Here is a 72,089-nt window from a genome sequence, read left to right as displayed (position 1 = left end):
AGACTTTCCTGCAGTCAATGGGAAGAGACGCAGAGACTCAAATCAAAACAGTAGGTGGAGATCAGGGAGTCTTCTGGAATAGTTGACAAAAAGATTGAGGGACCTGAAGACAATGTGGACTCCAAAGAAGATCAACAGAATCCACTAATCTGGACACCAGAGTACTCCCAGATACTAAATCACAAACCAAAGAGCAAGCATGGACTAGACCTAGGCCCTATGCAAATGTGTAGTAGATGAGCAGCTTGGTCTTCATGGGTTTTTCTAAACAATTGGAGCAGAGGTTCTCCATTATCTGCCTATCTGCTTGTGGATCCCATGCCCTTAAATGGACAGCCGTGTCTGACCTCAGTCAGAAATGATGTGCTGGGTGGGGAGGGAGATTGACACTCTAAGAGGTCTTCCCTTTCAATGGAGAAGGGGAAAGGGAAATAGGGGAAGGACTTGAGTGCCAGGCTACTTACTGGGAGTAAAGGAAGGCTGATATTAGGTTGTAAAGGAAATAAATAAATTTAATAATAAGATTGAGCATTACAGTGCCAAATAGTTAATGGATCTCTAATTGTATTAAAATTATTTTTCATAGAAATAAGTAATTTTACTTAAAATTTATGTTTAACTTTGAATGTCAAAGCAAGTGATTGAAATATTTTCCTATTATTGAAAATGGATTTTTTCTCATATAATATATTCTAATTACAATTTCCTCTCCCTATACTTCTCCCTGCTCCTCTCTACTTGCCCTCCCATTCAGATCCACTCCTTTTCTATCTCTCATTAGAAAACAATCAGGCATCTATGGGAATACATAAGATAACATAAATATCATCATAATATAACAGTACAAAAATGAACACATCAGAACTGGACAAATCAAACAGGACAATAATTAATTGTAAATTTTATATGTATATGTGTATACATGCTCATATGAATATGTTGATGTTGGTGTGTATGCACTTATGTGTTTAAATGTGTGAAAGCCAATGTTAATGCCCAGTTTTCTCAATTTCCTCCTCAATTTCTCTCTAACTTACTTTCTGAGGCTGGGTCCTTAACAGAACTTAAAGTTCCCTGATTTGTCTAGGCTGGCTACATATAGGCTTTAGGAATTCTCTTGTCTTCAGTACCCCAGCACTGGGCTAAGACACACACCATCCACTCCACTAAACTTTTACGTTGTTACTGGCTTTTATATCTTAAATTGCCTCTACATGCTTGCATAGTAATTACTTTATCAATTGAGTTATCTTTCCAGATTACCAAATTATGAACATTTGATTCAATATTTTTCTCTCCTAAGACATCTCCAGGTTGGTGAGAGGATTGTTACATGGACTAAATTATGTCTGAATATTCTGTTTGCAATATTGGACTCCTTTTTGTTCAGTGACTCTACACATCAAGGTTTCGTTTAGTTCTTTATAAACACCTATTGCCTATCCCTATTTATATCATCTGCCTTATTGCCTGAGAATAGCAAATGCTTTCAAGAGTGACTTTCTGATTTCTGACTTTCTGATTCTGTCACAAAAAGTCTAAATTTTTGCCTAGCTTCCCTAGTTGCTTTTTAAAAAATATAAATTCACAAAGCCATTTATATTACATCTTCTTGTAAAATAATGTTTTATTTACAGAAAAATCAAAACCCAAACAAGTTTTTATAAACTCTCTTTTACTTAATTCTCATTACTACTCTAGCTTCACAATGAAACATATTCTTTGGGCCATCAGCTATACTAGTATGTTGGTGAACTTTGATGTTATTATTTTGTCTATATTTCTCCTTCCTCAATTTTACATGGTGCCTTCTTACTCCCATAATTACCATTTAAATATGTCATTGAAAGATGTCACATATAGACATCAGAGACAGAGGTCCTCAAATGAAGTCTCATCCCACCCTCTGTCTGACGCCTTTGCGAAGCTTACTTCCTTTTTTCTGTATATGTACGTTTATTTGTTCTGTACTGCCCATATATGTAATCTCTACAGCACAAGCATCTCATTTTTTTTTTTTTTACTGTGTGGCTTCAAACTCTAGATAATGCTATTCACATGTCACACTCTCATTTTGTGTTATACATGCAAATGAAATGCTATTCAGTGTCACATTCCTTTCTATGCAAGCTAGATCACTCTCACATATTTTAGTAGATTCTGTACAATGCCTTTATAATCTGAAGATTATTCTCACTAATATATGAAGTATTTAACCAATCAAATGCCACAGACTCTCAGGTGAAATATACTGACATAAAAATTTTGGGTTTTCTTTAAACTATTCTTGTATTAGAATTACAGCTTTCTTAGCTTTTTTGTAGTATGTAAAGTATCACCACGGGTGGGATAACTCTAAAGACATTATATGGTAACAGAGTACCATAGTTATTGTTGAGGTTGGGAAAAGAAGACTGTCTTTATTTTTTAAATAAATAAAATAGACTTATTTATTTTAGATTTATTTATTTATTGTAATTTGTTCCTTTGGGGGGATTAATGAAGAGTGTGCTGTAGCACAAATAAAGGTTGGAGAAGAACTTGTGGTAGTTGATTTTCTCTTTCTGCTGTGAGACTTCATGATGCAAGTTATCAGATTTGGTAACAGATACTTTACTCACTGAGCAAACTTGCTGGCCTGGGGTCACTATCTTACTGACATAAGACTCATCCACCTTTTCTTGTCTTTTGCATCATTTTCTGAGATTTAAATCAATCAAGATTAGGTGTGTATGCTTCTCTTTATGCAGAGACTATAAATAGCATTTTTCATAAGAGAAATTGTCCTTCCTTGTTATGGTTCAATGTTTATATTAGTTTCTTTTTTATTACTGTTATAAAATGCTACTACCAAGCATTAGTTCCTTTTTTATTACTGTCATAAAATGCTACTTCCAAGACCCTTAGTTAGGGTTTTGTTGCTGTGAAGAGACACCATGGCTATAGCAACTCATAAAGAAAAACAATCTAGGAATGCCTTACATGTACAGAGGTTTAGTTCACATCTTCATGACATAAAGCATGTCAGCCTGCAGATAGACATGGTTCTGGAGAGGTAGCTGAGAGTTCTACATCTGAAATGGCAGGTAGCAAGAAGAGTGAGACATTGGACCTATTTTAAGCTTCTGAAACATCAAAGCTAACAGCCTGAGATACACCTCCTCCAAAAGACTGAACCTATTCCAACAAGGCCACATCTCCTAATAGTGTTACTTCCTATGAGCCTAAGAGGGCTATTTTCATGCAAACTACCACACCAAGGTAACTTAGAGGAACAAAAACCTAAGTTGAGTTTATAGTTACAAAGGGATAGTGGGGGTGCATGGCAACAGTAGGCATAATTGGAGTTGGAAGTGAGAGGTGAGGGCTCACGTCTCAAAACAAGAAGGAGAGAGGAGAGAGGAGAGAGAGAGAGAGAGAGAGAGAGAGAGAGAGAGAGAGAGAGAGAGAGAGAGAGAGAGAGAGAGGTGGGGGGAAGGGAGAGAGGAAGGGAGGGAGGGAGAGGGAAGAAGAGGGAGAGGGAGAGAGAGGGAGAAAAGGAGAGTAGAAATGGTAAGAAAGCTTAAACTCTCAGAATGCCTATAGGATACTTTTTTTCCAGTAAGGTCACACTTTTTAAGCTTTCCTAAGCAGTGTCACTAACTCGGATTCACATGAGCTTATGAGGGACAGTCTCATTCAAACTATCATCATGTTAAAAACTATTTCCTAAGTTTCTATTGAGAGGAATGAGGTAGGCTGATTCCATGATAGGCTTCAAATTGGCATTTAAGGAGATTAGGCCTAAATTTCTTTTTCCAAGAACCAGGCAAACCAGTTACTGGGGAAAACCACCCAAAACAAACAAACAAACAAAACGGAGACAAACAGGATTCAGGCAGTTGTCAGAAGCTGCCCCACTACCTGGCCTGAGGCAAGGACAATGAGTCAGCAGCAGTTTCCTGATTTCCCCAGTAATAGTTTTCAAGTAATAGTTATGGAGCTGAAATTTTCAAAGAGATGGACACAACAAATTAAGATAGATATCATCTACCCAGGAATTCCCCTAATGTGTTCTAAATTGGGCCTAAATGCTCACTTCAGGATCTCTCTATCTTGGTAATGGGAGATTCCAGCACTTGCAGAATAAAGCACTTTTCTTGTTTACATACTATTTCAGTCAGGGATATCATTCTTCAGCAAATTATAGACCCTCACACTATTTTGATAAGGACAATCAAACCCCCAAATATGCAATCTATTTTGCTCTGTACAGCTAAACAGACAATTATGGCTTAAGTACCATGAAATGCTTGGTAATGTAACTTACCTGCCAATTTGGAGACAACAGTGCAACAAGTTTTCATGTGGATGTGAATATTAGGATTTTTGCCCCACAAAGTAAAATATAATACTAGAGCAATATTTTCTGGATATAAATATGTCAGCATTTATGTTTCTTTTCATATGTGCTAGATATTGTATATAATTGTCATGAAATGTCCATGTTTTCCTGCAAAGATTCTCAAGCATAGGAAGAAATCTAAACTCGTGTACACTGTTTGTATAGTTGGAAATGTTGAGAAATTGTACTTATGGAGAAAAATTCTTTTGTAAAATATAATTTGTATTACATGAAATCTGATGAAATGACTTATTAAATAACTATCTTAATTAATTTTTAGCATGTGATGTGATTTGCTAATCAAACAACACCATAATTAGGCAAAATCACTGAAGAACTTTATCATAAATTGTTAGAAGTAGAAAAACATGTCTTGAATCATAAAGAAAGTCAGTTATTGTTTTCTCTCTTCCCATTATGTAAACTCAAATGTTTGAGTTTGTCATGTAATGTGGCCATGTGATTGCTGTCTACATATCAGTAATATTTGCATATATATTCTATATTCTGGTCATTCTCCTTTTTACATTCTCTCATTTCAGTTCTTCATTCTCATATTTGCTAGATTTTATTATGTTTAATGGTTCAAAGAGTATAACTCAGGTAATTTTTTTAATCTTGGGTTTAGAATACATTTTGGAGTTGGGTAGTGTCAGCACTGTACTCAACTGAATACAATATCTTTCTTCTCTCAGAATCTGTGTGTAGCCAAAAGACTATCAGTATGTGGTAGGGTCTTTAAGTCTCTTTCCTTCCACTGGTGACTGTTACATGGGACTTACTTCGGTGTATATATTGTTGTATCCACAGCTACTCTGAGTTTATGGTTAACATAGCCATGTCCTGATTACAAGATAGTATATTGCAGCTATTCTCTCCATCTTCTGACTATTACATTTTTTCTTACGTTCTTATAATATTTTGTCCCTTTGGCCACAGCAATGTTTTTTACCCTCAAAGTGATGATATCCACATCTTGTCTATGGCTCAGCTGGCAACATTTTTTTCATAGAATCTTACACAGGCATAGAAATTTGCATGTATTCATGTTTACTACAAGGAGAGGGTTCTATATTTATCGTTGAAAGTAGCACTTGTCTGTGGGTCTAAGCAAGGACTAAAGCTGTGTCACTTCAGTTAAGCAGTTGCCAATTCTCAGAAGCATATGTTAGAGGCCCTATCCATCACATCTTTAAGTCTCAGTTCTCAAACTAGTGGAGATGTGACAGTTCTTACCTCATTGACTTTCTGTTTTCTGTGACCACATAGATCTGTCAACTTCATTCCTTTTGTCACTCATCTTTCCTCCACCACAAGTCAGTTATTTCAGACTTGTTTTTTATTTGCCTGGTGACTGCACATTTTCAAGTAAATGTGTAAGGAGGAGAATGTTACTTCATAGGGACATGCTTTTTGAAATAAGCATAGCTGATAGTTGCATAATATAGTAGTGGAATCTTTTTGGAAAGTAACCTGTCACTCAGTAACAATAAACTTCATATATCTTAGCTTCTTGCTAGTCCCTATATCTTCTATCACTCATCAATTTTTTTCTGGCACTTAATTATTTTTTCCCATTTTTCTATTGGATATATTCTAAATCTAAATTTCAAATGTTATTCCCCTTCCTGCTTTCCCCACTTGGAGCCCCTATCCCATCTTCCACTCCCTGCCTCCATGAAGGTGCTCCCTATCCCACCAACCCACTCCATTCTGCATCCCTGCCCTGACATTCCCCTATACTGGGCATCGAGCCTTCACAGGATCAGGATCCTCTCCTCTCACTGTTGCTCAACAAGGCCATCCTCTGGTACATATGTGGCAGGAGCCATGGGTTACTCCATGTGTACTCTTTCGTTGGTGATTTAGTACCTGGAAGCTCTGGGGTATCTGGATATTTGATATTGTTGTTCTTCCTATAGGATTGCAACTCCCCTTAGCTACCTCAGTACTTCTCTAACTCCTCCATTGGACACAGTGTTCTCAGTCCAGTGGTTTGCTGCAAGCATCCACCTCTGTATTTGTCGGGTTCTGCCAAGCCTCTCAGGAAACAGCTTTATCAGACTCCTGTCAGCATGCACCTCTTGGCATCCCCAATAGTGACAGGGTTTGGTGACTGCATTTGGGAGGGATCCCCACCTGTGGCAATCTCTGGAATGCCTTTACTTCAGACAAAGAATGCCACACTTTTTCTCCTTATTTCCTCTGAGGAGTATATTGTTTCTTCTTTGAAGAAGTACTGAAGCATCCACACTTTGGTCTTTCTTCTTGAGCTTCATGTTGCAATAAATTTTTCCTTTGGGACAAATATCCCCTTATTAGTGAGTGCATATCATGTGTGTTCTTTTGTGTTACCTAACCCAGGATTATATTTTCTAGTTCCATCCATTTGAATGGAACTAGAATTTAAGAACTTCATGAGGTCATAGTTTTTGATAGCTGAGTAGTACTCCATTGTGCAAATGTACCACATTTTCTGTGTCCATACCTCTGTTGAAGGACATCCAGGTTTTTTCAAGATTTTGGCTATTATAAATAAGGCTGCTATGAACACAGTGGAGCATGTGCCCGTGTTATATGTTGGAACATCTTTTTGGTATAGGCACAGGGTTGCTATAACTGGGTCCTCAGATAGTATTATGTCCAATTTTCTGAGTAACCTCCACAGACTGATTTCCAGAGCGGTTGTACCAGCTTGCAATCCGACCAACAATGGTGGAGTGTTCTTTCTCCACATAACTGCTAACATTTGCCTTTTCCTGAGTTTTTTATCTTAGCCATTCTAACTGATAAGAGGTGGAATCTCAGAGTTATTTTGATTTGCATTTCAATGACTAAGGATGATGAACATTTCTTTAGGTACTTCCGGACATGTGAGATTTCTCAGGTGAGAATGCTTTTTTCAGTACTCTAGTCCATTTTTTCATAGAGTTAATTGATTCTCTGGACTCTGACTACTTAGTTTATAATTATATAATATATATTATATCCTCTATGTGATATAGGATTGGTGAAGATCCTTCCCCAAGTTGTTGTTTGGAATTTTGTGTTACTGACAGTCCTTTGTATTACTGAAGATTTACAATTTTATGAGGTCCCACTTGTTGATTCTTGATCTTAGAGCATAAGCCATTGTTGTGTTGTTCAGGAAATTTTCTCTGTGCCCATGTTCAAGACCTTTCCCTCCTTTCTCCTCTGTTAGTTTTAGTATATCTGATTTTATGCATAAGTCCTTGATATACTTCGACTTGAGGAGATAAGTACGGAATGATTCACATTATTATATATGCTGTCTGCCAGTTGAACCAGTACCATTTGTTGAAAATGTTATTTTTTCCACTGGATGGTTTTATTTATCTCCTTTGTCAAAGACCAAATGACCATAAGTGTGTGACTTTATTTCTGAGTCTTCAATTCTATTCTTTTGTTGTACGTCCATGTCTGTATACAAATACCATGTAGTTTTCATCACTATTGTTCTGTAATATAGCTTAAGATTAGGGATGGTCATAACCCCAGAACTCCTTTTATTGTTGAGAGTAGTTTTTGCTATCCTGGATTTTTGTTATTCCAAATGATTTGCAAATTGCTCTTTCTAACTCTGTAAAGAATTGAGTTGGAATTTTGATGGGGATTACATTGAAGCTGGAGATTGCTTTTGTCAGAATGGTCATTTTTACTATATTAATCCTGCCAATCCATGAGCATAGAAGATCTTTCCATCCTCTGAGATCTTCTTCCATTTCTTTCTTCAGAAAGTTCTTGTCATATAGATCTTTAACTTTGCTTGGTGAGAGTCACTGCAAGGTATTTTATACTATTACTGACTATTGTGAACTGTGTCATTTCCCTAATTTCTTTTTTCTGCCTGTTAATCCTTTGAGTACACAAAGGCTACTGATTGGTTTGAGTTAATTTTATATCCAGCCATTTTGCTGAAATTGATTTTCAGGTTTAGGAGTTTTCTGGTGGAATATTTTGGGTCACTTACGTATACTATACTGTCATCTGAAAATAGTGATATTTTGACTTCTTCCTTTCCAATTTGTAACGCTTTGACCCATTTTTTTAATCTGTTTGCTCTGGCTAGTACTTCAAGTTCTATATTGAATAGGTAGGGAGAGAGTGGGCAGACTTGTCTAGCCCTAGATTTTAGTGGGAAAGCTTCAAGTATCTCTCCATTTAGTTTGATGCTGGCTACTGGTTTAGTATAAACATATTAAACCCATACATAGGTGTGGGTCTTGATTTCCTGATCTTTCCAAGACTTTTTACATAAAGGGCTATTGAGATACGTCAAAAGATTTCTCAGCATCTAATGAGGTGGTCATGTGTTTTTTCTTTGAAATTTTTATACAGTAGATTATCTTGATGGATTTCTGTATACTAAACCATCCCTGCATCCCTGGGATGAAGCGAACTTGATTATGATGGATCATTATTTTGATGAATTATTGGATTCAGTTTGCAAGAAATTTATTAAGTAGTTTTACATTGATATTCATAAGGGAAATTAGTCTCAAGTTTTCTTTCTTTGTTGGCTCCTTATGTTGTTTAGTTATAAGTCCAATTGTGGCTTCATAGAATGAGTTGTGTAGTTTTTGTTCTGTTCCTATTTTGTAGAATAGTCTGAAGAATGTTGGTATTAGGTCTTTTTTGAAGATCTCATGGAATTCTGCAATAAATTCCTCTGGTCCTAGGCTTTTTTCAATTGGGAGTCTTTTAACGCCTGCTTCTTTTTCTTTAGGGGTTATGGGACTGTTGAGATAGTTTATGTGATCCTGATTTAACTTTGTACCTGATATCTGTCTAGAAAATTGTCTGTTTCATCCACATTTTCCAGTTTTGTCGAGTATAGGCTTCTGGAGTAATATCTTATAATTCTTTAAATTTCCTCAATTTCTCTTGTTCTGTCTTTGTTTTCCTTTCTGATTTTGCTAATTTGGGTACTGTCTTTGTGCCCTTTGCTCAGCCTGGCTAAGGGTTTATTTATCTTGTTTATTTTCTTAAAGAATCAGCTCCTAGTTTAGTTCAGTCTTTGCATAGTTCTTTTTGTTTCTACTTGGTTGATTTCAGCTCTGAGTTTGATTATTTCCTGTCCTCTACTCCTCTTGTGTATATTTCCTAGCTTTTGATCTAGAGCTTTCAGGTGGGCTGTCAAGCTGCTAGTGTATGTTTCTTTTGTAGGCACTCAGAGCTATGAGTTTTCCACTTAGCACTGTCCTTCCTTTGACCCAGTTTGTGTCATAACTACTCAAATTCCAGTTATCTTTGTGATTCTATGATTCTGGGATCCTGTTATCCAGAGATCCTGGCTGTGTCAGAACCACTGGGAGTCTAGCTACTTCTTGGATTCTGCAATCCTGGTGTGACCAAGCTCTGGAAATCCTGTTATATCAAAGCTCCTGGGAGTCAATCTTGCTCAGGGTGTTGTAAAAGTGGGTGGGGGCTAGACCCCTTGGTTTGCGCTGGGTACAGGTACAAGCTAGAAGGAACCCATGTCTCTAGCTGGCAGGTTGGGTTTCTCTGGTTCCTGTGGGGGTCCAGTTTTGCTGGTTATTGGGAAAGACATCGTCAGCTCAAGTGTGATCTTGAGTTTTCCACTTAGCACTGTCCCTCCTTTGACCCAGTTTGTGTCAAAATGCCAATGTTCCTGATTGTACCCAATATCTTAGGATTCAAGCTTCCTCTGTGATACTGTGATCCTTGGCATTTCAGAGTACCTGGGATTTGGGCTCCCTCAGGGTGTTGTAAGAGTGGATGCAGAACCAGCACCTCAGGTCTGCTCAGGATCCAGGTTCTGACCAGAAGGAACTGGTGCCACTGGCTGGGTAAAGGTTCCTGCATCCCTGTATCCTCAAGGAGCCAATTACTATGGATGTTGGTGTAGATGTTCTGGTCTCTCCTGTGATTCTAGGCATTTCAGAAATCCTGGGAGTCAGACTCCCTCTTGGTTTTGTAGTCATGAGTGCAGAGCCATCTTCCTAGGTCTGTATCAGGTGCAGGTTCAAACTCTGATCCTGGGCATGTTAGAGCACCTAGAATTAGGGTTTCCTCTGGGTTTTGGAACTGGGTGTGGAGCCAGCACCCAAGGTTTTCTCAGGAAACTGGTTCAGACAGGAAGACCTGAATTATTTTTTAAATGAAAGCCAAACATAATGTTAATTTACCTGTAAAGTTTAATATGCTGTCACCAAATATGCATTCCATTCAGGAACCATAATTTCAAAACCTATCCTACTCAGAATTTGAAGCAAATTCTCAGTATTCTCACATGAATAGGGATCTTTCATGCATCCTCTAGGACTGTATTCACTTGCAATGGTTTGAATATGTTTGGTGCAGGAGTAGCACTATTAGGAAATGTGGCCTTGTTGGAGTAGGTGTGGTCTTGTTAGAGGAAGTGCATCATTGTGGGCATATTTTTCTATTATTAATTCCTTTTTATTGGATATCTTATTATTTACATTTCAAAGGTGAATATCCCTTTTCCTGATTTTGCCTATAGAAACCCTCATGCCAGCCTCCTTCCCATGCTTCTATGAGGATACTTCCCTCCCCACCCTCTCCTGCCTCTCTTCTGTGGCATTCCCTTTCACTGGGGCATTAAACCTTCACAGGACCAAGAGCCTCTCCTCCCACAGATATTTGACAAGCCCATTCTCTGCTACATATTAATCTGGAGCCATGGGTCACTCCATGTGTACTCTTTGATTGGTGGTTTAGTCCCTGGGAGCTCTGGGATATCTGCTTGGTTAATATTGTTGTTCTTCCTATGGGGTTGCAAACCTCTTCATTTCCTTAATCCTTTCTTTATTTCCTGCACCAGAAATCACATGCTCAGTCCAATGGTTGGCTGGGAGCATCTGCCTCTGTATTTGTCAGGCTCTGGCAAAGCCTCTCAGGAGACAGCTATATCAGGCTCCTGTCAGCAAGCACTTCTTGACATCTGCAGTAGTGGCTGAGCTTGGTGTCTGTATATGAGATGGATCCCCACGTGGGCTAGTATCTGAATAGTCTTTCCTTCCGTCTCTCCTGCACACTTTGTCTCCATATTTCCTCCCATGAGCATTTTGTCTCCTCTTCCGGGAAGGACTGAAGCATCCACACTTTGCTCCTCCTCCTCCTTCTCCTTCTCCTCCTCCTCCTCTTCCTCTTCCTCCTCCTTCTTCAGCTTCATGTGGTCTGTGAATTGTATCTTGGGTATTCCAAGCTTTTGGGCTAATAACCACTTATCAGTAAGTGCATACCATGTGTTTGTGTTCTTTTGTGACTGGGTTCCTTCATTAAGTTTGGTATTTTATAGTTCCATCCATTTGCCTCATTCTACCTCCTTGGAAGCCAGTCTTCTGCTCTTCTCCTGTTTGCCTTCAGAACAAGATGTAAAACTCTCAACTCTTCCTACATCATGAATGTGTTCATGCTACCATGATCTTGCCTTGAAAATAATGAACTGAACCTCTGAACCTGTAAGCCAGCCCCAATTAAATGTTGTCCTTATACAAGTTGCCTTGGTTATAGTGTCGATTCACAGAAATAATATCGTAAGTCAGCATCTATACCTCCTTCTTTCTTTTCTACTTTTTTCATTTTAAAACTATTCATTTAAATTAGTTGATGCCTCCCTTCAATCACTTTTAGTCAGTGTTAAAATTTGTTACATTTAAAGATGGTGAAATTAAAGAGAATTTATTGTGATTGAGTAATCTACAAAATAAATACATCAATTTGATTTTTAATAGGTATCCATTATATAAAGTATACAACAAATTATAATTTAAACAATGTTTTCAATTGAGCAAAATGTAATCAGTTAGAAAATCAAACTGTTTATCATTAACAAGAAAAAGAATTATGATCGTTTTAGATTTTCATATTTAACTGAATTCTTTGTTTCAAGAATGTAGTGTGATACCCGATCAACTCTCATCCCTCTTCTTTCTGTTCACATTCTATTGGTAGTCCTTAAATATCAAGAAAGTTTTTCTTTACGTTTCTTCTGTCTTGCTTTCAGATTTTTAGTTTTCTATTGTTGTGAAGAGACACCACGGCGATAACTCTTATAAAGGAAAGCATTCCATTGGCCTTGCTTATAGTTTCAGAGGTTTTATCCATAGTCATCAGGGTGGGAAACAAGTTAGCACACAGATGCATATGGTGCTGTAGAAGGAACTGAGTGTTCTATTTCTGTACCCACTGACACAAGAAGAAAGAACCTGGGCCTGGTTTGAGCTTTTGAAATTTCAAAGTCTATTCCCCAGTGATTCACTTCATCCAATAAGGCGATACATAATAATTCTTCAAATAGTGTCACTCCATCATGACCTTTTGTTCAAATCTATGAGCCTATGGTGCCCCTTCTCATTCACCCACCACAGGGTTTGTACTTCAATTACCTTTCTAAATATCTTTTGTGTTTGAGAAATGTATTCCACCAATTGAGTCAATGGGTCATCAATGCTGTGGTCTATACTGAGAGCTAGGTATTACTTTGCCCAAAAATAATTGTATTACTTAATATTTCTGTTTGTTGGCAAAATACATTTAATCATGACATGCACACGTTTAACAACTTAACTTCATGATACCTTTTAGATGTATGTTTTCAGAAAGCAACAACAACAAAAATGAGGCAGTTTAAGATTGAATTAAGACGTGAGTTCCTATGTTTATGACATCTAGTAGCAAAGCCACTGGACAAGATCCCCTAGAAGCCATATAGAAGCAGCATAGCATCCACAGCATTGCTTCTCATCTCTGGGGACAGCTGGACTATAAGCTTTAACTTCTTAAATACCACATTCAACTTTTTCCAGTCTTCTGGAACAGAAATCAACGATTCATTCCAAATTTCTACACACGCTTTCTTTGGAGAGGTTCTTTATTCCCAAGAATAAGCAGAAATAAATTCTTCATTTTTTATAGTTTATAGATTCCAATTTTATAATAAGCAAACTAATTTTATAATAAGCAAGATAAGCCTTCCTTTTCATAATATTTAGACTTTCGGGGAGGGAGAGCTAAACCTACAGAGAGGCAGACACGCCTGGGATACCAGAAGAGACTGCACTCTGCGCACATCCAGACGCCAGAGGAAAACACCAAACGCCATCTGGAACCCTGGTGCACGGAGGCTCCCGGAAAGAGTGGCGCAGATCTTCTCGGTTGCTGCCGCCGCTGAGAGGACTTAGGAAGTACCCCACGAGCACACTTGAGCCTCGGAACCTCAGGTAGGACCAACTTTTCCCCTACAAGTGACCTGCCTGGTGAACTCAAGACACAGGCCCACAGGAGGAGCTGAAGACCTGTAGAGAGGAAAAACTACACGCCCGAAAGCAAAGCACTCTGTCCCCATAACTGGCTGAAAGAAAACAGGAAAACAGGTCTACAGCACTCCTGACACACAGGCTTATAGGACAGTCTAGCCACTGTCAGAAATAGCAGAACAAAGTAACACTAGAGATAATCTGATGGGGAGAGGCAAGCACAGGAACCCAAGCAACAGAAACCAAGACTACATGGCATCATCAGAGACCAAATCTACCACCAAAGCAAACACGGAATATCCAAACACACCAGAAAAGCAAGATCTAGTTTCAAAATCATATTTGATCATGATGCTGGAGGACTTTAAGAAAGACGTGAAGAATTCAAATCTAAGGATAATAGGTATAGAAGACAGTGAAGACTCCCAGCTCAAAGGACCAGTAAATATCTTCAACAAAATCATAGAAGAAAACTTCCCCAACCTAAAAAAGGAGATACCCATAGGCATACAAGAAGCCTACACAACTCCAAATAGGTTGGACCAGAAAAGAAACACCTCCCGTCACATAATAGTCAAAACACCAAACGCACAAAATAAAGAAAGAATATTAAAAGCAGTAAGGGAAAAAGGTCAAGTAACATATTAAGGCAGACCTATCAGAATCACACCAGACTTTTCGCTAGAAACTATGAAGGCCAGAAGATCCTGGACAGATGTCATACAGACCCTAAGAGAACACAAGTGCCAGCCCAAGTTACTGTACCCTGCAAAACTCTCAATTAACATAGATGGAGAAACCAAGATATTCCATGACAAAACCAAATTTATGCAATATCTTTCTACAAATCCAGCACTACAAAGGATAATAAAGGGTAAAGCCCAAAATAAGGAGGCAAGCTATACCCTAGAAGCAAGAAACTAATCGTCTTGGCAACAAAACAAAGAGAAGAGACGCACACAAACATAACTTCACATCCAAATATGAATATAGCAGGAAGCAATAATCACTATTCCTTAATATCTCTCAACATAAATGGCCTCAACTCCCCAATAAAAAGACATAGATTAACAACCTGGATACTCAACGAGGACCCTACATTCTGCTGCCTACAGGAATCACACCTCAGAGACAAAGATAGACACTACCTCAGAGTGAAAGGCTGGAAAACAACTTTCCAAGCAAATGGTCAGAAGAAGCAAGCTGGAGTAGCCATTCTAATATCAAATAAAATCAATTTTCAATTAAGAGTCATCAAAAAAGATAAGGAAGGACACTTCATATTCATCAAAGGAAAAATCCACCAAGATGAACTCTCAAACCTAAATATCTATGCCCCAAATACAAGGGCACCTACATATGTAAAAGAAACCTTACTAAAGCTCAAAACACACATTGCACCTCACACAATAATAGTGGGAGATTTCAACACCCCACTCTCATCAATGGACAGATCATGGAAACAGAAATTACACAGAGACGTAGACAGACTAAAAGAAGTCATGAGCCAAATGAACTTAACAGATATTTATAGAACATTCTATCCTAAAACAAAAGGATATACCTTCTTCTCAGCTCCTCATGGCACTTTCTCCAAAATTGACCATATAATTGGTCAAAAAACAGGCCTCAACAGGTACAGAAAGATAGAAATAATCCCATGCGTGCTATCAAAACACCACGGCCTAAAACTGGTCTTCAATAACAATAAGGGAAGAATGCCCACATATACGTGGAAATTGAACAATGCTCTACTCAATGATAACCTAGTCAAGGAAGCAATAAAGAAACAAATTAAAAACTTTTTAGAATTTAAGGAAAATGAAGGTACAACATACCCAACTTATGGGACACAATGAAAGCTGTGCTAAGAGGAAAACTCATAGCGCTGTGTGCCTGCAGAAAGAAACAGGAAAGAGCATATGTCAGCAGCTTGACAGCACACCTAAAAGCTCTAGAACAAAAAGAAGCAAATACACCCAGGAGGAGTAGAAGGCAGGAAATAATCAAACTCAGAACTGAAATCAACCAAGTAGAAACAAAAAGGACATAGAAAGAATCAACAGAACCAAAAGTTGGTTCTTTGAGAAAATCAACAAGATAGATAAACCCTTAGCCAGACTAAGGAGAGGACCCAGAGAGTGTGTCCAAATTAACAAAATCAGAAATGAAAAGGGAGACATAACTACAGATTCAGAGGAAATTCAAAAAATCATCAGATCTTAATATAAAAGCCTATATTCAACAAAATTTGAAAATCTACAGGAAATGGACAATTTCCTAGACAAATATCAGGTACCGAAGTTAAATCAGGAACAGATAAACCAGTTAAACAACCCCATCACTCCTAAGGAAATAGAAGCAGTCATTAAAAGTCTCCCAGCCAAAATGAGCCCAGGTCCAGATGGGTTTAGTGCAGAATTCTATCAAACCTTCATAGAAGACCTCATACCAATATTATCCAAACTATTCCACAAAATTGAAAGATATGGATCACTCCCGAATTCCTTCTATGAAGCCACAATTACTCTTATACCTAAACCACACAAAGACACAACAAAGAAAGAGAACTTCAGACCAATTTCCCTTATGAATATCGACGCAAAAATACTCAATAAAATTCTGGCAAACCGAATCCAAGAGCACATTAAAACAATCATCCACCATGATCAATTTGGCTTCATCCCAGGCATGCAGGGATGGTTTAATATATGGAAAACCATCAACGTGATCCATTATAAAAACAAACTGAAAGAACAAAACCACATGATCATTTCATCAGATGCTGAGAAAGCATTTGACAAAATTCAACACCCCTTCATGATAAAAGTCCTGGAAAGAATAGGAATTCAAGGCCCATACCTAAACATAATAAAAGCCATATACAGCAAACCAGTTGCTAACATTAAACTAAATGGAGAGAAACTTGAAGCAATCCCACTAAAATCAGGGACTAGACAAGGCTGCCCACTCTCTCCCTACTTATTCAATATAGTTCTTGAAGTTCTAGCCAGAGCAATCAGACAACAATAGGAGGTCAAGGGGATACACATTGGAAAAGAAGAAGTCAAAATATCACTATTTGCAGATGATATGATAGTTTATTTAAGTGATCCCAAAAGTTCCACCAGAGAACTACTAAAGCTGATAAACCACTTCAGCAAAGTGGCTGGGTATAAAATTAACTCAAATAAATCAGTAGCCTTCCTCTACACAAGAGAGAAACAAGCCGAGAAAGAAATTAGGGAAACGACACCCTTCATAATAGACCCAAATAATATAAAGTACCTCGGTGTGACTTTAACCAAGCAAGTAAAAGATCTGTACAATAAGAACTTCAAGACACTGAAGAAAGAAATTGAAGAAGACATCAGAATATGGAAAGATCTCCCATGCTCATGGATTGGCAGGATTAATATAGTAAAAATGGCCATTTTACCAAAAGCGATCTACAGATTCAATGCAATCCCCATCACAATACAAATCCAATTCTTCAAAGAGTTAGACAGAAAAATTTGCAAATTGATCTGGAATAACAAAAAACCCAGGATAGCTAAAACTATCCTCAACAATAAAAGGACTTCAGGGGGAATCACTATCCCTGAACTCAAGCAGTATTACAGAGCAATAGTGATAAAAACTGCATGGTATTGGTACAGAGACAGAGAGATAGACCAATGGAATAGAATTGAAGACCCAGAAATGAACCCACACACCTATGGTCACTTGATTTTTGACAAAGGAGCCAAAACCATCCAATGGAAAAAAGATAGCATTTTCAGCAAATGGTGCTGGTTCAACTGGAGGTCAACATGTAGAAGAATACAGATAGATCCATGCTTATCACCCTGTACAAAGCTTAAGTCCAAGTGGATCAAGGACCTCCACATCAAACCTGATACACTCAAACTAATAGAAGAAAAACTAGGGAAGCATCTGGAACACATGGGCACTGGAAAAAATTTCCTTAATTGGTGTTTTACCAATGGCTTATGCTCTAAGATCAAGAACAGACAAATGGGATCTCATAAAACTGCAAAGCTTCTGTAAGGCAAAGGACACTGTGGTTAGGACAAAACGGCAACCAACAGATTGGGAAAAGATCTTTACCAATCCTACAACAGATAGAGGCCTTATATCCAAAATATTCAAAGAACTCAAGAAGTTAGACCGCAGGGAGACAAATAACCCTATTAAAAAATGGGGTTCAGAGCTAAACAAAGAATTCACAGCTGAGGAATGCCGAATGGCTGAGAAACACCTAAAGAAATGTTCAACATCTTTAGTCATAAGGGAAATGCAAATCAAAACAACCCTGAGATTTCACCTCACACCAGTGAGAATGGCTAAGATCAAAAACTCAGGTGACAGCAGATGCTGGCGGGAATGTGGAGAAAGAGGAACACTCCTCCATTGTTGGTGGGATTGCAAACTGGTACAACCATTCTGGAAATCAGTCTGGAGGTTCCTTAGAAAATTGGACATTGAACTGCCTGAGGATCCAGCTATACCTCTCTTGGGCATATTCCCAAAAGATGCCCCAACATATAGAAAAGACACATGCTCCACTATGTTCATCGCAGCCTTATTTATGATAGCCAGAAGCTGGAAAGAACCCAGATGCCCTTCAACAGAGGAATGGATACAGAAAACGTGGTACATCTACGCAATGGAATATTACTCAGCTATCAAAAACAATGACTTTATGAAATTCGTAGGCAAATGGTCGGAACTAGAAAATATCATCCTGAGTAGGTAACCCAATCACAGAAAAACACACATGGTATGCACTCATTGATAAGTGGCTATTAGCCCAAATGCTTGAATTACCCTAGATGCCTAGAACAAATGAAACTCAAGACGGATGACCAAAATGTGAATGCTTCAATCCTTCTTTAAAAGGGGAACAAGAATATCCTTGGCAGGGAATAGAGAGGCAAAGATTAAAACAGACACAGAAGGAACACCCATTCAGAGCCTGCCCCACATGTGGCCCATGCATATACAGCCACCCAATTAGACAAGATGGATGAAGCAAAGTAGTGTAGGCCGACAGGAGCCGGATGTATATCGCTCCTGAGAGACACAGCCAGAATACAGCAAATACAGAGGCATATGCCAGCAGCAAACCACTGAACTGAGAATAGGACCCCCGTTGAAGGAATCAGAGAAAGAACTGGAAGAGCTTGAAGGGGCTCGAGACCCCATATGTACAACAATGCCAAGCAACCAGAGCTTCCAGGGACTAAGCCACTACCTAAAGACTATACATGGACTGACCCTGGACTCTGACCTCATAGGTAGCAATGAATATCCTAGTAAGAGCACCAGCGGGAAGTGGAAGCCTTGGGTCCTGCTAAGACTGAACCCCCAGTGAACTAGACTGTTGGGGGGAGGGCGGCAATGGGGGGAGGGTTGGGAGGGGAATACCCATAAGGAAGGGGAGGGGGAGGGGGATGTTTGCCCGGAAACCAAAGAATTATTATTAAGTATTAAATATATAAAAAAAACTGAAAAAAATATTTAGACTTTCATTCTAAATTTTGACTTTAAATTCCACAGGATATTTGTAGATTTGATAAATGGCAAAATATAACTTTTTTTTCAGATCTTTTCACAGATAGCCACTGTTTCAAAGTGTCCATCCCAAACCTATCAATAATCAAAGTTATCTTTTTTCCACATATCACATGTTCATTTTGCATATTTATTTGTCTAACAGCATATCTTCAGTCTTTGTTTTTGCATGCATATAATATATCTGTTTGAGCAAAATCATAAGTGTGTAAATGCAGATGTATATGTGGAAGTCAAAGAACAATAACAAGTGTTGGTCCTTCCCCTTCTCTGTGTTTGAAATGAGTCTTATCACTGATGCCTATGCCAGGCTAGCTGGTCTGTGAGGTTCTAAGAGTGCTTCTGACTGACTCATCTTCTTCAGTGATCTTAGAATGTCAGAAGCTCTTGAAGCACATCTGACTTTTCATGGATTCTAGATATTCAAACTCAGGTTTTCAGACCTGTGCAACAAAGTGCCTTACTCATGGTGTTATTTTCTAGCTTCTGCTAGATATGTGTATGTGTGTGTGTGTGTGTGTGTGTGTGTGTGTGTGTGTGTGTGTGTGTAACAAATTTATTTACATGTATTGATATTTTTAGCAAGTACAGTACAGCAATCAACATTTCTTGATCATCTACTGTTTACCAGTTGTGGTATTGTTGGGTGTCCCCCATTGGACATAAAATCTCCTTGGCACAGAAGGACGTCAAGTTAGAAGGAATTGAAGAAATTTTCCACAGTCAAGAGCAGAAAGTAGGGGAAAAGATGCAAATGTTTGAATTGTACTCACTTCAGCATAGCTCAAGATTCTTCACCATAGGAAGCAGCTCTTCCCATCTCCATGGACATAATCAAGGTAAAGCCCAGGACATGTTTCTTGGTCATCCAGACCTAGACACTTGCCTCATTAAGAGTCTTTCCCTAGGTGACTCTAGATTGTGACAGCTACACAGTTAAATCTTTTGCTGGTTCAATGAAGACAAACCGGACTCCAGTGAATCCATGTTTAAAATGCCTGTGTCATTCCTAGAGGACATTACACAGTATGCCTACCTATCTTCTGACTCTTAAATTCCTTTTGTCCTCATCATTTTACTGTTTGATAATTTCATACACACATGTGTTGTGATCAAATCCATCCCAATTCCCTATCCTCCAGTTCCTTCTTGTTGAAGTGTATGTATGGGGGAGGTATGGTGTGGAGTAAGCTCATGAAATCCCATGCCTAGTGAAGAAATATTGGAAAGATGATAACTGTTAGAAGGTCCAGGGTCAGTTTTCTTTAAGGATGGTCTCTGAACGGCTTCTTGGACTGCAATAGGTTTTCTTACAGCTCTGCACATATGTGAGTGTAAAAAGCAAAGCATGTAAAGCTGGGAAGAAAAAATATATAGTGGAGTGGGGGGGTCTTTACTTTGTAACATCCATAAGTCATTTATAGGAATCATCTCTATGGAAGACATTTAACTTCCTATTGGAGGTAAAAATCAAAGTCAAAACCCAGCCCCCAAACCTAACAAACAAATAACTATCATCACCACTACTACCACCACCAACAAAATCCCTGACTTTGAAAGTAGGAAACACTAGAGTTCCCTCTTAACATAATAAGTGCTTAATGGTAAACCTTGAAATTCTTTCAGTCCCCCACCCCATCTTCTATTTTAAGCCTTCTCTGTACCCAGAGAGTATCACCAGCTCTGGAGATTGCTGCCTTTCCCATGCTTTCTCATATGGTCTGAAATGTCTTCCATGTGCATGCATTTGGCAAGCAGAAAGCTGCCTCTGTGAGTGCCAACTACAATTCCACAGGATATTTGTAGATTTGATAAATGGCAAAATATAACTTTTAGCACATCTAAAAGGAAATCCAATATCATAGTCTACTGACATTCTAGCAAAAATAGAGAGGTATATTTTTAGAATATAAATGTGCCTTTGCAATATGTTGTTAACAAAATTTTTTGAATTAGATTTCAAAAATGCCTTATTGAAATTTAAAAATTTCCCATGGAAGTCATTCTAGAAAGGAAAAAGTTCAACTTAGTGGGTATTTGGTGTCCAGCAATCGTGGATGAGCAACGGAAATTGAAGTACTGGGTTGCTTTAAAGAGAACCTTTAAAACTTGGAACGATTTTTTCATACCTGCAAGTCTTATATTGTATCTTTCACAAAGCATGGAAATGGTCAATTTTAGTCAATACTTTGTCCATTTTAGCTGGCTCTCTCTTCTGAAATTTTCAGTTAACTGCTTGAATATAACAGCAAGGAACAACTGTAAACCAGAGCTATGTTAGCACCAGATGTGATAAATGCAGTGAATCTTTCTGTTCTATAGAATGCTGAGAAGCGGTGAAGGGTGATTGGGTGATCATCAGCAAAGGCCACTCTCTTAATCCTCAATATGAATAATGCAACAGAGTCTAAAAATGAATTCAAATGTCCCATAAAACCTAATGATGAGCTGCATAAAGAAGTGGGAAAATATTATTAAGTTTGTGTACAATCCTAAAAACCTCCCATCTAAACAATAAACATTTCAAGTTGCATGTTGACCTTTCTTACAGTGTTCACAGGGGCTTTCATTCTTTCTTTTCTTTTCTTCCCTCTCCCCTTTTCTTTTGCTTTTTTTTTTTTAACAAAATGCTACAAAGAATGGGAGTGTGGTCCATTAAATACAAAGGGTGTTTGCATCAACCTTTTCATGTGCGGAATTTAATGACATTTTAAGACTAAAGTAAAAGTCAAACATTGATTTTTTTTCAGCATCTTTCCCTAATGCAGCTAATGAATAGAGATTCCAATAAAAATCTTTTAATCTTTTAAACCATCCAGTATCAAATGCCTCATTTTTATTTTATTTTTATTGGGATTCTTTCCCCTTCACTGACGAAGTTTAAAAATAGAAAAAAAAAAAAGCAAATCAAGGCAGCCTGGGAAATTTAGGTCTAAAAAATTCTAACAATATGTCCTGAAATAAAGTTTAGAACCTAGTCATACCTACACCTTCCTATATAGCTTCAGAAAGCTTGAGTTCAGAATAGAAACAAGTTTAGACTGAGCACTAATCATTTTCTAAGTAATCTAAAGAGGCTTAGCTCTGTCTTATTTTAAATACAAAGGAAACTAAAGGTAAAAGATACTGTTACCTATTGTGCTATGTCCTTTACAACCAGAGGAATGGATATAATAAACAAAAACTGCAAAAAATACACAAAAATTGTAATATTTGGAAAATGGGGCTCTGACATTACATGGTAGAGAACATGATAGAGTAACTTGGGGAAATGTCATAGCTTCATATTCCAAGTAACTTGTAGAAGAAATGAACTGCAAAATCATTTGTAATTCAGTCCCCAACGATTCTGCTCTGGAGCTCTCCTTGACCTATCTTGATGTGGAAGTGGACACAAAATTCTTCCATGTAATGCCAGCAGTCTTTTTATATTTTATGAGTTATGTTTATTTTGCTTTTGTCTGAATACAAAATACATTGCTAATAAACTTTCATATTGAGCAGAGAGATCATGTGACCCTAATGTGCTCAATTCCATGACATTTGAGTAAGAGAGATGGTGGTCTTTCACAGACAGAATTCTACCGAATAAATACAAACTCTCTTTTCTGCTATCACTTGACATAATGATAAAAATCTTCACTCAAAGCCAAAATTGTTTTCTAAATATAAATTCAAACCCCATTTTGCCATGAACTGTCAGTAAAACATTTCATTATTTTATATCTTCCGTTTTTGTTTTTTGTTTTGTTTCCTTATCGGGAATAGATAACCTCCAATTCCAGTACTAAGATTACATATGCCTGGCTTTTATTTAAATGTCAGAAAGACAGAAACATTAGTGAGTAGTTACGGACAAACATCATAATTTGTTATGTTTAGGCATATAACCACTCAGATCTTTAAGAATAAAGTACATGATCTTCAAGGAACTAATATTAGAAGAAGATATCAAGACATTTGGGTTAATATGCTCAGCCATAACCAGCAAATAGATACTGGTTAATGAAGGCATAGAGGTGGGGATTAGAGTAAATTTAACAAAGAATATAAATGAAAGCACTGACAAGAGAGCTTTGTATCAACACATGGAGGAATTTCGTTATGCTGACTGAGTATGTAGAGATGTCATGCACAATTGGCCATTCATGCCAACCATAAGAGTGAGTATACAGAACAGACTGCAATATTTTCATCAATGCTACATGTGAAGTTGTTCCTACTCATATATCACATATGAAATTACTGGAAGATGGCATTCTATATAATCTTTATGTTTTCTTTGACATGCTTCATTAAACAAGCATTTATTATATGAAAGTAATTTTCAATGTCTTATGTGTATAAAATTATTTAATACTTAATATCTACATCAAGGTGGAAGAGTGCTTTTAAGCTCACTCAGGTTTCTCTAAAAATTTAATCATTGTAAATTATGTATTAAAATCTCAATTTCCATGTGAACCATGATTCATAGATGTTCTCAGGTGCCTGAGCCTCTCTGTATTTTTTTCATCTTCAACATCGAATCTCTTGACACTTCCCTGTAAAAGATAACCTCAATACATCTGGCTTACCTAGGAAAGATAATGTTCCCTTTAATGGTCAGTACCTTTGGGAATTTGATTTTTTTTTAATTTTAGACATTCATTTATATATACATTATTAACTTGAGTATTTCTTATATACATTTCGAGTGTTATTCCCTTTCCCGGTTTCCGGGCAAACATCCCCCTCCCCCCTCCCCTTCTTTATGGGTGTTCCCCTCCCCATCCTCCCCCCTTGCCGCCCTCCCCCCCATAGACTAGTTCACTGGGGGTTCAGTCTTAGCAACCCAGGGCTTCCCCTTCCACTGGTGCTCTTACTAGGATATTCATTGCTACCTATGAGGTCAGAGTCCAGGGTCAGTCCATGTATAGTCTTTAGGTAGTGGCTTAGTCCCTGGAAGCTCTGGTTGCTTGGCATTGTTGTACATATGGGGTCTCGAGCCCCTTCAAGCTCTTCCAGTTCTTTCTCTGATTCCTTCAACGGGGGTCCTATTCTCAGTTCAGTGGTTTGCTGCTGGCATATGCCTCTGTATTTGCTGTATTCTGGCTGTGTCTCTCAGGAGCGATATACATCCGGCTCCTGTCGGCCTACACTACTTTGCTTCATCCATCTTGTCTAATTGGGTGGCTGTATATGCATGGGCCACATGTGGGGCAGGCTCTGAATGGGTGTTCCTTCTGTGTCTGTTTTAATCTTTGCCTCTCTATTCCCTGCCAAGGATATTCTTGTTCCCCTTTTAAAGAAGGATTGAAGCATTCACATTTTGGTCATCCGTCTTGAGTTTCATTTGTTCTAGGCATCTAGGGTAATTCAAGCATTTGGGCTAATAGCCACTTATCAATGAGTGCATACCATGTGTGTTTTTCTGTGATTGGGTTACCTACTCAGGATGATATTTTCTAGTTCCGACCATTTGCCTACGAATTTCATAAAGTCATTGTTTTTGATAGCTGAGTAATATTCCATTGCGTAGATGTACCACGTTTTCTGTATCCATTCCTCTGTTGAAGGGCATCTGGGTTCTTTCCAGCTTCTGGCTATCATAAATAAGGCTGCGATGAACATAGTGGAGCATGTGTCTTTTCTATATGTTGGGGCATCTTTTGGGAATATGCCCAAGAGAGGTATAGCTGGATCCTCAGGCAGTTCAATGTCCAATTTTCTAAGGAACCTCCAGACTGATTTCCAGAATGGTTGTACCAGTTTGCAATCCCACCAACAATGGAGGAGTGTTCCTCTTTCTCCACATTCCCGCCAGCATCTGCTGTCACCTGAGTTTTTGATCTTAGCCATTCTCACTGGTGTGAGGTGAAATCTCAGGGTTGTTTTGATTTGCATTTCCCTTATGACTAAAGATGTTGAACATTTCTTTAGGTGTTTCTCAGCCATTCGGCATTCCTCAGCTGTGAATTCTTTGTTTAGCTCTGAACCCCATTTTTTAATAGGGTTATTTGTCTCCCTGCGGTCTAACTTCTTGAGTTCTTTGAATATTTTGGATATAAGGCCTCTATCTGTTGTAGGATTGGTAAAGATCTTTTCCCAATCTGTTGGTTGCCGTTTTGTCCTAACCACAGTGTCCTTTGCCTTACAGAAGCTTTGCAGTTTTATGAGATCCCATTTGTCGATTCTTGATCTTAGAGCATAAGCCATTGGTGTTTTGTTCAGGAAATTTTTTCCAGTTCCCATGTGTTCCAGATGCTTCCCTAGTTTTTCTTCTATTAGTTTGAGTGTGTCTGGTTTGATGTGGAGGTCCTTGATCCACTTGGACTTAAGCTTTGTACAGGGTGATAAGCATGGATCTATCTGTATTCTTCTACATGTTGACCTCCAGTTGAACCAGCACCATTTGCTGAAAATGCTATCTTTTTTCCATTGGATGGTTTTGGCTCCTTTGTCAAAAATCAAGTGCCCATATGTATGTGGGTTCATTTCTGGGTCTTCAATTCTCTTCCATTGGTCCATCTGTCTGTCTCTGTACCAATACCAGGCAGTTTTTATCTCTATTGCTCTGTAATACTGCTTGAGTTCAGGGATAGTGATTCCCCCTGAAGTCCTTTTATTGTTGAGGATAGTTTTAGCTATCCTGGGTTTTTTGTTATTCCAGATGAATTTGCAAATTGTTCTGTCTAACACTTTGAAGAATTGGATTGGTATTTTGATGGGGATTGCATTGAATCTGTAGATGACTTTTGGTAAAATGGCCATTTTTACTATATTAATCCTGCCAATCCATGAGCAAGAGAGATCTTTCCATCTTCTGAGGACTTCTTCAATTTCTTTCTTCAGAGTCTTGAAGATCTTATTGTACAAATCTTTTACTTGCTTGGTTAAAGTCACCCCGAGGTACTTTATATTATTTGGGTCTATTATGAAGGGTGTCGTTTCCCTAATTTCTTTCTCGGCTTGTTTCTCTTTTGTGTAGAGGAAGGCTACTGATTTATTTGAGTTAATTTTATACCTTGAGTTCATTTTATACCTGGCCACTTTGCTGAAGTTGTTTCTCAACTTTAGTAGTTCTCTTGTGGAACTTTTGGGATCACTTAAATATACTATCATATCATCTGCAAATAGTGATATTTTGACTTCTTCTTTTCCGATCTGTATCCCCTTGACCTCCTTTTGTTGTCTGATTGCTCTGGCTAGAACTTCAAGAACTATATTGAATAAGTAGGGAGTGAGTGGGTCACCTTGTCTTGTCCCTGATTTTAGTGGGATTGCTTCAAGTTTCTCTCCATTTAGTTTAATGTTAGCAACTGGTTTGCTGTATATGGCTTTTACTATGTTTAGGTATGGGCCTTGAATTCCTATTCTTTCCAGGACTTTTATCATGAAGGGGTGTTGAATTTTGTCAAATGCTTTCTCACCATCTAATGAAATGATCATGTGGTTTTGTTCTTTCAGTTTGTTTATATAATGGATTACGTTGATGGTTTTCCGTATATTAAACCATCCCTGCATGCCTGGGATGAAGCCTACTTGATCATGATGGATGATTGTTTTGATGTGCTCTTGGATTCGGTTTGCCAGAATTTTATTGAGTATTTTTGCGTCGATATTCATAAGGGAAATTGGTCTGAAGTTCTCTTTCTTTGTTGGGTCTTTGTGTGGTTTAGGTATAAGAGTAATTGTGGCTTCATAGAAGGAATTCGGTAGTGCTCCATCTGTTTCAATTTCGTGGAATAGTTTGGATAATATTGGTACGAGGTTTTCTATGAAGGTCTGATAAAATTCTGCGCTAAACCCGTCTGGACCTGGGCTCTTCTTGGTTGGGAGACCTTTAATGACGCTTCTATTTCCTTAGGAGTTATGGGGTTGTTTAACTGTTTTATCTGTTCCTGATTTAACTTCGGTACCTGGTATCTATCTAGGAAATTGTCCATTTCCTGAAGATTTTCAAGTTTTGTTGAATATAGACTTTTATAGTAAGATCTGATGATTATTTTGAATTTCCTCTGAATCTGTAATTATGTCTCCCTTTCATTTATGATTTTGTTAATTTGGATACACTCTCTGTGTCCTCTCGTTAGTCTGGATAAGGGTTTATCTATCTTGTTCGTGTTCTCAAAGAATCAACTTTTGGTTCTGTTGATTATTTCTATGGTCCTTTTTGTTTCTACTTGGTTGATTTCAGCTCTGAGTTTGATTATTTCCTCCCTTCTACTCCTTCTGGGTGTATTTGCTTCTTTTTTTCTAGAGCTTTTAGGTGTGCTGTCAAGCTGCTGACATATGCTCTTCCCTGTTTCTTTCTGCAGGCACTCAATGATATGAGTTTTCCTCTTAGCACAGCTTTCATTGTTTCCCATAAGTTTGGGTATGTTGTACCTTCATTTTCATTAAATTCTAAGAAGTCTTTAATTTCTTTCTTTATTTCTTCCTTGACCAGGTTATCATTGAGTAGAGCATTGTTCAATTTCCACGTATATGTGGGCATTCTTCCCTTATTGTTATTGAAGACCAGTTTTAGGCCGTGGTGGTCCAACAGCACGCATGGGATTATTTCTATCTTTCTGTACCTGTTGAGGCCCGTTTTTTGACCAATTCTATGGTCAATTTTGGAGAAAGTACGATGAGGAGCTGAGAAGAAGGCATATCCTTTTGCTTTAGGGTAGAATGTTCTATAAATATCTGTTAAGTCCATTTGTCTCATGACTTCTCTTAGTCTGTCTACGTCTCTGTTTACTTTCTGTTTCCATGATCTGTCCATTGATGAGAGTGGGGTGTTGAAGTCTCCTACTATTATTGTGTGACTTGCAATTTGTGTTTTGAGCTTTAGTAAGGTTTCTTTTACGTATGTATGTGCCCTTGTATTTGGGGCATAGATATTTAGGATTGAGAGTTCATCTTGGTGGATTTTTCCTTTGATGAATATGAAGTGTACTTCCTTATCTTTTTTGATGAATTTTATTTGAAAATTGATTTTATTTGATATTAGAATGACTACTCCAGCTTGCTTCTTTGACCATTTGCTTGGAAAGTTGTTTTCCAGCCTTTCACTCTGAGGTAGTGTCTGTCTTTGTCTCTGAGGTGTGATTCCTGTAGGCAGCAGAATGCAGGGTCCTCGTTGCGTATGTAGTTTGTTAATCTATGTCTTTTTATTGCTTAGTTGAGGCCATTTATGTTGAGAGATATTAAGGAATAGTGATTATTGCTTCCTGTTATATTCATATTTGGATGTGAGGTTATGTTTGTGTGCTTTTCTTCTCTTTGTTTTGTTGCCAAGACGATTAGTTTCTTGCTTCTTCTAGGGTATATCTTGCCTCCTTATGTTGGGCTTTACCATTTATTATCCTTTGTAGTGCTGGATTTGTAGAAAGATATTGCATAAATTTGGTTTTGTCATGCAATATCTTGGTTTCTCCATTATGTTAATTGAGAGTTTTGCAGGATACAGTAACCTGGGCTGGCATTTGTGTTCTCTTCGGGTCTGTATAATATCTGTCCAGGATCTTCTGGCTTTCATAGTTTCTGGCGAAAAGTCTGGTGTGATTCTGATAGGTCTGCCTTTATATATTACTTGACCTTTTTCCCTTTCTGCTTTTTATATTCTTTCTTTATTTTGTGCATTTGGTGTTTTGACTATTATGTGACGGGAGGTGTTTCTTTTCTGGTCCAATCAATTTGGAGTTCTGTAGGCTTCTTGTATGCCTATGGATATCTCTTTTTTTAGGTTAGGGAAGTTTTCTTCTATGATTTTGTTGAAGATATTTACTGGTCCTTTGAGCTGGGAGTCTTCACTGTCTTCTATACCTATTATCCTTAGATTTGATCTTCTCATATAGTCCTGGATTTCCTGTATGTTTTGGACCAGTAGCTTTTTCTGCTTTACATTATCTTTGACAGTTGAGTCAATGATTTCTTTGGAATCTTCTGCTCCTGAGATTCTCTCTTCCATCTCTTGTATTCTGTTGGTGAAGCTCCTATCTACAGCTCCTTGTCTCTTCTTTTGGTTTTCTATATCCAGGGTTGTTTCCATGTGTTCTTTCTTGATTGCTTCTATTTCCATTTTTAATTCCTTCAACTCTTTGATTGTGTTTTCCTGGAATTCTTTCAGGGATTTTTGTGACTCCCCTCTATGGGCTTCTACTTGTTTATTTATGATTTCCTGGAATTCTTTCAGGGATTTTTGTGATACCTCTCTATGGGCTTCTACTTGTTTATTTATGATTTCCTGGAATTCTTTCAGGGATTTTTGTGACTCCTCTCTATGGGCTTCTTCTTGTTTATTTTTGATTTCCTGGAATTCTTTCAGGTATTTTTGAGATTCCTCTCTGTAGGCTTCTACTTGTTCTCTAAGGGAGTTCTTCATTTCTTTCTTGAAGTCCTCCAGCATCCTGATCAAATATTATTTTGAAACTAGATCTTGCTTTTCTGGTGTGTTTGGATATTCCGTGTTTGCTTTGGTGGGAGAATTGGGCTCCGATGATGCCATGTAGTCTTGGTTTCTGTTGCTTGGGTTCCTGCACTTGCCTCTCCCCATCAGATTATCTCTAGTGTTACTTTGTTCTGCTATTTCTGACAGTGGCTAGACTGTCCTATAAGCCTGTGTGTCAGGAGTGCTGTAGACCTGTTTTCTAGTTTTCTTTCAGCCAGTTATGGGGACAGAGTGTTCTGCTTTCGAACATGTAGTTTTTCCTATCTACAGGCCTTCAGCTGTTCCTGTGGGCCTGTATCTGGTGGTCACCAGGCAGGTCACTTGCAGCAGATAAGTTGGTCTTACCTGTGGTCCCGAGGCTCAAATTTGCTCGTGGGGTGCTGCCTTTGAGCTCTCCGCGGCGGCAGCAACCAGGAAGATCTGTGCCGCCCTATCTGGGAGTCTCCGTGCACCAGGGTTCCAGATGGAGTTTGGTGTTTTCCTCTGGCGTCAGAGATGTGTGTAGAGTGCAGTCTCTTCTGGTTTCCCAGGCGTGTCTGCCTCTCTGTACGTTTAGCTCTCCCTCCCAAGGGATTTGGGTGCAGAGAACTGTTTATCGGGTCTTGGGAATTTGATTTTATCTTCAAATATCTTCAGGCTATCCTGTGGGCTATTGTTTGAAGGACAATAAAAATGTTTGTTAGCATAAAGAACAGTTACTCTTGATCCAGCTTCGAACTCTGTTTTGTACAAAAGACATACTGTATTTACCTACTGCTTGCATGATTCATGACATAATGTTCTGCTAATCTTGGATTTGGGTTATTTACCATTTCTACACTTCTTCAATGTATCTCTTTTTAATAACAAGTTCCTCTCTCTAATTCTAAGAGAACTTAACATATCTAATTCAAGTAAATCTCAACACATACTTCACTGGCAGATATTTATATTCTTGAGTATATTGCTGAGATTCAGCTTTCAACTCCTGATTATTTTCCTCACATGCTGATGTAGGAAAATGTCAAGGCTTTGGCTAGTATATAAGTAAAGTAAAATATTGGATGATGTAAAATTTACAAAGTCATACATTGAAAAATATTTCTGAGCATTTCGATATTATGTAAGGAAGGTGAAGCAAGTAGATAAATGGTACATAATGGTTTTGCCATTTATTTTTTGTTTATTTGTTAATGTATTCACTAAACCTCCCTCCTCGCTTCCCAGTCTTTTTCTTCCTCATAAACTCCTTCAATCCACCCTTTCTTTTTTTCTCAGAAGAGAGGACTCCCATGAACATCAACCAACATTGGCATTCAAATTGCAATAGGACTGTGCATATCTCCTATTTAGCCTGTCAAGCCATCCCAGTTAGAGAAAAAGTATCCAAAGGCAGACAACAGAATCTGAGACAACTCCTGATACAGTTGTTAGGGTTCTCACATGAAGACTAAGCAGAATATCTGTAGCAAATATGTGCCTTGGTCCAATCAATCCATGTTCTTTGGTTTGTGGGTCAGACTCTGAGTCCCCATGGGCACAGTTTAGTTGATTCTGTATTTTTTCCTTTGACATCTTTTGACCTCTCTGGCTTCTTCAATCCTTCTTCCTCCTCTTCCGTTTGATTCCGTGAGCTTCACCTAATGTTTGGGTGTGTTACTCTTCATCTGTTACCATCAACTGCTGTGTGAGTCCTCTCAGAAGACAATATACTAGGTTCCTTTCTGCAAATATAAAAGAATATCATTAATAGTGTCAGAGATGGGCTCTCTCTTGGTATAGCTATCAAGTTGAACCAATCATTTGTTGGGTATTCATTCAATTTCTGCTCCATCCTTGTTGCTATACTTTATTTAAGGCAGGAAAAATTGTAGTCCAAGATTTTGTGGCTGGATTTGTGCCCCTATCCTTGACATTGGAAATCTTACATGGTTACAGGAGGTGGTTATTTCAGGTTATGTCTTCTATTGCTAGGAGGGTTAGCTGGGTCACCCTCAGGTTGCTGAGAGTTTTTCTTCTTCTAGGTTTCTAGCTTGTCCCAGAGATGCCCCCCTCTACCAATCTCAGGTTTCTCTTCTATTCCCATCCTCACACTGAGTTCCATTCCCACCATAATTCCCAACCAATTCCCTCTCTCTATCCTTCCTGTATGTCTTTTCAAAGGAACCTACAGGAGGATATTTGAATCTTCATATTTTTAAGAGCATGAAATAAAATTTCGTATTTGGTAGAATGTTGAAGAAAAGTTTATCAGTGATAATATCACAGTCATTCATCATCTTGACCTTAATAAACTGTATAGGATTTGATCTAACAGTGACTCTGAAGAAACATGTTCAACGTTCTGTTCATATACCTGCACCCAAGTATCTACAAATTGCTGTTGTAGTGCATTAGTTACTGTTTGTGTTCTTTTGATAAGCATCTGAAGGAAATTGTAGAGAGAAAGAGAGGTTTTCGTGCATGGTTTCATTGAGTTTGGAGAGCTCTCCTGTTTCTGGACCCATGATGAGGTAAAATATCATGCTGAGGGAGCATGCATACAACTAGTTGTATGCTTCATGGTGACTGGGAAGCCAAAGGCAAAGACAGAACTACAAACCAGGTATCTCCTTCAAAAACTTCAGTGATCTACTAACTGCAACTAGACCTTAACTCTGAAAGTTTGCAGAATTTCCCAAAATAGCACCACCAGTTGGGGCTCCATATTTCAATACATGAGCTTCTTGGAACCACAGAGTCTTATCCTGAGGAAACCCTCCTTATCAGAATTTCTGCATCAGGGAGTGAAAAATTACTCTTAAGTCCTAGTCACCTTCTCAGAAAATTCTTATGTGATTTAACAATCTGTGATAACTGAAAATATTTAAATAACTTTAATAGACTAATCACAAAATTTAACTACTGAAATTTCCCAAAGAGAATCAGAAATGTGGATTAAATGTCAAGGTTTCATTGACTCATACTTCCTGGGTTGGGCTATGTTCCATTTGCTTAGTTCCTGTATGCGCTATCAGATACAATGTTCTGACTCATCTTAAAGTGATACTGTTATCAGTAAAGTTTTGTGCCAGCAGGAATTATTATACGACATCGGACTATTTTTCTTACTGTGAAGATGAGGAAAAAAAAGAGAGAGACCTAAAATGTGACTTTTAAACTTTGACATTTAATGTAGACATGACAATTTCCTAATGAACTTAAAAGTTTTAAATTACAGTGTGTGATCTGCCTACATTTTAAGTGCAAACCTATACACATACTTCTATCTTTCATAAAGCATTAAAGCTTGAGAGAGCTGACTATACTTGTTTTTCATTTTGATGGCATATCATGACTTTTTAAATTTGAATCTGCCCTGGTAGACGACCAGGAGTCTGTATACTTCTAAAATAGATTAGACAGTAACACTGCACTTTGGTTGTATCTGGTAAAACAGCACGAACTGAAAGTGTTTCATTTTTCCTTAATGTTTAAATGTTCCATATGTTATCTTTGGCATATTTAAGTCTCATTCTGTTATTTAAGCTACTTGCATTGATGTAGGTTGCAGATGTAGTGTTATTTAGGGTGCACTATTTTAAAGAAGATCTTGCTTGCAGTTTAAATAATTTTGTAATTAAAAACTATTTTTTCACAGAATAGTAAGACTTCTATTTTTGCATTGTTAAACTTTTATCACCATATATATATATATACATATATATATATATGTTGCAGAAATGTTGAAGAAAAGTTTATGTCAGCAATATCTATCTATCTATCTATCTATATATATATCTTTTGTTCAAAAACAGTAATTCAAAGATTCAAATACACATATAAGTGTCTCCCCTTTTAACTCTATCCTTTATACAGCTTCTTTTCATTTACAGAAAAAAACAGCATATAAATATAAATTCATGAAAACATTCTACCACCCAGGAAGTCTAACAAGACTTCCCACTGTCAAAGTGAACAGAGACATTTGAGGCAGTTTTCAATTCTGGGAATTTACAATGGTAGACAGAGTTCTGGAAGTGCTGCAAGCAGTGCCATATCAATTCAGACGACTCCTCATTAACACACCCAGTTACCATGACCTGACAACTGAGTGGCTGTTATATAGCAGCTTTTACTTACTACGCACTCACTGAGGCTATCCAGTTTCTTGCACAATTAAATATGGATGAAATATTAATCAGTCAATTTCCTCAATTGTTTAATTTCATGGTATTATTTCCCCATAGATAGTAAACTTTCTTGACTTAGGAATGAGAACAAACAAAGCATTATTAGAATCAGAATTTTTGGGGACAATGGCCAATGTGACCAGTGTGCAGTATGAAGAGACTTCAGGTGACACCTAGGCTTGTGGTTACAGAAAGTGGGAGAAGCAGAGTGAAAAAGTGAGAAAAAGGTGGTTTCCTAAGCCTGTGGCTTTTATCACAACCTTCCTTGAATGCAATGGATTTTCAATTAAAGTTACTTTCCAAAATATGACATTAAATTCAATTATAAATTATATTCTTTTTTACTGTTGATAAAGCATGTGAAATATTAGAATAATGAATATATAACCAAAAGTGCTCATATCTTTATAGCTAGTTCAGATAGAGAGACATATGTAATGGTTTAATTTTTCTAAGCAACTTTCCAAAATTCTCAGAAAATCTTCTAAAATTGTTCACCAGACTACAATACTTATATTACTGAGAAAAATATGTAATGGGTTATAAGGCAAGTTAGGGAGACACTGCATTTACTATTGCTATTGTCTCATGTTTGTTTATGCACTGCACTAATATTAATAAAATTCCTTTTGTTATTGAAGCCTGTTGACCCTGAGACATAATGTGAAAGTATTGGTTCATCATGGTATGGCTTTAGCAGTCATTTCTTACTGTTTAGATATTAATATTCCTAACCCTTTGTGAAAATAAATAAGAAGGTTGCTACTATAATTATAGTTTTCAAAGCTGTCTTCAGAGTGGAAAATCAGATTATGGAGTAAACCAGATGAGATTACAAAGAAAGATTCACACTCAAGATGACTTATGTATCGTCATCCATTCCAGGCATCTTACATCCATCACCTATTCACAGAATAGCAATGCTCCTAACAGCAGTGATTGAGCCCATATTAATTGAATAAAACTTTTTTCAGTGGCTTCATAAACTCCTAAAACACTGATTTTCAACATGTGAGTCAAGACACTTTTGGGGTCCTATGCACATATCAGATAACTTGCATATCAGATATGTACATTATTATTCATAAGCATAGCAAAATTACTGTTATGAAGTAACAATGAAAATAATTTTATGTTTGGGGTCACTACAACATGTGAAACTGCCTTAAAGGGAATTTGAGAACTGCCCTTTTAGAAGAAATTTTAATGTGGTTCTAACATTTTTTTCTAGCTGACAACCTTAGCTACATGAAGTTGGAATGCTCCTCATGCTTACTACAGTAGCTTATCTCATAATTTCTTCACAAACCATAGATTTTTGTCACAACTTCTTTCATCTGCTTAGTGATGAACTAAGTGTCTCAACTGTATTTGTTACTATTGTATTGCTGTAATGAAATATCAAAACAAAGGCAAATTGTAGAAGAGTTTATTTGGACCTAGGGGTCCAAAGGTTGAGAGTCAATGATGGCTGTCTGTCAAGGAATTTGATAGCAAGCACGATGGAGCAAAAGCTGAGGGCTCACATCTTGGACCATAAGCGCAAGCATAAAGAGTATGCTTGGAATGATATGAAGCTTTGAAAACTTCATACTTATTTTCAATGACTTACTTCCTCCAACAATACCAGAGCTCATAAAGCTACTTGAGAATCAAGAAAATAAGGGGACCAAATATTCAAAAGCCCAAGACTATGAAGGTATTTCTCATTGAAAGAACTGTACTCGGGGTTGGGGATTTAGCTCAGTGGTAGAGCGCTGGCCTAGCAAGCACAAGGCCCTGGGTTCGGTCCCCAGCTCCGAAAAAAAAAAAAAAAAAAAAAAGAACTGTACTCAAAATTTCACAAATTTTCTAAAAATTCTTTGTGTTTATAAATATAAATGTCTATTTTTAAATTTCACCCTTTCAATCTGTATGCATAATTCCTATGATAAATCAAATTTCAGGTGAAAGGACTAAAAGTCTGTGAATTCCCCTACATAAGAAAGTATCTAATCAACTAGATATGATTACGTTGTCCTGTATACTATGTGCTCAGCAAATCTTGGGGGCCAAAATATACATTGTTCTTGCATTCTGATTTCAGGAACATCATCATGTCATTGAATACCTGGTTTTTAAACAGTCAAAACCTTAGGGAATGTGTGGACAATTTATAATTATCTTGTCTGAGTTTATAGACAAGTAACTAAAGCTAAAGACAAAATTTAATTATGAACAATTGTATATTCCTGATATATCTTTTTCTGTTTTTAATATTTCTTTAAATTCAGTCACAATGTTTCACAATATGAAATATTTCCTAATTAGTAAGATAAAGTTCTACATAGAAAAATGTTTATAGAGTTATACACATTAAAATATTTTTCTAGCAAACACACATCCACATATGTCAGAACACTATTTTTGTGGCTAATTTTCACTTATATATCTAGGAAAACAACACACACTATAATATGATAATCATATTTCCATGGCAACATAACATTATAGTTACCATGATAACAAAATTCAGTCTAAAAATAGTGTCAAGGGGCAAGAACTTGGCTTGAGTTTTGTCCCTAAATCCAACATCATTTAGCATTGTTTTATTGTAGGACTAAAGATAGAACATGCAGTGCTATACTAGCTTTGCCTATATGAGCTACATGCTATCTCAGAGATACACCAGCAAAAACATTAAGGCACTCGGTATTTAAATCAGGGGCTTCTATATGCTTGGCCAGTGATCTACCTTGCGCTATAATCTCAAGATGTTTATTGTCAACATGTTCAACATGTTTCTTTTAAACATGTCTCTTTATTTGTAAAACAAGAATAATAGTAACTGTAATTTAAACCAGCATTCCAAGATAATGAGAAGGACATGCCAGTGGCATATGGAGACATGAGAAAATGTTAATTAAATTTATTTCCTGTTTTAAGCAAATAGAAGAACATAGTGATTAATATGATTACTATACAAATGCAAAATTACACTATTTAGAATCAATTGCATTTTGATAGAAAAAAGAAAATATCACTATTGACTAATGTGTCATCAGTTACAAATGCAAAAGTAGAATATCCTTTGGATAATGCCTCATTTCTGATCTTTATATTAGGACTTTAAGCTTTCTTCAGCTTATGTTTCTGAATATCATAGCAAAAATTAAGTCTTACACACTATACAAAGTCTTAAATAGAAATCTATTTTTATTTGATTATTCATCAACATCTATTGATTTAAAAATCAAAATTGTTAGTATAACAAACTGTAATTCAACATGGTACTATTTAGTACTGATTGACAAATCCATAGACTAGAAAGCTCAGGGATGCTAGACTTTGAACACATATGTGAGGAACTGGTTAGATTAGATTAGCCTCTGTGTCTGCCTTTGAGGCATTTCCTTTATTAAGTTAAATGTGGGTTATATCCTAGGTGTTCTGTACTTCTTAGCTAGCATCCACTTATCAGTTTGTACATACCATGTATATCCCTTTGGGTCTAATTACTCAGGGTGATATTTTATAGTTCCATCTATTTTCCTACAAAATTCATAATGTCTGCATTTTAAATAACTGAATAGTATTTCATTGTGTAAATGAACCACATTTTGTATATCCATTCTTTGGTTGAAGGATGTCTGGATTGTTTCCAGCTTCTGGAATAACAAATCAGGCTTATGAACATGGGAAGCACTGTGTCCTTGTGGTACGGTGGGACATCCTTTGGGTATATTGCTAAGAGTAGTTTAGCTGGTTTTTCAGGTAGAAAATATTTCCAATTTTCTGAGCAACTGCCAGATTGATTTCCAGAGTGGTTGTACCAGTCTGCAATCTTACCAATGGAAGAAAATTCCTCTTTCTCCCCATCCTTCCCAGCATGTGCAGTCACCTGAGTTTTTGATCTTAGCCATTTTGATTACTGTACGGTGGAATGGTGGAATCAGAGTAGTTTTGATTTGCATTTTCTGATGACTAAGGACTTTAAATGTATTTTTAAACGCTTTTTGGCCACTTGAGAGTCTTTTGTTCTCAATTCTCAGTTTAGCTCCTGTTTAATTGAACTTTAGGAACGAAAATGGAGAAGACAATGAAGGAAAGGCAGTCCAATGATCAGTCCAACTTGGGATCAATTTCAGTGTGGGAAACCAAGGCCTGATACTATACTATGATGTGCTTACAGACAGGAACCTGGCATGACTGTCCTCTGATAGTCTCTACTAGTGGCTGACTGAGACAGAAGCAGATACTTATACTCAACCATTTGACTGAAGTCAGGGACACCTATCATTGAATTAGGGGAAGGATTGAAGAAACTGAAAGGGAGAGAAACCCCATAAGAAGACCAACAGTCTCAACTAAATCAGAATCCCAGAGATTGAGCCATGAACTAGGAGCATAGACGGGATGGTCCAAGGTCCCTGGCAAGAGTATAGCAGAGGTCTGCCTGCTTTGGCCTCAGTGGGAAATGTCCTTAATCTTTGAGAGATTTGACGTCTCATGGAAGGGGGGATGGCTAGTGAGGGGAGAACCCTCTCAGAGGCAAGGGGGAAAAATGAGGAACTGTAGGAGGGGGTAGGGGACTGTAATGAAAATAAAATAAAATAAAATAAAAAGTTAAATATGGGTCACTTTCTAAGAAGGCCCAGATGTAGTAAGTTTGAGAGAAAGTGTTTACTTTGTTCTGCTTGCCTTCAGGTCTTGTGGGCGAGCACTGCTGCTATGGCTGCTCTGAACATTCTTGGCTGACAAGAAAACCCAGCTTCTCTGACTGCCAATGTATGCCATTTTACAGTGGCTCTCTAGGAGTTGGTCTGCCTGCATCGTTAGAATGGGACAGTTGAGACAGGTAAACCTGTGGACTGAGGAGGTACCCAATTCTTACCCTCTCCAATATGAAGGTGGACTTTCTTTTGGTAACTTTAATACTATAAGCAAATTTAATGAATAACCTGGGTAATACATGTTCATTCACTTGGTTGTGTTCTTTTTCAGAATTTGAAGCAATATTGTTGCCTTTCTTAAAATATGCACCTGACAGCAAGAGGAAGGTATGCACCTAAATCAGTAAAGAAATACATCCAGCAAAATTTTGTTTCTAGAGGCAAATTTGTCATAAAATACAAAATACTAGGATAACATCTCAAAAATGAACCTGGATGTTTGGAGCATGACCTCTCAGGTAAGTACAATAAGTCTCTGTAGGTACTCCTAGAAATATCTGGATGCTATTTTAGGTCTTATGAAGCCTGGTTCTGCTGGAACATGTAGTTGCTGACATGAAATAAAGTTCCAGGATGTACTTAATAAGCAATGAAAGGAAATTTCCATTGTTGGTTCCCTTCTGTTACCAGCTCAGAGTGTGTTCTGTAATATGGCATTGAATTTGTGTGAAAATAATACCATCATTAGGTTATTCCTCCAAATTGAAGCATCCTGTCCTCCAGAGAAGTCAGCTCAGAAAGACTGAGGAAACCAACAAGGACCACTATGTTCAAAGTTCAAAGCCTCAAGATTTACAGGCCATCTCACCAAGACTACCCAATCAGCATACAATTTCCCTGAGGTATAATACTCTTCAAAGGCTCTTCCTGCAATTTGAAAAAGGAATGCCAGGGCTGCTTTCTTCCTGAGTTGTCAACTCTGTTGATGTGTACTATTTAAGTGATGCAGCTCCCTTTGAGTCATCCACTCTTCTGTAAATTAATCAAGCATATTCTATAATTCACTCCATAAACTCATTGGATCTACTTGGGTGAAATCTTTCTTTGAACTGTTGGCAGTGCCCTGTGCCTGGTAAATAATATTCTTGCTCATAGCTCGTAGTCCAATCAGTCACCCAACAGAAACTGAACATACTACATGTTTCATGTGAATTGATATACATTTTCAATAGAATTTAAAACTTTTGTTCTCTTATTCACTTCTAGAATTAAACATGTGCAGCAACACATGTACCCTGCTGCCCATCCCCACAGGCTTGATTATGTCTTCATAAGCAGAAGACAGAAGCAGATGGCAGAAACTGTGAATTTTTAGAAACAGATTCTGAGACCACAATATTATTCTAGCAAGACAACAAAACATACCACTCATGTAAACGGATCAATATAGAACTCATTAATAAGTCTAAATATTTCTAGCAGTTGACTAAAAGTGTAAATCAGTGATGATCTTAAGTTAATAATGCATTTACTTGTCTCTATCCTCACATATAAAAGTAATTAAACTTTGGCAAGGAATTTTACACAAGAAAAACAATAGCCAATGAAATACATTTGTTCATAAAAAAAAACTGAGCATGGAATGGTTTTCCTAACATAAGGAAACATTTGAAAACAAAATCAATCAAATAAACAAATAAAGCTCTTGCAACCACTCACACCAGGATTCCTGTTCAGATTTTTAAAGTTAGAAACAGAAGATCCTACTCTTTTCAGGACACACACACACACACACGCACACACACACACACACACACACACACACACACACACCTTTCTATTCAAAGAAGAGTAAGAAGTTCACAGAACTGAGGGATAAAAGGGAAAAGTAAGATCTGTGGCATTTGCTTATAACATTAGAGTTTATGGTAGGATCCATAGACTGGTAAAATTGTAAGCTGGCATATTGTCGAGCTATCAAAAAAAACTTTTAGAGAGGATAGTGGGATTAAGCCATTGCTATAGCTGGAATTGTCACAATACTAAAAATAGATCTGCCATACAACCCACTTATATCCTTGCCACATGCCCCAAGGCCTCAAAACACTATCCTGAAAATACTTTTTCAGCCATGGTCTTTGTTTCTATAATCAGCATAGCTGTGAGCTTGAAAAAAAATTCTTCCAAAAACACAAGGAAGATGTAATTGGGGTAGATACACACAATGAAATGATATTTAGCTATGAAGAAAACAGAAATTATGAAAAGTCCTGACAAATGCATGGTAGACATTATTGTACTGAATGAGGAAATTGAGAAACAGAAAGAAAAATATTCCAATATCTCCTTGTTTGTGGAGCCTAGCTCTAGTCTTTAACAGTTACTCTATAACCTGGTGTAATCACAGACATCAGGAGAGTAAAAGAGATCATGGCCGAGAACTCCAAAGAAGGGAGACTATTAAGACAATGATACTATAAAGGAGAAAATTTTAAAAAAGGGTTTTTGGTTTTTTTTTAGGAAATGTTTAGGGGAATAAATCATATTAAAAGTGCTTGAAAAATTCAAAGAAAATATATTACTTTGTATTTAATTTACTTACACACACACACATACATGGTGAATATGTTATACACTTCAGGAACATGAACTTGAGGAATTAAGCTGGAAGTGACCTGGAAATCTTTTTGTAGAGGATGGAGATATTACAGAAATTTACAATAGTCAAAATGTGGAAAAAAATGAAGATGTAGTGCCCAACTCTCACTGATCAATAGAGTGTTCCTATGCTTAAGTCTCAAGGAATATTGTAGAAGGGTTGAAAAGATTGTAAAATACAGAGGACTATGATATCTGCTGTGAAAATTCATAGTCAACATGTAATAGGAGAACTGCACCAATGGATCTCAACAATTTTATTGTCTAAACAATACCAGCATAATGAAAACACCAGTCCACATGCTAACACAAATGACTGAAATCTGACAAGAGCTCACTCCTATACTAAGAGTTACAGACTGCTGAGATAGGAAGAACTAGTCTTCTCCAGTGCTGAGAACATGTAACTCTATACAACATTAAAATAAAGTCTCTCTCTCTCTCTCTCTCTCTCTCTCTCTCTCTCTCTCTCTGAGTGTGTGTGTGTGTGTGTGTGTGTGTGTGTGTGTGTGTGTATTTGTCCATCTACAACCTAATAGTTGATGAAGTCATAAATTTGAAGATTGACTACAACAGCAGAGGAATTGCAGAGAAGGATGAAGAAAGGGGGAAATCATGTAAATTTAAAATATTAAAAATCAAACATCCTTATCAAAGAAGGGGAGGAGGATAGGACAAGGGGCTTATAGATGGAAAACCTGGAAAGGAAATAACATTTGAAATGTAAATTTAAAATATTCAATATAAAGAAATTTAATTTAATAAATAATAAGTATAAGAAAAAATCAAACAAAAAGATAATTATGCCAGTTAGATCTGCTAAATCAAATAATGATCAATGTTTTTCAGCCATACAGAAATGTGTCTTAAGTTAAAATATATCCTGGACATTGCCCAAATATTTTATACTGATACCTAGAACACAAACACCTAACAAGGGACAAAAATTATAGATCAATTTCATTTACTGAAATATATATAAAATTTTTCAATGAATTTTTACAAACCAAATAAACCAGGACTTCGAAAAGATCATCCACTATGATCAAGTATGTTTCAGCTTATAGATGCAGGGATGATTTATTATATGTATATCAACAAATGTAGTCTACTCTGTAATCAAAGTGAAAGACAAAAACCATATGATCATCTCATTAGATGTATAAAATGGAAGAAATTCCAACACCACTTCATAGAAAAAGACCTGGTAGAAATGGTTAGCGATGTTCAACATCTTTAGTCATAAGGGAAATGCAAATCAAAACAACCCTGAGATTTCACCTCACACCAGTGCGATTGGCTAAGATCAAAAACTCAGGTGACAGCAGATGCTGGCGAGGATGTGGAGAAAGAGGAACACTCCTCCATTGTTGGTGGGATTGCAGACTGGTAAAACCATTCTGGAAATCAGTCTGGAGGTTCCTCAGAAAATTGGACATTGAACTGCCTGATGATCCAGCTATACCTCTCTTGGGCATATACCCAAAAGATGCCTCAACATATAAAAGAGACACGTGCTCCACTATGTTCATCGCAGCCTTATTTATAATAGCCAGAAGCTGGAAAGAACCCAGATGCCCTTCAACAGAGGAATGGATACAGAAAATGTGGTACATCTACACAATGGAATATTACTCAGCTATCAAAAACAACGAGTTTATGAAATTCGTAGGCAAATGGTTGGAACTGGAAAATATCATCCTGAGTGAGCTAACCCAATCACAGAAAGACATACATGGTATGCACTCATTGATAAGTGGCTATTAGCCCAAATGCTTGAATTACCCTAGATCCCTAGAACAAACGAAACTCAAGACGGATGATCAAAATGTGAATGCTTCACTCCTTCTTTAAATGAGGAAAAAGAATACCCTTGGCAGGGAAGGGAGAGGCAAAGATTAAAACAGAGACTGAAGGAACACCCATTCAGAGCCTGCCCCACATGTGGCCCATACATATACAGCCACCCAATTAGACAAGATGGATGAAGCAAAGAAGTGCAGACCGACAGGAGCCGGATGTAGATCGCTCCTGAGAGACACAGCCAGAATACAGCAAATATAGAGGCGAATGCCAGCAGCAAACCACTGAACTGAGAATAGGTCCCCTATTGAAGGAATCAGAGAAAGAACTGGAAGAGCTTGAAGGGGCTCGAGACCCCAAAAGTACAACAATGCCAAGCAACCAGAGCTTCCAGGGACTAAGCCACTACCTAAAGACTATACATGGACTGACCCTGGACTCTGACCCCATAGGTAGCAATGAATATCCTAGTAAGAGCACCAGTGGAAGGGGAAGCCCTGGGTCCTGCTAAGACTGAACCCACAGTGAACTAGTCTATGGGGGGAGGGCGGCAATGGGGGGAGGGTTGGGAGGGGAACACCCATAAGGAAGGGGAGGGGGAGGGGGATGTTTGCCCGGAAACCGGGAAAGGGAATAACACTCGAAATGTATATAAGAAATACTCAAGTTAATAAAAAAAAAAAAAAAAAAAAAAAAGAAATGGTTAGCGATACAAGTAATATACTTCAGCAAAATAAAAGCAGTTTATAAACTAATAGCCAACATCAATAAAAATGGGCAGAAATTCAAAACATTCTGTTGAAATCCTAAATAAGACAAAGTCCTAGTTGAGCTATAATAAAACAGAAGGAGATCAAGGGAATGTAAATAAAAAATGAAGGAAGTCAAATATCTTTATTTGCAGGTAATGTGATTGTATACATAAGTAATTATAAAATTCTTGGAAATTTCCCCAGCTGATAAACTCTTTCATCAATGTGACTGAATCCAAAATTAACTCACAAAATTCAGTAGCCTTCCTATACACAAATGAAAAACAGACTGAAAAAGAAAAGAGGAAACAGCATTTTTAAAAAAATAATAGCTTCAAGTAATCTAAAATATCTTGAAATAACTTTTAACAAAGCTAGCAAAATTCTTTTACAAAAATATTAAAACTTACAGGTCTTTGAAGAAAGAAATTGAAAAAGATATCAGAAGAAGGAAAGATCTTCCATTCTCATGGGTTAATAGGATTAGCATAGTAAAATGGCCATCCTTCAAAAGCAATCTATACATTCAATAAAATTTTCATCAAAAGTCCAATGTATTTCTTCACATAAAAATTAAAAGAACATCTTTCAGTTTCATATGGAAGCATACAAAAATTTATTTTTGGTGTAGTAACTCAGATGTCAAAAGGTAGATATTGTATGTCCTCATTTATAGGTGGATGTTAGCTCTTTAGGTCTCAGTTATGACCATACTTAGAAGCAAAGAGGTTAGTTATAAAGTAAGGGACTGAGGTGAAGATCTAATCACTCTAGGATGAGGAAATGAAATCGGTGTAATGGATAGGTTTGTCTGTACACTTTACTAAATTTCTTGTGTTTCTGTGAAGTTACAAAGATTTTAAAATTTATTCAGAGGTATTTGAAAAGGCCACACCACAATTCCTATAATTGTTCCTATCTGTTCTTTACTCTAGAGTCATAGAAATAGACACATAAGAAAATGTATTTGCAGATCATATGATTACATAATAAGTTCTACCCAGAAATTCCTCCATCTGGTAAACACTTTAACTCACACAGTAGGACATGGAGCATATTGACTCTGCAGTTATCTATACAGAATTATCACTAGTTTTCTTCTTAATCTTGAAATTTTAAAATGTAATTTTAGAATGTGAGAAGTACTTCATAATCAGTCTAAGGATGATTGTATTCATGCCTAATTTTACATTGCACCCTTAAGAAAATTGTTGATGTACTCCAGCAAAATCATTAGTTTAATCTGCTTTTCATGTAAGGTGGAGTAGTTACTAATGTAAGGGAAGAATTCAACTTGACTATATTAGACAATGTTCAGAATGGGGAGGGGTCACTGTGTGTATCCTCAGGGTGCAGGGATTTGAGTTATAGTGTGAAGGATATTTTTGTTCATAGATGTGTTGGCTTGGCACAATATTATAACTGTTTATTTACTATTGATGAATGCAGTAACAATATAGTCTTGATGAATAAACAGTTGTTTGAAAAGTGAGCATTTGGGCCTTAGTAGAAACTAAAATGTTGTCTTTACCTAGTGAATTAATTATTATAGTTTAAGAATTGTTTGCACAAATGGAATTTTGGAAATTCCTGAAATTAATGAGAAAATTTTTATCATTTTATAGTTGTTCCATTATGAGACCATTTTTAAAACAAGTAGTAGACAAATAGTAATTCAGAGACTATATTCTTTATCTTAATAATGTTGTTAAAGGCCTGCAAAGATTTCTATTTTCTTTACTGAATTATATTATGTCTAAAAATTGGTACCACACTGTGTAGAGATATATCTAAGTCTGTATTAAGGAACACAGAACTCAGACTATTTAAAGAACAATGAGTTTAATTGAAAAATGCAAAAGTAAATGTTACATGCATGTATCATCAATGTAGTCAGTGATATACACCAACACTAAGTTCCCTAGACATTAAACCAGAGTTAAGTGTAGCCAACAACTGGAACAGGGATAATGTTTTTCCTTTTCCTTTTCACTAAAGAATGAGAACATGAGTGCTGTGATGGATATTAAATAAATTATTCTTAGCCCACAGAGCCCAAAGAAAGTGAGGTGGAAGACAGAGCAACTTCTAAGGAACAGCAGTGGGTGGTACTTGGCTTCATAATATTTGTCTCCTTCATTACTGTTCAGATGTGAAGGTAGATCTGTGCAGGAATGGTGTGGGCAGAGGTTCCCACCATGACTTCAGCCTTGTGAAACATTAAGGGGTCTGGAGCCTGGAGGAAGCATGAGATCACCGTCATATTTTATGTACATCTTACCTGAATTGAAGAGATGCTTAGATCTTTTCATCAAAGCTTACCAATGTGCCTGATGAAGTAGAAAAGGAAAGAATTTATTTCTTTGTACAAAGAGCTAACATATTACATTCTTGCTATATTGTTATATTTCCTGTGTTTGGTTGCTATATGCATATATATCTATATCTATATCTATATATCTATATCTATATCTATATCGATCTATATATATATATATATATATATATATCCTGAAATATAAGAATACTAAGGAAAGAAAAATGTTTCCATTGTCTGATAGTAGTTCAGTTTATTGCTTAAAACATAAACATAGATATTTTAACATGTGAAAATAAGTCCAGGCTTAGGATATTTCTAAATAGACTTGGGCAGTCTGCTTCAATTTTGGCCTTTAGTTTAAAGTTATGACAGCTGAGGTGGTGGGGTCTTTATTGAATAGATTTGAGTAATGGAGTTTGATTTTACACAACAGAAGGAAAACCAATAAAAATAATGTTACTCCTTGGGGACTATACTGAATAGCATGTTTGGCCTCCCTGGGGACAGACACACATGGGGTATACACACATGCACACACACACACACACACACACACACACTCGCACACACACACACACTCGCACGCACACACACACTCGCACACCCACACATACACATACACATACACATACACACATATGCAGGTAAGCATTCAGATACATACAAATATTAATTTTAAAATGGTCTTCATGGGTCGACCGCTCCCAACTTCTAAAACATCCTCACCTAAGGACTGGAAACTGTGGCTATAAAAATTCTTCCCACAAACATTCCCACATCTGTGGTTGAGATTCAGGATGTATCTAGATTTGCTGGCATTTGGCCGATTCTATTATTGACTTCAAGGACATTTACAAACCTATAAATAATATTTTCTGAACATATAGTATAAAAACACTAATTTTACAGCAGAAAAACTGTAAGGTTGCTTCACTTGTTCCACATATAAACATTAAGCAGAACCACCTTCAAATCCAGCACTTTGGAGGCAGAGGCAAGGGATTGCTGTGATTTTCAAGGAAGACTGATCTACATAGAAATTTGCAAGTCAGCTAGAGCTACAAAATGAGACCAAGAAAGAAAGAAATTATTAATATTAAACTGCTAACATCTCAGAAAAAACTAACAACATAAAATAGACTATTTTTTTCTGACTCAACGGAATTGAATGTACATTAATTTTAATCTCTGTCTTTTTTTAGTTACTACCTTTATATAAGTAGGAATTACGTTACTTTTTTATACAACATCAAATTACACTTCCAAATTCCCTTAAAAATGTAAAACATAACCAATGAAAGAGAATGAATGTGATTAGTGATTGTAGATGTGTGTGTGTGTGTGTGTGTGTGTGAAAGACAGAGACATATACGTATCCATATTCCACATACCCACAAATACTCATGTCTCTACCACTTACGTGGGTCAACGCAAATCCTTTATATATAGTGTTCTATTTAGTCCTTAGATATAAAATATATCTTTTTCTCCCCTAGGAAAATAGCTAAGTAGTTTGTAGAGCATTTTTTGAACAAGAGACTGCTTAATTCTAAATTTTATTGTAATCTATGCCTGGAAAGTTTGTTAGTCTATAAGTGGTTACAAATAAAATAATATCCATTGGTATACAAACATTGTGCATTAAAAATTACTTCGAATTCAAACACTGAACATTGTGCAATTTACAAGAGCATGATAATCATATTGTGCTTTCTTCAGTCCAAACCCAGCCTAGTTAGAATTGCATCTGTAGAGCAATTAGTTATCACACTGTAAATAAGTTACTCCATTATCCTCGAAGCATATTTCTGAAAGAGAGCAATAACTTCTTGTTACTAATGAGAATGCAGTTTGTGACCTGCATATTTCATTACTAGAAATTATACCCTGTCTAATTTACCCTAAGTGAGCACAGTAAAAATAAGCTCTAGGAGTAACTATAACAAGCTAATTTAAATGGATTCCACTGGATCCTCCTTTCTATGTATACAGGAATATAGTAGATCAGATCAAAAATCCAAATGGTCCTTTCCTAGTTCACTCGTGCACTCATGCCAATATCCTTTACCCATAATAGGTAGTTAGACTTTCAGCAGAAACTCTCTGGAAAGTTCCTTTAAAATAAGGATTTGAGGATTTGATTGACAAATTTGTTATTAATCTATGTCATAAAATTAAAAGTAAACCATAAATCAAGATCAGGTGATCATATTCTCACTGAAAGAATACAAGTCAAAACGTAAGAAAGGGAAAGTGGAAGATGTTTGTGATTGTAGCTATGTTAGACTGTAGGTTTGATGAAAATACAGGCTTAGAAATCATCAGAAAAGGTAAGGTAGATAGTAACATTTTCAAACATAGTAATAATTTCCTTTATTTTAGTAGGCCCTGACATATTCACATTTCTACCTCTACTGCTTTGGGAAGATGAATCAGCTAATATTAAGGATACTTACCAATTTATCCCCACAAGTTTCTGCTTTATAAGAGTGCACAAATATGACTTTCATCATTATTAGTAATGCAAGGAATATGGGAAGAGTACTAAGTGCTTTGTCACTTTTTATCATTGTGTCAAAACACTTGAGATAAACAAGAGATAAGGTTTATCTTAGCACGTGGTTTTAGAAGTTTTAGTTGATGGTCACTGAGTTGCGAGCCACAGTGATGCAAAACATGATGGAAGCAAGAGGGACAAACGCTCACTGAGAAGCAGGCCCATTCCTTGAGAAAACTGAGCAGAGAACACGTGAACTTCTCCTGTGCCTTTTATTTTTCCCACTGGCTCACAAAGGATTTTATAGCAGTTATTGAATATATGAAAGAATTAGTTCTCTTGGTCTAAAATATATTATTATTATTATTATTATTATTATTATTATTGTTATTATTGTTATTATTATTATTATTGTATTGCAAGAAATATTGGAATATTGGATTCTCAGCACAGTTTAGGCAAGAACATTACCAATAATCTACATTCACCTCCCTTTTTTTAGTTTCTAAAGTTTGAGACATGCTTAGGTTAGCCTTGAACACATTCTCTAGAATATGCCTTGAATGTGTCATATTTCTGCTTTCTCTCCTGAGCAGCAGAGATTACAGACCTGTGCCAGGTCCTACTCAAGTTATGAGTTCATGTGTTAATTCCTTCTGCAAACATTCTTATGGATTTATTTAAAAACTGAATCACTAACTATCTTGGCATCCCTTAAAATCTGAGTCAAGTTGACACAACAAGTTAACCTGCCCAGTGCTATCAGTGTATTAAACACAATGAGTCAATATTTAAAGAAGTTATCAGCTTACAAGCAAATCATATTCATGACTATTTAACAATAATCTTCCTAAATAAATGAAAGTCTTATAAAGTATATATTGCTATTAAACATTTTATATTTGTAGACCATACTTGTTTACATCACTTCTTGGAACTAATAAAGGTGGGCCAACTCCTACAGTATCCGTTTAGTAAAATCTGAGAAATATAGTTGAAGATAAAAAGACTCACCAATGTAAAACACGGACTGAGAATGCAGTTCAGTTGCACAACATGCATGAAAGACTAGGTTTAATCCTTACTACCACAGAAATAGTTTGTGGTGGTGATTACCTGTAAGCTTAGCTATTGGAGGTGGAATCAGGAAGATTAGAAGTTTCAGGTTATCCTTGGTTACACAGTGGTTTGAGAATAGCCTGAACTTCACGAGACACTACCTCTTTATTATTATTATTATTATTATTATTATTATTATTATTTTAGAATTCTTCACCAACTTTACAAGATTTTTTAAAATTTATTAAGGTTGAATAGTTTATAAGTTTCATGTTAGCAGTTGCCCTTTCAGTATTTTGAAATATCTCATACATCTAACACATAAAACACCTTTTACAATTTTGTATCTTGGTAAGGGCATCTAGGGAATGCTTTTAATATGTATATAAAAAACTTGATTTTTCATAAGAAGTTGCCTTGGTGTTTCCATCCACATGAACAAAGTTTTTATTTCCAACAATCCATCTTCTTTTCCCTCTTTTCCCTTTTCCTCTTTTCCTCCCCTTTCCCTTTCTTCTCTCCCTTCCCCCCCCTCTCTGTCACACACACAGAATTATATCTTATTCAACTGCATGTGTAGTCAAGTCTTTGAAGCACATGTAACATTTTCGAACATATTCACTTTATGACTTCTGGTCACAATAAGTTAAGAGCTGGGCACTTCCATTTGGGGACTTAAGTAGCTGTGACTGGCCCTAAGTTTGCTATATAGTTAAGAAAAACCCCTCACTTCCTGTCTCTGCTTCTGAAGTGCTGGGTTTTCAAGTAAGACATCACACCTGGAAGTGAAAAACTCTCCTTTATTGTGTAATTATATTATCTAAAAGTCACAAGGTTGATTACAAATTGGGCATCCTTTACAATAGCATCAAATGGGGAGGAGGAAGAGGAAGAGGAAGAATAGAACAAGAGAAGAACACATATTTTGAAACCTTTCAGAGCTTTTAAATATAGGACTTTCAGTGAATAGTGAGTGGTATAGTCTTTGAAATGTCTGGAATATTTTGAAATAGTAAAAAATGCATGTTTTCTTTTTCAGGTAGTTGTAGGAATGATGTTTATATCTATCATAGGTCAAAAGAAAGTGCAGAATTTTAGGAAAAATATCAGAGATGCTAATGGATATTCTCACAGAGTAAGCACTACTTACGAACTTTGCTGTGTCCACCAACTAAATACTCTCTTCGTCTTTTCTTATTCGGTCAAGTCAAATATGAGGGCACATTTCTCTGAAAATCCCTGTTGATTGAATTCTGGAGCTTCAGTAAATTTAATGACAGAACTTCAAGCAAAAATTTTCTGAGGGGAAGAGATGTAAAAGCTGTCACATTTCATTCTAGAAGCCACCATCTGGGGAGATGTAAGACAGCCTTTCTCAAGTCATAGCTACCATCTCATTACAAATGCTTCTTTAGTGCTACTCAGCTGCTCATTTCTCTTTTCTTTCCACCTGCACATCCTCCTGGCCAAAATTTTAATAATGTTTGTCCGTTTTCCCAGCCCTAAATGTGCCAAGCACTGGACAGCTTGTGAAAGGCTTTGCTTCAAAGTTAAATAGAGAAATTGGCTGGGATTTAGCTGCCATGGAGACATCCTAGATTTTTTTTTGTTCAGTCCAGCACATATTTGTCTGAACTGAACTCCTTTTTTATTCTACTTCACAGCACCTCCCTTCTCTCTGTTTTAGGCTGTTCTTCTCATTCTCACTTTTTCCTTTATTTGCTACCATTTGTTTGACATAATTTAAGAAGTTCTAGTATTTGTGGTCTGCATACTTACTTATTAACACTCTATGTTTATTGGTTCTGGGATTCTTTATAACTATACTTTAGTTTTACTGGAAACCTCAAAACTGATTCAACTTACTTTATTTCTGTCCAAGGATGGTGTACCAGTTTTTGCACTGAAATCTCAGTTAATATTCTTAAGACATTTGCCCTATTCATGGTCAAAGAACATACACCTTGCTATATTTCTCAATAGCTATAAATTCAGATTTGTTACCATTTAGTAGTTTTGTTGACCTAATCTGAAAAAACAGTGGTGGAAATTTCTCCACCCTTCAGCCCTTCAGCCCTCTCATTCCATATTATCTTATTGCTGTTATGTTATTGGCTTTTATTTCCATCTGAATCCACCATCTCATCTAATCTCAATCTATAATACAGAATGATTTTTAGCTAGCAATATGACAAACTTGAATGCAGAGTTGATGCAATGTGTATAAAACTATAGTGGAGAACAGCAGAAACTAGGTTTAGCATACTGCAAAATAGAGGTCAATTATTGAGCTTTTACTATAATCATCAATGTAGCTGTTTCTTCTACCTGTTATCAAGTATTGTTTCCTTAGACTCTATCCATTGTGGAACCTGTTTCATTCCTCAGATATGCTCATGTTTCTGCCTCTCCTCACCCACTATTTCCAGTTCAAATAGGATTCTGGGACATGGAATCTAGGGAAATCTTTTCTTTCATCTTAAAGATGTTCAGATTTGGGCTATGCCATTTTCTTTGTAAAATATCATATTGTTCTGGGTCAAGCCAAGATGCCCTGAGCAGTCTACTTCCCCGGGGGTCCTCCACTGTCCTCCCAATTCCCCACCCTCATTCACCTGACTTGAGGCTCCTGAACCATACAGAACTGTAAATCCTCAAATACAAAGCCTGAGAATACTCATCACAGGCCTACAACAGCAGGACCATCAAGATTAAACCCTCTTCAAATACCCACTAAAACAAGAACATCCAGGGACCAAAGCCAACCAAAATGTCCTTGAAAGAAAACAATCAACAATCAGTGTCAGGGCAGTATGACACCTCTAAAGCACAACTACTCTACTACAAGTCCTGGATATCCTAACACAAATGAAACACAAGAAAATGACCTTAACTACAATCTTATACTGATTATTAGAGGCCTTAAAGAGGAAACAAATAAATCCCTTCTGACATATAGAAAAATACAATTAAACAGGTGAAAAAAATAAATAAAATTGCAGAAGACCTGAAAGTAGAAATAGAAGTAATAAAGTAAACAGAATCTGGGCTGAAGAGATCGGTCAGTGGTTAAGAGCAAAAACTGACTATTCTTCCAGAGGTCCTGAGTTGCATTCACACCAACCACATGGTATCTTATAACCATCTTTGATAGGATCTGGTGCCCTCATATGGTGTGTCTGAAGACGGCTACAGTGTACTCACATATGCAAAATAAATAAACCATATTTTAAAAAAAGAATAGAATCAGTGGTTCTCCCTTTTTAACTTGTTGTATCACTGTCTCTTCAAAAATAAACAAACAAACAAAAAACACAAAGAGGAAATTCTGGAGCTTGGAAACCTAAGGAAAATAACAAGAACTGCAGACAAAAGCACCAGCAACAGAATACAGGAAATAGAAGTAAGAATCTCAGGCATAGAAGATGCAATGGAAGAAATCGTCAAAGAAAATGTCAATTCTAAAAATTTCCTGACACAGAACATTCAGGAAATATGGGATACCATAAGAAGACATAATCTAAGAATAATAGGAATAGAAGAAGGTAAAGAATCTTTGCTCTAAGGCCCAGAAATATTCTCAACAAAGTTATAGAACAAAACTTTCCCAACCTAAAGAAAGTTATGCCCATATCATACAAGAAGCTTTTAGAACACCAAATAGATTTGATCAGAAAAGAAAATCCTCCTGCCACATTAATAATTACAACTTAAAATCTATAGAACAAAAAAATATTAAAAACAGCAAAAAAAAAGTCAGGTAACATACAAAGGCAGATCTATCAGAATTATACCTGACTTCTGAACAGAGAGTTTGAAGGCTATGAACAGATATCTTGCAACCTGTAAAAAACCAAATGTGCCAACCTAGACTACTATACCCAACAAACTCTCAATCACCATAGATAGAGAAAAAAAGTAATTTCAAGACAAATCCAAATTCAATTTCTATCTACAAATCCAGTCATACAGGAAATACTAGAAGGAAAAGTACAACCCAAGAAAAATAACTACATTCAATATAACACAGGACATAAATAATTCCATGTGAGCAAACCAAGAAAAGCATACATACAAACATGCACACACAGATACACAAATACACACACTCAGATGTACACTCAGAAAGACACACAAACACACACACAAACACATATTAACACCACCAACATCAAAGTACCTGCAAATAACAATCACTGGTAATTAATATCTCTCAATTTCAATGGACCCAGTTTCCCAATAAAAGGCAGAGGCTAACAGAATGGATGTGAAAACAGAGTCCATCATGCTGGTGCACACAAGAAAAAAAATCTACTAATAAAGATAATCAGATGCGATGGCTGGAAAAAAGTTTTCTAACCAAATGGACTCAAGAACAAGCTGAAATATCAATTCTAATATCTATTAAAATAGACTTTCAACCAAAATCAATTGAAAGAGATAGGGAAGGACACTTCATTTTCATCAAAAGAAAAATAATCTACCAAAGTGATATATCAATTCTGAGCATATATGTCCCAAACACAAGGGCACCACATGTGTTAAATACACATTGCTAAAGCTTAAATCTCACATTGAACTCCACACATTAACAGTGGAAGACTTTAACACACCACTCTCACCAATTGACAGGTCATCCAGACAAAAACTAAACAGAGAATTAATGAATCTAATAGATATTATAATCAAATGGATCTAACAAGCATTGGTAGAATACTTTGCCCAAGCACAAAAAATATACCTTCTTCTCAGGACCTTAAGGATCCTTCTCCAAAAGTGACCAGTCACAAAGCAAGCCTCAAAGATGCAATGAAGTTGAAATAAGGCCTAGTATCTTAGACCATTATAGATTACAGCTGGTCTTCAACAACAATAAAAACACTGAAAAGCCTACACACTCATGGAAATCAAGTAACTTTCTACTCAATGATCTCTGTGTCTGGGAAGCAATAAATAAGGAAATTAAAGACTTTCTAGGATTTAATGAAATTGAAGGAAAAACATACCCAAATATATCAGACTAAAAGAAAAAAGTGCTAAGAGTAAAATTCATAACAATAAGTTATAAAGAAAGAAATTAAAAAGTTCAAATATGAACAATTTAAACATACACCTGAAAGCTCTAGAAAAAAATAGTAGGAAAGGAAAGACAAAGAAAGAAAAAAATAAAAGAAAGAAGGAAAGAAACAAACAGTCCAAAGAGGAGTAGAGGGCAGGAAATAATTGAAATCAGGGCTGAAATCAATCAGTAAGAAGTAAAGAAAACAGAACAGAGACTCAACAAAATCAAGAGCTGGTTCTTTGAGAAAATCATCAAGATAGACAAATCCTTAGTGAAAAAACCAAGAGACAGAGAGAGAGTATCCAAAAAAAGTAAAATCAGTAATGAAAAGGGAGATGTATCAGGTTTCAGCAACAAAACTTGTAGAATCTTTAGGTCTTACTTCAAAGCCTGTACTCCACAAAATTTGAAAATCTTAATGAACTTGACTTTTTAACAGGTACCACTTACCAAAGTTAAATCAAGATCAGGTAAACTATTTAAAAAGCCCCATAACTACTAAAGAAATAGAAACAGTCATTAAAGGTTTGAAAACCAAAACCAACCAACCAAACAAACAAACAAAAACAGGGCCAGATGGTTTTATTAAACAATTCTACCAGACTAATACCACTGCTCCTCAAACTATTCCACAAGGTAGAAACAGAAGGAGCACTGCCAAACTCAATCTATGAAGCCACAGCCACCCTGATACCTAAACAACTCAAGAGTCAACAAAGAGAACTTCAATCTGATTCTCTTATAATAATTGATGGGAAAATACTCAATAAAATCCTCATAAACCAAATCCCTGAATACATCAAAGACATTATTCATCAAGATCAAACAGCCAGGCTGGAGAGATGACTTAGCCATTAAAGGCTAGGCTCACAAGCCAAAATAGAACATCAAACCTGTTTCATCCCATGGATGCAGGAATAGTTTAATATACAAAAATTCATTAATCTACTATATTGAAAAAAAACAAAGAAAGAAATCACATGATTATCCCATTAGATTTTGAAAAAGCCTTTGATACAATTCAACACCTGTTCACAATAAAGGTATTAGAGAAATTTGGGATACAAGGAGCATAGGTAAGCATAATATAAGCAATATAAAGCAAGCCAATAGCCAATATAAAACTAATGGAGTGAAACTTAAATTATTTCCATTAAAATCAAGGACAAGACCAAGGTCTCTCTCTCTCTCTCTCTCTCTCTCTCTCTCTCTCTCTCTCTCTCTCTCTCTCTCTAGTATAGTTCTAGCCAGAGAAATAAGACAAGTAAAAGAGATCAAGGGGATACCACTTGGAAAGAAGGAAGTCAAATACCACTATATGTGAATAGGATGGTATACATAAGGAACCCTATAAATTCTACCAGTGAAATCCTACAGCTGATAAACACCTTCAAAAAAGTGGCTGGATACAAGATTAACTAAAAAATAAAAATCAGTAGCCCTCCTTTATACAAATGGTAAACAGGCCATGAAAGAAATTAGCGAAACATTTATTTTTATAATTGGAACAAATTATATCTCGGTGTAACTCTAATTAAGCAAGTGAAAATCTGTATGAAAGAACTTCAAGTCCCTCAAGAAAGAAATTGATGAAGGTATCAGAAGATAGAAAGATCTCCTATGCTCATGGATAGGTAGGATTAAAATAGTGAAAATAGCCATCTTACCAAAAGTAATTTACACATGCATTGTAATCCCTATCAGAATTCCAACTCAATTTTTTATAGACATTGAAAAAAATTCTCAATTTCATATGGAAAATTGAAAAACATAGGATAGCCAAAGTAATCCTGAACAATAATAAAACTTTGATAGGAATCACCATTCCTGACCTTAAGCTGTACTATAGATCAATAATAAAATCTACATGATATTGGTAAAGAAATAGACTATAGAATTGAAGACCTAAAAATAAACCCACATAGCTATGAACATGTGATTTTTGTATGAAGCAAAAACCATACCGTGGAAAAATGAAAGCATATTCAACAAATGGGGATGACTCACAGGATGAGTATATGTAGAATGAAAATAGACCCATATTTTTCACACTGCACAAAACTCAAATCTAAGTGGAACAAGTACTTCAACCTAAAACTGGATACACTAAATCTTATTGAAGAAAAGTCAGAAATACCCTGAAATACATTAATACACCAAATAATTTCCTACATATTACACCAATTGATCAAGCTCTAAGATAAACAATTGACAAATGGGACTTCATGAAATTGCAAAGACCACTATCAATAGCATGAATTGGCAACATATATATTAGGAAAGTAACTGTACCACCCCTATATTTGATTGATGACTAATATCCAAAACTTTCAAAGAACTCAAGAATTTAGACTCCAACAACTCAATAACCCAATTACAAAGTGGGGTACAGAAGTCAACAGAGAATTATAAACAGGAATTTTGAATGTCTGAGAGTCACTTAAAGAAATATTCAGGCCGCCCTCATGAAGAGCTCAAAGGCAACACCCCAGGAGTGAACTTGAGTCGCAGGACCACAGGTAAGACCAACTATTCTGCTGCAAGTGACCTGCCTGGTGGTCTCAGGACACACAGAGGCAAAATTCCTCTGGGACCGGACAATTCTGGTCTTTAGCTGGAAGTCCAATCTCGCTGATCCTGGCCCGCAGCTCACTGCTCCCAAACCCCTTGGGAGAGAGAGTTCACCACTCAGACAGGTGGGCACTCCTGAGACTGCAAAGTGGGAGAGACCACCAATACTGCCCACCCCTGCCCACATCCCTGGCACAAGAGAAAACAGTATACAGCCTCTGGGAACCGGAAGATAGGGGCACTGGAACTACAGATCCCCTGTGCTCCAGACACCACCCGGACCTGAAGGGATGCAGTCAACAGTTCTCTGCACCCAAATCCCATGGGAGGGAAAGCTAAACCTTCAGAAGGGCAGACACGCCTGGGAAGCCAGAAGACACTACACTCTGCCCACATTTCTGACTCCAGAGGAAAACACCAAAAGCCACCTGGGACCCAAGTGCACAGAGGCTCCCAGAAAGGCAGCACAGGCCCCCCTGGTTGCAGACCTCATGGAGAGCTCAAAAGCAGCCCCCCAAAAGCGACTTGGGCCGCGGAACCACAGGTAAGACCAACTTTTCTGCTCCAAACGACCTGCCTGGTGGACTCAGGACACAGACCCACAGGAACAGCTAAAGACCAGAAGACAGGAAAGACTAAACGCCTGAAAGCAGAACACTCTGTTCCCATAACTGGCTGAAAGAAAACAGGAAAACAGGTCTACAGCACTCCTGACACACAATTTTGTAGGACAGTCTAGCCACTGTCAGAAATAGCAGAACAAAGTAACACCAGAGACAATCTGATGGCGAGAGGCAAGCACAGGAACCCAAGCAACAGAAACCAAGACTACATGGCATCATCGGACCCCAATTCTTCCACCAAAGCAAGCACAAAATATCCAAACACACCAGAAAAGCAAGGTCTAGATTTAAAATCATATTTGATCATGATGCTGGAGGACTTCAAGAAAGATATGAAGAACTACCTTAGAGAAATGCAGGAAAACATAAATAAACAAGTAGAAGCCCATAGAGAGGAATCACAAAAATCCCTGAAAGAATTCCAGGAAAAAGCAAAGAGATGAAGGAATTAAAAATGAAAATAGAAAAAATACAGAAAGAACACAGGGAAACAACCCTGGATATAGAAAACCAAAGGAAGAGACAAGTAGCCGTAGATACAAGCATCACCAACAGAATACAAGAGATAGAAGAGAGAAGCTCAGGAGCAGAAGAGTCCATAGAAATCATCGACACAACTGTCAAAGAAAAAGTAAAATGGAAAAAGCTACTGGTCCAAAACATACAGGAAATCCAGGACTCAATGAGAAGATCAAACCTAAGGATAATAGGTATAGAAGAGAGTGAAGACTCCCAGCTCAAAGGTCCAGTAAATATCTTCAACAAAATCATAGAGGAAAACTTCCTTAACCTAAAGAATGAGATGCCCATAAACATACAAGAAGCCTACAGAACTCCAAATAGATTGGGCCAGAAAAGAAACTCCTCCCGTCACATAATAGTCAAAACACCAAATGCACAAAATAAAGAAAAAGTATTAAAAGCAGTAAGGGAAAAAGTTCAAGTAACATATAAAGGCAGACCTATCAGAATCACACCAGACTTCTCACCCGAGACTATGAAAGCCAGAGGATCCTGGACAGATGTCATACAGACCCTAAGAGAACACAAATGCCAGCCCAGGTTACTGTATCCTGCAAAACTCTCAATTAACATAGATGGAGAAACCAAGATATTCCATGACAAAACCAAATTCACACAACATCTTCTCCAAATCCAGCCCTACAAAGTACAATAAAGGGTAAAGTCCAACATAAGGAGGCAAGCTACACCTTAGAAAAAAAGAAACTAATCGTCTTGACAACAAAACAAAGAGAAGAAAAGCACACAAACATAATCTCACATCCAAATATGAATATAATAGGAAGCAATAATCACTATTCCTTAATATCTCTCAACATCAATGGTCTCAACTCAGCAATGAAAAGACATAGATTAACAAACTGGATACGCAATGAGGACCATGCATTCTGCTGCCTACAGGAAATAAACCTAAGATACAAAGAAAAACACTCCCTCAGAGTGAAAGGCTGGAAAACAATTTTCTAAGCAAATGGTCAGAAGAAGCAAGCTGGAATAGCCATTCTAATATCAAATAAAATCGATTTTCAACCAAAAGTCATCAAAAAAGATAAAGAAGGACACATTATATTCATCAAAGGAAAAATCCACCAAGATGAACTCTCAATCCTAAATATCTATGCCCCAAATACAAGGACACCTACATATATAAAAGAAACCTTACTAAAGCTCAAATCACATTGCACCTTACACATTAATAGTAGGAGATTTCAACACCCTACTCTCATCAATGAACAGATCATGGAAAGAGGAATTAAACAGAGACATAGACAGACTAAGAGAAGTCATGAACCAAATGGACTTAACAGATATTTATAGAACATTCCATCCTAAAGCAAAAGGATATACATTCTTCTCACCACCTCATGAAACTTTCTCCAGAACTGACCACATAATTCATCATAAAACAGATACAGAAAGATAGAAATAATACCATGTGTCCAATCAGACCACCACAGGATAAAGCTGGTCTTCAATAACAATAAGGAAGAATGCCCACATATACATGGAAGTTGAACAATGTACTACTCAATGATAACCTGGTCAAGAAAGAAATAAAGAAAAAAAATTAAAGACTTCTTAGAATTTAATGAAAATGAAGGTACAATGTACCCAATCTTATGGGACACAATGAAAGTTGTGTTAAGAGGAAAACTCATAGCTCTGAGTGCCTGCAGAAAGAAACAAGAGAGAGCATGTGTAAGCAGCTTGACAGCACACCGAGAAGCTCTAGAACAAAAAGAAGCAAATACACCCAGAAGGAGTAGACGGCAGGAAATAATCAAACTCAGAGCTGAAATCAACCAAGTAGAAACAAAAAGGACCATAGAAAGAATCAACAGAACCAAAAGTTGGTTCTTTGAGAAAATCAACAAGATAGATAAACCCTTAGCCAGACTAACGAGAGGACACAGGGAGTGTGTCCAAATTAACAAAATCTGAAATGAAAAGGAGACATAACTACAGAATCAGAGGAAATTAAAAAAATCACCAGATCCTACTAAAAAAGCCTATATTTAACAAAACTTGAAAATCTGCAGGAAATGGACAATTTCCTAGACAGACACCAGGTACTGAAGTTATGAAGTTAAATCAGGAACAGATAAACCATTTAAACAACCCCATAACACCTAATGAAATAGAAGCAGTCATTAAATGTATCAAACCAAAACGAGCCCAGGTCCAGACTGGTTTAGTGCAGAATTCTATCAGATCTTCATAGAAGACCTCATGCCAATAATATCCAAACTATTCCACAAAATTGACACAGATGGAGCACTACAGAATTCTTCTATGAAGCCAGAATAACTCTTATACCTAAACCACACAAAGACCCAACAAAGAAAGAGAACTTCAGACAAATTTCCCTTATGAATATCAATGCAAAAATATTCAATAAAATTCTGGCAAACCGAATTCAAGAGCACATCAAAAGACTAATTCACCATGATCAAATGGGCTTCATACCAGGCATGTAGGGATGGTTTAATATATAGATATCCATCAATGTGATCCATTACATAAACAAAACGATAGAACAAAACCACATGATCATTTCATTAGATGCTGAGAAAGCCTTTGATAACATTCAAAACCCCATCATGATAAAGGTCCTGGAAAGAATAGGAATTCAAGGCCCATACCTAAACATAGTAAAAGCCATATACAGCAAACAAGTTGCTAACATTAAACTAAATGGATTGAAACTTGAAGCAATCCCACTAAAATCAGAGACTTGACAAGGCTGCCCACTCTCTCCCTACTTATTCAATATAGTTCTTGAAGTTCTAGCCAGACCAATCAGACAACCAAAGGAGATCAAGGGGATACAGATTGGTATTGAAGAAGTCAAAATACCACTATTTGCAGATGATATGATAGTATATTTAAGTGATCCCAAAAGTTCCACCAGAGAACTACTAAAGCTGATAAACAACTTCAGCAAAGTGGCTGGGTATAAAATTAACTCAAATAAATCAGTAGCCTTCCTCTACACAAAAGAGAAATGAGCCGAGAAAGAAATTAGGGAAATGACACCCTTCATAATATTCCCAAATAATATAAAATACCTCGGTGTGACTTTAACCAAGAAAGTAAAATGTCTGTACAATAAGAAATTCAAGCCTCTGAATAAAGAAATTGAAGAAGACCTCAGAAAATGGAAAGATCTCTCAAGCTTATGGATTGGCAGGATTAATACAGTAAAAATGGCCATTTTACCAAAAGCAATCTACAGATTCAATGCAATCCCCATCAAAATACCAATCCAATTCTTCAGAGAGTTAGACAGAACAATTAGCAAATTCACCTGGAATAACAAAAAGCCAGGATAGCTAAAACTATCCTCAACAATAAAAAGGACTTCTGGGGGAATCACTATTCCTGAACTCAAGCAGTATTACAAAGCAATAGTGATAAAAACTGCATGGTATTGGTACAGAGACGGACAGATAGACCAGTGGAATAGAATTGAAGACCCAGAAATGAACCCACACACCTATGGGCATTTGATTTTTGACAAAGGAGCCAAAACCATCAAATGGAAAAAAGATAGCATTTCCAGAAAATGGTGCAGGTTCAACAGGAGGTCAACATGTAGAAGATTGCAGATTGACCCATGCTTATCACCCTGTACAAAGCTTAAGTCCAAGTGGATCAAGGACCTCTACATCAAACCAGATACTCTCAAATTAATAGAAGAAAATATGCGGAAGCATCTCAAACACATAGGCACTAGAGAAAACTTCCTGAACAAAACACCAATGGCTTATGCTCTAAGATCAAGAATCGACAAATGGGATCTCATAAAACTGCAAAGCTTCTGTAAGGCAAAGGACACTGTGGTTAGGACAACACGGCAACCAACAGATTGGGAAAAGATCTTTACCAATCCTACAACAGATAGAGGGCTTATATCCAAAATATACAAAGAACTCAAGAAATTAGAATGCAGGGAGACAAAAACCGTATAAAAATGGGGTTTAGAGCTAAACAAAGAATTCACAGGTGAGGAATGCTGAAGGCCTGAGAAACACCTAAAGAAATGTTCAACATCTTTAGTCATAAGGGAAATGCAAATCAAAACAACACTGAGATTTCACCTCACACCAGTGAGAATGGCTAAGATCAAAAACTCAGGTGACAGCAAATGCTGGTGAGTATATGGGGAAAGAGGATCACTCCTCCTTTGCTGGTGGAACTGCAAATTGGTACAACCATTCTGGAAATCAGACTGTAGGTTCCTCAGAAATTTGGACATTGAACTACCTGAGGACCCAGCTATCCCTCTCTTGGGTATATACCCAAAAGATGCCCCAACATATAACAAAGACACATACTCCACTATGTTCATAACAGCCTTATTTATAATAGCCAGAAGCTGGAAATAACCCAGATGCCCTTCAACAGAGGAATGGATACAGAAAATGTGGTACATCAACACAATGGAATATTATTCAGCTATCAAAAACAATGACTTTATGAAATTCATACGCAAATGAATAGAACTGGAAAATATCATCCTGAGTGAGTTAACCCAATCACAGAAAAACACACATGGTATGCACTCATTTATAAGTGGATATTAGCCCAAATGCCTGAATTGCCCTAGATGCACAGAACACATGAAACTCAAGAAAGATGACCAAAATGTGAATGCTTCACTCCTTCAAAAGGGGAAGAAGAATACCCTTGGCAGGGAATAGGGAGCCAAAGTTTAAAACAGAGGCAGAAGGAACACCCATTCAGAGCCTGCCCCACATGTGGCCCATACATATACAGCCACCCAATTAGACAAGATGGATAAAGCAAAGAAGTGCAGGCCGATAGGAACCAGATATAGATCTCTCCTGAGAGACACAGCCAGAATACAACAAATACATAGGCGAATGCCAGCAGCAAACCACTGAACTGAGAACGGGACCCCCGTTGAAGGAATCAGAGAAAGGCCTGGAAGAGCTTGAAGGGGCTTGAAACCCCATGTGAACAACAATGCCAAGCAACCAGCATTTCCAGGGAGTAATCCAGTACTGTAAGACTATACATGGACTGACCCTGGGCTCTAACCTCACAGGTCGAAATGAATAGCCTAGTAAGAGCACCAGTGGAAGGGGAAGCCCTTGGTCCTGCCAAGACTGAACCCCCAGTGAACCTGATTGTTGTGAGGAAGGTGCTAATGGGGGAAGGATGAGGAGGGAAACACCCATATAGAAGGGGAGGAGGAGGGGTTAGGTGGATGTTGTCCTGGAAACCAGGAAAGGGAATAACAATCGAAATGTAAATAAGAAATACTCAAGTTAATAAAGATAAAAAAAGAAATATTCAACATTCTTAGTCATCAGGGAATTGCAAATCAAGTTGACTCTGAGTTTGTGCGTTGCAATTATCAAAGGGCTAGATCAGAACTTGAAAGGATAACAAATGCCAGGGAGGTAGTGGAGCAACCTTCCTCCTTTACTATTGGGAGTGTAAATTTGTACAACTACTCCGTAAGTCTGCCATTCCCAAATTGAGGAAACGAGCCTTCTCAGGACCAAGGGCTTTTTGTCTGATTAAGGCTGGACAATGCTATCCTCTTTTACATGGTTCCCTCCATGTTTACTCATTGGTTGGTGGTTTAGTCCCTGGTAGCTCAGGTGGTGTCTGGTTGGTTAATATTGTTGTTCTTCCTATGGGGTTGCAAACCCCTTCAGATCCTTCAATCTTTTCTCTAACTTCTCCATTGGAATCCCCTTGTTCAGCCCAGTGGTTAGTTGCAAGCCTCCTCATTTGTATCAGTAAATCTCTATGAGACGCTTTCAGGAGACATCTGTATCGTCCCCTTGTCAACAAGCATTTCTTGGCATCAGCCATAGTAACTGAGTTTGGTGGCAGTATATGGGATAGTTCCCCAGGCAGGGCAGTCTCTGGATGACCTTTGTTTCAGTCCTTGCTCCACTCTCTGTCTCTGTATTTCTTATTGATTATTTTGTTCTCCCTTCTAAGAAGGAATGAAACATCCACATTTTGGCCCTTCTTCTTCTTGATCTTCACATGATATGTGAATTCTTTTTTAGGTATTCAAAGATTTTGGGCTAAAATCTATTCATCAGTGAGTATATACCATGTGTGTTCTTTTGTGACTGAGTTACCTCACTCAGGATGACATTTTCTAGTTCCATCCATTTGGCTTAGAGTTTTATGTAGTCATTGTTTTTAATAACTGAGTAGTACTCCATTCTGTAAATGTATCACAATTTTTGTATCCATTGTTGAAAGACATCTGGGTTCTTTCCAGTTTCTGGGTATTATAAATAAGGCTGCTATGAATATAGTGGAGCATGTGTCCTTGTTATATGTTGGAACATCTTTTGGATGTATGCCCAGGAGTGGTATAGCTGGGTCCTCAGATAGTACTATGTCCAGTTTTCTGAGGAAATGCCAGACTGATTTCCAGAGTGGTTTAGCAGCTTGCAATCCCACCAACAATGGAGCAGTGTTCCTATTTCTCTGCATTCTTGCTAGCACCTATTTTCATTTCAGAAGATTGTGATTATTTCTATCTCAAGATCCAGCTATATCACTCCTGGGCATATATCCAAAAGTTGCTCCAATGATCCCAGAAATACACTTGCTCACCTGTGTTCATAGAAGCTTTATTTGTAATAACCAGAAATTGGAAACAACCTAGATGTCTTTCAACTGCAGAATGGATACAGAAAATGTGGTATATTTACACAATAAAAATATTACTCCACCATTAAAAAGAAGGACATCATGAATTTTGCAGGCAAATGAATGGAACTTGAGAATAACATCCTAAGTGAGGTAACACAGCCTAAAAATACATGATGGTATATACTCACTTATAAGGGGATATTAGCCATAAAATATATGTGCCATGTTATACTCCACAGACCCAAAGAAGCTTAATAAGAAGGAAGGCCCAAACGAATAAGCTTGAACATTTCTTAGAAGGGGGAATAAGAGGCAGACAGAAGGAGAGATCTGAGAGGGACAGTGAGGAGGGGAATTGAGGGGGGTTTCAAGATCAAGTTTGGGGAAGGACAGGAGGGATGACTAGATAGCCCTGAAAGTGAATAGAAATCTTCAATGGACAGTGGTAAGGAGATTGGGGGACTTCTCCAGGATGAGTCAAAGAAATGGATAAGTGTAGTATCCAATAATCAATGTGAGTAAGCTTAACTATGACTCACTAACATTGGGGATACAGAACCTGAAAAGGCCAGGCAGGAACCCCAGTGGAGTGATCGAGACACAATCCACCCACAAAACTTTCAACCCAAAATTTATCCTCCCTACAAGAAATGCAGGCATGGAAGATGAAGCAGAGTCTAACAGAGTGACCAACCATTAGCTGGCCCAACTTGACACCCATCCCCATGGGCAAGCACAGATCCTGAACACTATTCATAACTACTCTGTTATGCTTACAGACAGGATCATGTTGTCTTCTGCAAGACTCCAGCCAGCACAGGACTAAGACATATGCAGACAGTGGATTCCTATGGAAGAACAGGAGGAAGGCTTGTGGACCTAGAGGGGATAGGAACTCCATAGGAACAAAGTCAAATAACCTGGACCCTTGGAACTCTCAGTCTGAATCACCAACTAAAGTGAATACATGGGCTGAACCTAGGCCTACCCGCTCATATACAGCAGATGTGGAGCTTGGCCTTTGTGTGGGTCCCACGCAAATGGATTGGAAACTATCCCAAAAGCTGTTGTCTGTATGTAGGATGTGTTCACTCAGCTGGACTACCTTAACTGGCCTCAGTGAGAAAGGAAGAGCCTAGCTTGGCAGATACTTGATGTGCCAAGGTGAAGAGAACACCCCTGGGTATCTCCCTGTAACCACTCAGAGGAAAATGGTGAGGGAAGATTGTGGCTGGGGGACACTAGAAGGGGGGGAAGGTGGGCTGGATGGAAGGTGAATAAGAAAAAAAACCTTAAATTTAAAAATATCATATATTAATTATATAAATAAGTAGACATCATTATGAAACATTGCTGGATTTATAAAATGTATGCTCATATTCATTTACATTACTATCTATGGTTCTCATTCTATTTAAGTTCTAATGACATTTCATCTGATTTTTACTGTATTCCATTCTAAGCCCAGCTTGCGTAATCATGTGAACACTAAGGATCACATGCTCTTTTGTCTTAACCCAAGTTCTAATTATGTCATTGACTTGTGCACTGTTTCAATAATTTACATTTTCTCAACCAAACTGTAAGCTCAGTAAGTATAAGGGTTATGCAGGACAGGACTCTTTAGAGTGTCACTAGTGCTTAGCAAAGTTCTATGAGAGTGTAGCAAAGATAAGAATTACAAGACGTATCAAATGGGAAAATACAGTTTTCTTTTGTATTAGAGAACACTTAGGTACAAATTTGGGATTTATTACTGGTCACTAACTAAAAGATTCACCTATTGTGTTTGATTGTTTCTGATAAAATAGTTTTGAACACTTCATTTTTTTATTCTTCACTCAACATTATTGTGTCACAATCACAATCATTCTACCTATAATTCCTGCTTTAGTGCGTTATTCAATGCCTGAATTTCAAATCATAAAATCATTTAAAAGCCTATGTGGAATAAGAAAAAGTTCAGTCTCAGAATAGTTTGTGAGGAAGGATATGGTTATTTACAAGTGAATGTTCAAGTAGAATCTTAAAACATTCTTAATGGTACTCTACCACCGACACTCAGGAATGCAAGTCATTATGTAAGTGATAGACTTAATGAGCTAAATTTTGGCATTCTGATTGCTAATATGGATGTCATGTATGAATGAACCCAAGTAATTAAGGAAGGTTCTCATAAAATCACCCATTGCATTTCATAAACAAATTATGATTTTAGTGAACTGTGGTTTTTAGGTGTTGACAGTTTAGCATCAATAACTTAGTTGCACAAAAACAAACATGCTAAATCAATATACAGCCTTTCCAGCTATTAATGTCTGGCTTTTCCCCTGATACTATGCTCCATTACACATCTGCTGCAGTTATTATTGCAGGTAAAAAAAGCAAAAAGACAAAAAACAAAACAAAAAACCCTCTGTAACGGAGGCAGATTTTTCTTTATTTCCACATCTGTAGCCTATAAAGTCCTGTGATTTCTTTCTTCAAAAAATGAAATATCTTTAAAAAAACAACTTTGTAATATAAGACAGAATCTATTTCACTGAGGTTCAGTTGAAACTTCCTGTTAAAAATTTGTGTTGCCTGATATTTTAGAAGCTTAAAGTTCTTTCTTTTGAAGTGTCAATCTGACTATTCTCATGATTTTGGTGCTAATAACAGTAGAATGACCATATTTCAAAGCCTCTACACTGAATTAAACAGTGAGTGTTTCTAGGACTTTGAGTCTTGAATAAGCAAATGTGCATGTGTGTGTATTTATGTGTAAATATATATTTATACATATATATGAAATTATTTTCACATATAAACTCAGAATTTGGATTAACCTGTCATGTTGGATTAAAACAAATTACCTAATACTTTAAAAAACATCAAATTTAAAATTGCAGTTATCCTTGCAACTGTTTGAGGGTTGAACTTGTTAACTATGTTGCATATTTCTGTGCACAACAATTTAGTACATATTTGATTACTTTAGCCTACCACAAATAAAACACTAAAACAAAGTTTGGTAGGAAAAATTCAAAGGGTTGCTGTTTTTGTTTAACTCTTGAAGTTTTAAGACAAAATTATTGAAAAAAAATTGAGAAAAATAAATAATACAATAGTTACAAAGGCAAATATATAACAAATCACAATGTATTGAGACTAATGAATGAGGTATTTATGAATTGCACAGCAGTTTCTCTCCAGAAGTGTGTACCATGGAATGTGTAAGAATGAATAATTGGGAATACATAATGTTAATAGTTTTCAACAAAGGATTCTCAAACTATTCACTTGTGAAGTCATAGACAAAGGTGAATAAAATATACATATGTCTACATATTGAAATGGCATTCATTAATAGTGAATATCCACTGTCAAATATATAAAAAACAATTATAGGCATGACTAGAAATCCAACTGCATCAGCAACCTTGATAAATGTAATAAGTAGGTTAATACAGATGGCAGCCTATAATTAAAGCATGCAATATGGGCAATAGAAGCAAGGTCAAAATATTAATATTTTTCTTGCTGGAAATAAGTAATTGGATGGAAGAGGAAATGCAGATAAACTTCAAACACAATGAACACAAAACCAGCAAATTCTAAAAGTCCAACATGTAGAGAAGACATTGTAAGAAAATCCATAACAAAATAACTTAGATAAATGGTAGCAGTGGAATAGGGAAATAGCTAAGCAGTTAAGCAGGGAACTTGAGCTCAGTGCCTAGCACTCTAATGCAAACAGATACCTCTAACTCCAGCTTCAGTGTAGTCTGAAGATGTCTATCACACTTGCATTCACATATACAATGCCCTCATATGGATAATTATAAAAGAATAAGTTTTAAATTGTGTGGAAAAATCAGTCTGTCCTGGGTATAAGCCCACTGATATCTTTAATCCCAAGTGGTAGCTCTTAACTCTTATATATCCCAGCAATATTAAATGGACTCAGTAGGTTGTCCATTACAACCAGTAGGTGTATCCATAAACACACACACACACACACACACACACACACACACACACACACACACACACGAGTTTGATTGGCTACTGACAACCTTAACCTTGTCATTGTGCTTAACTCCATTATGTGCTCATGAAATAAAAAAATGATTGAAAAACGAATTTAGAATTTATTTTTTTGAATGTGAGATTTTAGGTAACTTTAATTAAAATTGACAAAATCATGTTATTATTGAGTAGAGTTTAAACTTTTGAAAGATGATATTTTTTTGCAATGTTTGTTTTTCTTCTTTGTTTTAGCTTCATTTTCAATTTCATTATGATTTTGATAACAGTTATAAATATGTTCACAAACTTTCAGAGTCCATAAGATGGCAGTTTACCTTCAGTCTTAAATGTGAGTTGCTCTGAATAGATTTTGCAAGATTATAGCCAATTTCTTTCCCTTCATTGAAGGGTCACTCCATACTTTGCAGTTTCTCTAGTCTGTCAGTAGTCTTGCCAATCTATTTTTGCTTTGTTTTAGGTCATTTCTTTTCTGCCTGAAGCTTTTAAGATTTGTGCAACCTTCCATATTCTGCATCTTCACAAATATGAGGTTTTTGTGCTCCATGAACAGTGTTTAAAAGGTCTGAGATACGTTTTCTTTCTCTAGTTCTGGAAAATTAAATATCTCTCTTCCAAAACCGATACTTAAAAAATCTTTTCTTCTAATTTTTTTATACCTAGGACATATAGATTGATAGTCAATGTTTTAAAGCCACATCTCCATTATGGTTTTTCCTTCTCTATGTCTTGTTGATTATAAATTATCTCTTTCATAGTGTCTTATTCAGAACTCATTCCATCCTTTCAGCAATCTTATATACAGTGAGACCTTTTTCATCTGAAATGCTATCATTTGGTTTTTATGTTTCTTGCCAGCTCTGTTTCTTCTTTGGGTTTCCTCTTTTAAAGTATGTTTCCTTTTTTTCTCTAAATTCTATTTCTGTTCTCTATTTGTTGTTTATGCAAACTCACCAAGCAGCTGTGGCATAGCCTCTCAGAGGCTTTTGGAGTTCCCAAGCCTGTACTAGCATGATAATATTGGGGCTTTGTTCAGTAACTGCTGCATGGAGTCACAGAACGAGTGAACCATTTGACTCAGGTTAAAGTTAACCGTTCTCCTTTTCTCCCATTACATTGCTTTGTTTTGTTTTTGTCTTCACTATGATGGAGCAAATAAATTAACTGAAAGGATTGGTTGGTTGTTTGGATATTTTGACTTTTTTAAAAAAATTATTGGTTATTTTTTTATTTACATTTCAAATATTATACCCCTTCCTAGTTCCCCCTCCCCAGCCTTTACGAAGGTCCTCCCTGCCTCAACCGCCCACTCCATGCTCCGTGCTCTGTACATCCCCTGTACTTTGTCGTCAAGCCTCCTCAGGACCAAGCGTCTCCTCTTCCTTTGATGCCAGATAACTCCATCCTCTGCTACATTTCCAGCTGGAGCCATGGGTACCCCCATGTGTACTCTTTGTGTGGTAGTTTAGTCCCTGGGAGCTTTAGGGTATCTGGTTGGTTGATATTGTTGTTCTTCCTATGGGGTCGCAAGCCCCTTCAGTTCTTCATTCCTTCCCCTATCTCCTCCATTGAGGACCCCATGGTATATGCCTCATTCTAGCAGAGCCTCTCAAACAAGAGCTATTCTAGGTTCCTAAAGTGTCTGGGTTTGGTGTCTGCATTTGGATGGATTCCTTGGTTGGGTAGTCCTGGGATGGCCTTTCCTTCAGTCTTTGCTTCAGTCTGCCACTGCAGTTCATTTAGACAGGAGGAATTCTGGATTAATATTTTTGAAGTGGGTAGGAGGCCCCATCCCTCAACCACGGATTGTGCTTGTCCACTGGATAGGGTTTTTATGGGTTCTACCCCCCCCTTTTGTTGTGTATTTCAGCTAATGTCCAACCTGTTGGTTCCTGGAAAACTCTTGGGTCCCTGGCATCTGAGACATTCTAGTGGCTATCCAAGTTCTATCACCCACCACTACTACACACATCCTTTCATATTCCTGACCCGCTGTACTTATCCCCCATGTCCATTTGTATCAGAACCAGCCAATACCCCCCTTTTTCCTCTTCCTCCTCTCCCTCCCAGATCTCCTGCTCCCTCTAATTGCTTAGATTATTTTCATACACTTTCTGAGTAGGACTGTAGCATATATCCATGTCTCCATGTCTCACATTTGAACTTTTAAAAAGCATCTCCTTTTTTGTTTAACTCATTTTCAAAGGGAAATTTCTTCTTTTTTCTTCTATTGTTTATCTTTACTGTGTATCTAAATGTAGCATAAAATAAAAAGAATTAGTTAAATTTCATAATATTATTTTGATCAGAACCTTAGTTTTTAAAAATTATTCTTTAATTTTTTGAAATATTTATTTATTTAGTTTATACAGTTTTCTTTATTGGATTTTTTTTCCAGTAGGGGAGGACCCAGACTTTTGTGGGTGGAACCATGCTTAGGCTGGTACTCATGGATTTTATTTTAGTTGTTTGTTTATTTATTATTTATTTATTTATTTACTTTAATGGATTTTTTAAACTTACACTTCAAATGTTATTCACTTTCCTGGTTTCCTGTCCAAAAGCCCCATATTCCATCTTTACTCCCCCTTTCCATCTGACTATGTTCTCCCACCCCAACAAACTCCCCCCATTCATGACCCCTTGCCCTGACAGTCCCCTACACTGGAAGGGCCAGTCTTGCCAGGACCGAGGACTTCTCCTCCCATTGGTGCCCAACAAGGCCATCCACTGCAACATATGGAGCTGGAACCATGGGTCTGTCCATGTGTACTCTTTGGGTACTGGTTTAGTCCCTGAGAGCTCTGGTTGGTTGGTATTGTTGTTCTTATGGGGTTTCAAGCCTCTTCAGCTCCTTCAATCCTTTCTCTAACTCGTCCAATGAGGACACCGTTTTCAGTTCAATGACTGGCTGCTAGCATTCATCTATGTATTGGACATGCTCTGGCCAAGCTTCTCAGGAAAGAGCTATATCAGGCTCCTGTCAGCATGTACTTCTTGGCTTCATCAATATTGTCTATGTTTGGTGGAGGCGTGCATATATATAGGCTGGATCCCCATGTGGGGCAGGTTCTGAATGGCCATTCCTT

At 37.1% G+C, this 72,089-nt stretch overlaps 1 long non-coding RNA gene across 3 annotated transcripts; it reads right to left on the bottom strand.

Annotated features, from left to right (window-relative positions):
- Positions 1-29,310: 29,310 nt before the first annotated feature.
- On the bottom strand, positions 29,311-50,894 carry LOC148005019 (uncharacterized). 3 transcript variants are annotated; one of them, XR_015622194.1, is made up of 4 exons: positions 50,690-50,894; positions 45,945-45,993; positions 31,070-31,350; positions 29,311-30,296 (listed from the first exon to the last, which is right to left on the bottom strand). It is a non-coding gene; the product is annotated as an uncharacterized LOC148005019 (long non-coding RNA). The 3 variants fall into 3 exon arrangements; XR_015622192.1 differs by lacking the exon at positions 29,311-30,296 and having other exon boundaries at positions 30,892-31,350; XR_015622193.1 differs by lacking the exons at positions 29,311-30,296; positions 45,945-45,993 and having other exon boundaries at positions 30,773-31,350.
- Positions 50,895-72,089: the final 21,195 nt, after the last annotated feature.

Source organism: Rattus norvegicus, chromosome 6 (assembly GCF_021556685.1).
Source record: "Rattus norvegicus strain SHRSP/BbbUtx chromosome 6, alternate assembly SHRSP_T2T, whole genome shotgun sequence".
Taxonomy (NCBI): Eukaryota; Metazoa; Chordata; class Mammalia; order Rodentia; family Muridae; genus Rattus; species Rattus norvegicus.
This window is presented reverse-complemented; position numbering and strand designations above follow the sequence as displayed.